The following is a 69,185-nucleotide window of genomic DNA, read 5'->3' as shown; positions in this document are numbered from 1 at the left end:
TTTAGTTAATGAGTTATTGATACTTCAAGTGCAAAATGATGATATAAAACCATGATAAAAATGCACTTTTAAGTACTAATCAATAGCTCTTTCAATTCTTTCGACAATCTTCATAACATCATGTTAGTCTTCCAATGTTGTTGGCGTTGGTTAAGGATTGTTGAAAACCTTCCAATAACTTGGTAATTTTGGCAGCGCCTAGAAACTTACAACATTGCCACTACTGACATATGGAATCACGCATTGTCTCTATTAGAAGAGAACCTAATGAATCTAGAATTCCTTTGTATCCTTTTCGATTCCTCACTGACAATGCAGCAAACAAACACCTGTAAAGAAAGCTCTGTTCTGTTGAAGTTTTAATCTTCTTTTTATTTTCTCAATTCGAGTATGTCTCTTGTCCATACTTTTACATTTTTAAGCTAACACTAACGGGTACAAATTATAGATGATTTGAAACTATTGCATCCTTTCTTGGATTCCCCACTTGCTGAGCCATAAACAAATTTCTATAGAGAGAACTCTGCCACATTGAAGTTCAATGTCTGCTTTTATTTTTTTAGATCAGCATCTACTGCTACAGGATCAGAATAGTGTTCATAATAGAGATGGTTGGAAAAAAGGCCAATACACCAAGCATAAAAAGCTAGCAGCTATTGGGTGCTCTTGGAAGATATGAAAGCTTTGAACAACTATTAGTACAATTGAACAAGAACAAAGGTCGTCATTAGTTGATTACTGAAATAATCATTGAGTTGATGATTGAAGACATTGTTGCCGTTCATGACTGAAAAAGAGAGGTACAGCTTCAATGGGATGTGGACACGTAGTGTTCCCATAGAAAACTATGCACACATCCCCTTGCTATTTCTTAAAGCTCAATGCTTGTTGAAGCAAATGTGAGTCTAGCTACTTCACCTTTGACACTCTCAAATTCCTTTTGACAATGGGCTTTGCTCTGACTCTTTTTTTTTTATTATCCGTCTTTTTCAGTTCAATATGGTAAACCTTGAATGGGGGAACCTATTTTTCATCACGGTACATGCATGATAAATGTATGACATGTAATCTATAGGATGAACTTGCCCTTTGAGGGGTAATAAATGGTTATAACTCTTACATGATGAAACAAAAATTTATATTCTTGCTCAAAATCTACGATAAAAATTTCTTGGGTGATGACCATTATATTCCTGTAAGTCCTGAATTCAAGATGCTTCATGAAGGGCTTACTTAAATGCAAAATAATATATACGAAGCATACATCCTAAAGGCAGGTTCTAATCTTTTTATGTGAGACAACGATTAACTTTACTACTTGATCTCTAAAAAGGGTCACTTGTTGTCTTAATGGCCGCCCTCGTAAAGGCAATATAGGGGCTCAGCAGATAATGAGATGGCACGTATATCAATCCCTAACAATCTAAGCACTCAACGAAGAGTTAGAGTTTACAAAAACTTAAATCTTGACTAAAAGTCATAAGGTAAACTGCTAGTCCCCCAACTAACCTGAAACTTGTGTGTGCTTTTCAAAATTAAAACATGTGATGTATGAAACAATTTTATACAATACATGTCGAAAATGAAATAATAGTAAAACAAAACAAAACATAAAAACTCGAACACCTCAAAACACAAAGCTTAGTCCAATAATGTCGAAAATAATACCCTCCCCAGTGGAGTCGTCATTCTATTGCATGCCCCCCGCTCGACGTCATTAGCGATTTACATTCTTTTGCTTGATTTGGGACTCGCCACCTAGTATTTGATTAAAGGTTATTAGGAAACTTAAATGCATTGGTCGTTTGTCAAAGATTCAAGGGTAAGGGATTGATTGTAGTTAGGAAATGTATTACACCCCTAACATACCCTACTTGTAGTAAGCTGCTTCATGGCTTTGATGTGTTAAAGAAGTTTTAAAAATTTTACCTTTTCATTGGATATTAGAAATAAGACTTATATGTAAGTTCATAATTTTTTACTGTGAGCAAATCAAAATACTAAATTCTTCTTTATTCTTTACAATTTTATCATAAAAAGAAATATTCATAAAGAAAATACAAAAAAAACATTCACTTTCATTATGTTTTTCTTTTTCTTTGACATCCACAACACAAATTATAAAAATTCAACACTAAACAAAAATTATATTAAACAATTTAAAATTTACAAAATAGCCCCTACAACTCCAGGATCTGCAGGGAAGGCCTTCTGCACCACTGGAACAGTGTCGAGCAGATTTCTGGAGCTGCAAGACAGTAGTGGTACGTCTCCTCCATTCGCCACCGTTACTAGCTGCGTGTGAGTTCATGCGCCTCCACAGATGAAGCCAGCAAAATTGGTGGATCAAGAATGTCTTCTTCATCTTCTTTGTCTTCCTACGCCAGCGATGAGAGTCACCATCACCTACAACAATAAAAAAACACAAACAACAATAAATTTTAATTTTTCTTTCCCTTATAGATCTGCTTCACTTTCTCTTCTTCTCCATTCTGGATCTGTTTCTCTCCACAAATTAGTTCTTTTTCTTCAGTTTCATCTTCTCTATTTCAGGTGACCGATTGGCGAATGGGTTTCTATTGATGACTGCGCAACTACTAGTGGTCGGCTTGCATTGATGAAGGAAGCTTCATCGCGTCTGTGCTGATGAGGAAAAGAAACTCATTCGCCACTGATTAGTACTTAAAAGTGCATTTTTATCATGGTTTTATATCATCATTTTGCACTTGAAGTATCAATAACTCCTTAACCAAAGCATATTTTATAATAATATATCTAATAATATAAGATACCTATAATTTATGGTAAATGTCTATTTTTAATGCAGGCCTATCACATAAATGAAAATATTGATTGATGACTTTAAGAACTTAAATTGCAAAGGCAAAGAGATGGCCAAACTTAGAAAAGAGATGTCGGTGCAATCCAAACCGGAACACTGTTCGGTAATTGGGTCATATCTGGAGCTACAGATCTCAGATTTAGGTCCAATTTATATGGATGGAAAGGTAAGACATAGGCCTACAACTTTCATATGGAGCCCAAGATCTAAAAAGGCCATTATCAAGTCCAAATTGTAGCAACAACAAAGAAGCCCGAATCTGTCTTCCAGCCCGAGCACTGTTCGGTATTTTGGCCATATCTGGAGTTCTAGAAGTCCAAATGAGCTGAAATTTTTACACAAGAAAGCTGAGACAATTGCCTACAACTTTCATGTTTGCAACTGGCTCCAATTTTGACGTTATCAATGACGTTTTGGGCAGACAAGAGAAGATAAAGATTGTCACCAAGTCAAAAGTTGGCCACCCACTTATCAATTAGTCATCAAATCAATAGTTCCCAATTTTGGCCTATAAAAGGAGACATTTGCCATGCATTTAGGCATCTTGGTGTTCAGATCAAGATCATGCTCTTCCTTTCTCTCTTTGTATTTTTTATGCTTTGTTTTCATTAATATTAAGTTTATGCCTTTCATTTCCTTTCCTTTACTTAGTTAACTTTTATGTTCTTATTTTGTTTATCTATTTTGCTTTCTTTCATTATGTCTAGCTAAGTTAATTATGTCAAGGTGAAAAGGTTACACTAATGGTGTAAGAATAAGTATAATGTAAACTTAATATGGACCTTAATGTTTGATACTAACATGTTTTATATTTGTTATCTTGTTCACTCTTTAATACTTTGCTTGTTAAATGACTAATCTTGATTTATGTTGTATAACACTTGGTACAACAAATGCTTGGCACTTTCATAGCCCATAATGTATGGTATAACCGACACCTGAGCTATGAAAGGAACTTGATTTATTGTTAACATAAGTTATAATCATGAATGCCTATTATTATTGTTGTTGTTGTTGTTGTTGTTGTTGTTGTTGTTGTTATTGTTGTACTATTGTTGTTTATAATCTGTACAATTAACCTCCCTGTGGTTCGACCTCGGTCTTGCCAGGTTATTTATTACTTCGACACTCCTGCACTTGGGAGAAGACATCAATCTTTTAGTCGTGTCAGCCACCGTCACTAGAATAGTATCAAGTAGATTGCTGGAGCCATAAGGCAGTAATTGTACGACTCCTCCACTCACCATCATCACTGGCAGTGTGTGGGTTCACGCGCCGCTACCGATGAAGCAAGCAAAATTGGTGGATCAGGAATGTCTTCTTTTTCTTTGTCTTTTTACGCCAGTAATGAGGGTCATCGTCACCTGCAATAATAAAAAAACATAGAAATAGTAGTCGATTTTAATTTTTCTTTCCCTTACAGATCTGCTTCTCTTTCTCTTATTCTTCATTTTAGATCTGCTTCTCTCCACAGATCGCTTATTTTCCTTTGGTTTCATCTTCTTCTCTGTTTTAGGTGATCGGTTGGCAAATGGGTTTCTATCGACGATTGCACAGCTGCTAGTGGCCAGTTCACGCTGATGAAGGAAGCTTCATCGCATTTGTGCTAATGAGGAAGACTGTGGTCGGTGTACGGTTGAAGAGGGAAGATTTGTCGGCTGCCTTATATTCTCTTATGTTCTCTCTTTTAACTATTCATGAGCTAAAATCAAAGTAAAATCTTCTCTTCTCATTCTAAGTTATGTTGTTTTTCTTTATTTTTCTTTCTCTTTAGTTTTTTTTAACAATCTCTTTTTATATATTTTGTTTTTCTTTTTTAGATTCTTAGATAAGAATTTTTCATTCCTTTTTCTTCTTTATTTGTTTGTGTTTGTTTTTTTCATTATTTTATTTTTTAGGTCATTATTTTTGTTCACTTTTGTGTTCTTAATAATTAATTGAAATTAGTAATTATGTTGAATATTAGTTGTTATTGAAATAATTTTTGCAATATTTTATGGAATTTTAGTTATTATCATGTATTTATTTCATTTAGAATATTTTTTTAATTTAGGATCACAAATATTACCACTTACAAGTAATTATGTTGAATTTTAGTTGTTATTGAAATATTTTCTTCATTATTTTATTGAATTTTAGTTATTTTTTCAATTTTGTGTTCAATTTTAATTAAATTTTTAGGATTAATTTTAATTATTATTGTCGCACCTGGACATCACGGCGGCCTTCAAAATTTAAGAGGCGTCTTCCTCGTCTGTTATCTCTGTGTTTTGTGCTCCCCTGCAATTTTTATCTCCCGATGTCTGCGTTTGTGGTCTTTATCTTTCTTTTAATGTCCTTGCTTCTTCTCAGTTTTTCCTGCCAGTTCATTCTCTTCTAGGCCGCCTTCGTTTTCTGGTTTCCCCTTTTGTTGTTCGTGATTCCCCTACCTCTACTGAAGATCCAGGAGGAGGGGGCTGCGGCTACCAGTCTGTTCGTGAACTCCCTTCCTGCGAGGAGGATTCTGCAACACCAAATGAAAACCTGTATGGTGGCTTTTGAAGGTTGAGATCAATGCAGCTGCTTCAATGGTGTGGAAGAGCTGCTGGGGCCGGAATGCTGGAGTCTTACGGTTCTGGTTTATGAAGAAGTTGCACCGCTGGAGGAGGAAAAACTACACCACGTAACCTTGTTGTGGTGGCTGGTCGTGAGGGGGGAATCGCTGGTTTGAGACCGGGGAAGAGGAGAAGAAAAGGCTGGGGGAGGGGGCAGCGGCTGCTAGTATAGTATTCTACCGCGCCCCCTTTTCTTTGTAAATGTTATTTTTTTTTTAGGTTTTTGATAATGGCTTTTTTCTAGGGTTTTTTTTTGTATCCTCTCTAATTGTTCTTTTTTTTTCTTTTGCTATGTTTTTCTGGATTAATTCTCTGTTCTCGGGTTCATCCCTGTTTTTTCTTCCCCCTGAGATCTATATTTATAGTGCAAAAGTCCCATCTCTTGTGAGAAGTAAAGTCTCAATCAAACTCATTCTCTTTTTTGAAGTTCGAATTAGAATCGAATTTGAAAGCAGATAACTATCATTATCTTGAGAATTATCTTGAAGAAGATAAGGATTATCTTGAAGATAAGGCTAGAATGACAAAGGCACATTGTAGTCCTTAATTTTCACGAAAGGTGACAAATCACTCTTTTCATTGAAATAAATCTCTGATCTTTTAATTTTTCATTTTAAACCCTGTAAAAATTAAATTAAAAGCCAAAGGGCCAAAATTGGGTTATGACAATTATTTTGATTTTTTTATTTACTTTAAATCCATGTAAATTTAGAATTAAATATATTACCGCTTAGAAGATATGAATTTTGTGTGAAATTGATTTATTCTAATTTGTTGGAAGAAATTGAATAAAACCAATTGTTTTGTGGCATATATGTTGTTTATGTACAAGTTAGATTTTTTTAGGTGGTCTCCCATATAGGATAGTGTTGTTGAATTTTTTCTAAAAAAATAGAAATCATTTATATTTTTTTTTATTAATTAAAAAAATAGAAAGTTTATTGCACTTTCTAAGGACAAGATCATTGTTAGTTCTTATAACGGTGATGCTGACGAACACGATTCAATAGGTACCAATCAAGAATAGGAACCTGAGGCACGTGCATCGATGTATGATGCATGTTCGTCAAGTGTAATGCCACAACAGTAAGGATCTCATCACAGCGGAATCTATTTACCCGCAAGTATAAGACCTAGTGGAAGGATGACCTTTTAATGTAAGTTTAAATCACTTTCACAACGACATGCTTAAATATTATTTTTTAAAAAAAATAATTTCATTTAATGAATGCAAATTTATGTTTATAAACATTGAGGCTATCAAAAAAAAACATTGATCTTTAAATTATTGATAGAAATTCTATTATTTCAATGGAATTAGGTTTTTAGACGTTCTGAATGAAAGCCACAAGTCAATGCATGATTTTCATGGTTTAATGTTAGTATTAATTTAAATATTTTTTATTATGTTAATTTAGTCTCCTTAACGAAATTACTGAAATTTACCTTTTATAAATTTGTACTCCAAAAGAAAATTTGAATGAGAGAGTATAGATGATAATGTTGCGAGAAGATTTTGGTAGAATCACGTTGCAACTAAGTAAAATTAAAAGCAAGATAATTTCTTTTTCTGAATACCAAATTTATTTTTTTCATTTACTAACATATAATTTATTATGCGAGAGAAAGTGAGCTTCCAACATAAAATAACTTGACGATTTGGGAGGATTTCAAATCGCCATATATCTTGGAGCCTGTATGAGTGTAGTACATTCAACACATGAGGTTCGTACAATTCACGCGACGGTCACATTCTAGTATTTCAATCACTGGATGCTTGTAATCAATCTCGAGCATTCAAACTCTAGAGTTTGAGACGATGTTAGACCAACGAGTATAGGATCGGATGACCCATCTCAATGAAAAATATGAACACCTCACTACAAAATACGATGAATTCAACCGAGTGGTGATGGTAATGAGATCACATATGAGTGGTCCGTGTGTTTGTCCTTATTGGCCACACGGTTCCAATTATGACCAACCTCCTCCTTCTCCTCCTCCTTCAGCTTCGCATTTATTTTAGATGTATTGTATTTAAATGTATAAATATATAAATTTATAATAAATATTTAATTTTTATATTATTTTAATTTCCTTTTATATATTTTATTTTTATCTTATTTTTATTATTTTAATACTTTCATTCAATATATATTTTTTTTAAATATTTTAAAATATTACGGACAGGGTTACCGCCGGACCATATCTGTCGGTATATTCCAAATAGTTGAAAAACAATTACTATAAATGTTACTACTACCGTTAACTCACCGATGGAATTACAAATGAAATTTTGTAAGTTGTATGTTATATTTACCAATAAATATATTGACAAACAAGTAAAAACATCAACAAAATTGCATATGATATTTTTGTTCATTATATGGCAAACTTCATGAGAGAAATACCGATAGAATAAAATGAACATTTTTTTTAGCATGTTTTGTTCGTTTGTAAATCTATCAGTAAATTTATTATTGATGGACTCACTAACATACCAAAAATTACTTAAAAGAGTTTTTTTAATGGACTGGTTCTATCTATGAGTCCATCAATAAAATATATACCAACAGACTATGAGTTTAAACACCGATGAAAAAAATTTTTGGTAAAATTGTTAAATAAGATAGTGATTGCAAGCTTGGGCTTGGACCATCTAAGACCCGGCCAAGGTCACGGATCACTCGGTTTTTATATCTATGGTATATAGAACTCTGATTTTACATCAATAAAAAGTGCGGGAAAATGTTCATTAAAACCTCACAGTGTTAATTTCATATACAATCATGCAATCAATCAAAGAATTAATTATTCGCGTATCCACTTTTAAATGTTTAGATTTAATTGATATATAGCTTTTAATTGTTTGATTAGGCATTTAGGCACTAGAACAGATGCTCAAATTTCAAATCGAATGGTATTTCTTTAGAGAGTTTATGAATTTATGTTTAGATTCTGCAATCGTAGCTGATGAACTCGATCTCCCATGATCATCCAGTTAAAAAATCCCTTTTTTTTATTTTTTTTTATTTACGTGGGGTGTCCGGGCCAGCTTACGCGCACCACGACTAATCTCCACGGCTCACTGAACATCCTGCAAGCTCAGTGAGCATGTAAGACACCGCGGGGGTGACAGGCGTGCGAGGTTCAAACCCAGGTACGGAGGAAGGGGACAAGCCCCTCCAATCGCTAGACCAGAACCTCACTTGCTAAAAAATCCCTTTTTAATAACCTTGGATGGAACTCACGCTTCGAATAAATTAAGACAATGATGTGCTGCGTTATATTCTGGTGTAGATTTTTATTTTTTTTAATCAACATGTATGTGTCCTTTGAATTCTTGCTTAAAGAATAAGAAACTACGCACGAGGACACCATCATGTCATTAATTTTAACACTTTAAATATTAGACATATATAATCAATTGTAAATAGTGTTTTTGACTAGCTGGGGGTATCGAGGATGAACAAAAAAGATGGGAGAAATAAAAGAAAGTGGAGACAGGGGAGATTAAAGGAGGAGCTAGTGACAAGATGTAACCATGGCATAGTGGAGTCCAAAGGAAGGAAGGATTTGGAAGGTTTACAGAGCAGCTAGCACATGCACAGGGCGGAACCATCGAAGGGGTATTAAGTAGTAGTGATCATGACATAGAATCTGAACAAACAAAAAGTGAACCTTTTACTAATTTAGATGGTTGCCATTCCTTACAGCTTTACGAAAAGGGAAGCAAGACCCCATTGTCCTTGCTTTGGCTGGCCTGGCATCAATACACTAGCAACTACTTCGTCTTGTTTTCTTTTCTTTTCTTCAACCAACGTACGTTGATTGAAGGAGGGAATTAGGAACCTTTTGTGAGGGAAAGATACCGAACTCTTAATCAATTCAAAGTATATAATATACACATATAGTGCTCAAATCTTGCTAATTTGGGTGTGTGTGTGTGTGTGTGTTTGTTTATATATATTCAGCACTACTATACTGCATGCATGGCTTGATCCCATTACAAAAGGCATCTTTGATTTAAACCCTCAATTAACAGACATCGAAGAAACAACTAGCTAGCTAGCAATTGTTAGAAATTAAATACAACTAGCTAGCTAGCTGATTAGCTGATATTTGTGTATCTTGCTTTATGTAAAGGGATAGAGAACATGTACAAACCTGGCGTGATTCCTTCCGAAGGAACCCTAAAGTACAGGAGGGGTGATCTCTCTTATTAGCTATTCCAATAGAGAATCTAAAATGCCATATTGTAATTATCACAAGATGCTTGATGCATGCATTTCCCCTCGAATTAGATGTATGTATATTGGTACGAAAGGATATCATCCCTCGGAAGGTTTTCCAACACATTAATCAGCCCTCACCAATCCTTTTGGTTTTGACTATATATACTCCCAGACAATTATTTTGATTCATTGTTGCGTTGCATGTGCATTAAAAACTTTACCCGAAATGTGCATTCATGCCAAATTAGAGGCATTTTAGCTTAATCAAGTTTGTTCTTAATTGATCTATATATATTATACAATATAAAATTTAATTTTTAGTACTTATGTACGTGATCCATGTTAATCATCATTCCTTTCTAATTTATAATCAATAAAATTGTGTTTTCTTTAAGCAAAATTCATGCTACTCATCACTCTTTAATTTATCAATAAATTAAATTGTATTTTCGTATCAGTGTGTGGACATCGAGAATTTAGGATTCTTTCTCTAACCATTCATGTGAGAAGGTCGTTTAGACATTTATAGTTTTATTTTATGTGTGTGTGTATTCCTTCTTGACAACTTATATTGAATTTGATTAAATTTTTATTTTTATTTTTTCAGAAAAAATTATTAAATAAGATGACACGTATTAGAATCACGGTTTAGTATTTATCAATTAATTTTGTTAAAAGCAACTTTTAATGTGTATTCCAGATTTTTCATAATTAACAAAGAATTTCACGTGGCCCATTTTTCTTTTCTTATGATTATATTAATTTTCAATCTGACTACTTAATATCGGAGCACAAACCACATTAGCCCTTCCTCTTGGAAATTATATTCAGTCACTGTACACATTCTACCCTTTTCCTTCAGCTAGCACTTAATCAAATTAAATTGCATCAGGAATCGATAATGCGTATCCTTCTTGGACAGAATTAAGACTAATTAATTGGAGGCTGAGTGACCATCAAGAAGAAGATGGTACTGCACCAATTAACAGCAGCAAATTGTACAGAAAAAGAACAGATTGTAGGCAGTATATATATGTATTTTTTATTACTAAACTGCAGCTGGTTTCATAAATCTCAGATTCTTCTTCAAGTATTTTTTATGCACTTTAATTCCCAAGAAGATCACACACTTTCAATGCCAGCAGCAGTAAAATTGAGCCTCTTGTGCTCGATAGTTGTGTTGCTAAAGAGCTACCATCCGTTTGTATCAACGAGAACTTGAAACTGGTTAGGGAAGACAATGATTGTTATATATATTGAAACATAAGATCGAGAACAAGATAGCACGAATAAGAAGAAACATAAGAGAACAAGATGGCACGAATAAGAAGAAAATATTTTTTTTTTGTTTTAAAAAAATTATGTTAAAATTATTTTAAAAATATATTTATTTTATTTATTTATTTAATTTCATCACTCCAGCTGAACATATCTTTATCTTTTTCATTATGGAACATTAAACAAATTCAACCTTGAAAATTAATCCATTCATAGATGCATATATAGTTTAGACCACAACCACAACTAAAACGATGAATTCTTGAAAGAGAATAGGGGAGAAATGAATAAGTTGTGGATGATGAAAAAAAAGTACATTTAAATAATAATTTTTGATACAATGGACATTTCCATTATTGACGTTGGATTCATGGGACAGACTGCTTAATTAATTATCTAAGAACACATAAAACATAAACAAATACAATTACAATATGGACAAAATGATCGAGAAGGATACGCTCAAAAGCTATCAATTTGGCACATAGCTAGACAACATGACTGATCAGGCTACGATCGACCTTAGGCTGCCTTTCCAGCAGCTTGCTGGAAAATCTGGCGTTCGGATTCTGAGATTCGAGCTGCATGGAAGTTGGCAATGAAAACTGAAGCTCTGGAGTCAACACGAGGATCAGGCTTCACAGAAGTAAGTGGACCCTTGTCATCATCAAAAGGCCGGATTTTTCTTGGACTCATTACATCATCGTTGCCATAATAAGCATCCTGATCACCCGTTCGTCGTGGCTTTCTAGCCTTGAAAAGGCTGAAGAAAGAGGAGGAGGAGGATTTCTTTTGCTTGTTGCCAACCATAGTTGCTAGCTAGTTTCTTGGTTATGGTAGCTAGATGTTAAGCAATTACACCAAGTTTTAATTTGTCTTGTTGAGGAAGGCTCAAGTGATCAGTAGGGAAGCTGTGTGTTGTTGGTATTGAAATTATGAGAAGCGCGAGACAAATGAATTTATAGCAGGAGGGTGAGGGGAGGGGTATCTTGTGATGTTTAATTGGGTGGACATGATCAAATACCATAGGCATCCTTTGAGAAAGAAATCATTGACCATCTACAGTTCAGAGGGAAAGCGTATGGAATATTGGCCACTGTTGACCCTTTGAAACAAGCAATCGATCTCATGATCATCAACTGCTTGGCCCTCAATTAAATTCTCTTCTTGTATTCTTCCTTGGGCTTTCTCCTCCCTTGAATTTGCATTACTTTCTTAATTCATTACCCACCTTTAACTTTGTTGGCTGTCCCATATCTAATTGTTTTTGGGGTCCTTGCTAGAATTTGTTTTTTCATTTCTTTGTAACTTCCACACATTTAAGTTTTAAATCAAGTCATTCTAGAATAGATTGGAAAAAAAAATATTTTAATTTCATTTTTTTTACTTAATTTTATTTTTAGATTTTGTTTTTAAGATAAATCAAAATGTTTTTAGATTAATCAAGTCAATTGTATCATGTTGGAATTTAATTTTTAAACTTGAACTAGATAAAAAATTGGATAGAAAATTTTAAAGTTGACCTATTAAGTGGAGTTTAATAAAAAATTTAAATAATTCTTTATAAAAATTTTAAATAATTATTTTTAAAAATATTTATTTATCTTACATATACACACCCATGAATGCATGCATATATTTATATATAATTTTTAAGGACTATATGTTATATACGCCATAAAAAATTAAAAATAATTCTCTCAGAGGAGGCAATTGTCCCTTCCAACACCTTCTTGATTCTACCACTGTTTACCAATTATATTTTCTAATTTAATTATTTTCCTTACCAAAAAGTGAAAACAAAATTCTATGTCTACTTTTTTTATAAGCAAACTTTTCCTTGGGCCCTTTTTTTTTTTTCAGAAACTTCGGACCATTATTTGTTGTAAAGATAAGTACTATCACAACAAATATTGGAGAGCATGTATGCTTTTAGGCGAACATATATACATAGAATATCACACTAGCATAATATGTGTGTGTGTGTGTGTTTCTTTAATTAACTTCCAATTATTCCATTAGATTTTGGATATTAATTTGCGTATCTCTTACGAAGTGTATGGATCACAACTTCCTAATTAATTAGATTTTATAATACACGTTTTTGTATTGGCACTCTAGAAAAAGGATTAGCGTACCCATTAGAAAGTGTATATATAATTGATCACTAGATACCACCTATGAATGTGACATTAAGATTAAAATTAATACTAATTAATTACCAAGACACGTTTTATACTTTAATCCATGACAGTCATAGTTAAACCTGCAGTTATAATAGTTGGAATATATTTCTAAACTCTAAATTACACTCAAATGCTTTATCTATTAGAAGATGGAAAGTGTATATGTAATTGATCACTAGATACCACACCTATGAATGTGACATTAATTAAGATTAAAATTAAGACTAATTAATTACCAAGACACGTTTTATACTTTAATCCATGACAATATTTATATTTATAGTTAAACCTGCAATTATAATAGTTGGAATATATATATATATATATATATATATATAAACTCTAAACTACCAAATGCTTTATCTGTAAATAGAAAATGGAAAGTGTTTGCAAAAGAGGTCAAAAAGATAGATACTCGAAGAACCATATGTTCATGCATAATTTCTTTGTAAAAGCATCTCCAATGGAGAAGCTAGAAGCCAAATGGAGAAGCTAAAAATAAAAAATTAATATTTTGATTTTTCTTTATTTGTTTTGCACACTCCAAAGAGAAAGCCAAACAAAATGCTAAAATGTCTTTTCTCTTCCACAAATATTATTTTTATATATCTTTTTAAAGAACCAAAACCAATAAAGTGGGACCACTAAAAAAATAGACCAATTAAATGTAGACATGCAGAAAAAAAAAATAACATTAAACATATTAAAAAATAATAAAACACTTATTTTTTTCACTTCAATATAAATGGCTCTTTAAATGACTTTTTTCCATTGGAATAAATATGGTAAAATAAGCTATATTTATACTATTCAAAATGCTATTTTATCAATTTAGCTTTTTAAAATAGTATTTTGAATTGAAGATGTTATCAATTCTTTATATTATTTTGTTTAAACAAAGAACGGGTCCCTCCCTTCCCTTTATCTCATTGCAAAACAACCATCTTCACTCCCAACCTCTTAAAAATCATACATTTTCTGCAAAACCAACAATATTTATGACTATTAATACTTTTTATTTTTTTCAAATCAAGTATTTTTTTCCACAAATAATTAATTCCTCATTTGATAATTAACTTGATAAAAAAACTATAGCATGATATATAAAGCTAAATCCTGTCCAGTGTTAGCTGGAGCAACAACGACAACAGGAGACGGTAATGATAAAGAAGGATATATAAATCTTTTCCTTTTGTGTTTAAAATAGAGAATGCAAGCTAGCTGTCTAACTTTAAGGTATCTACAGCTTACAATTAATTAATCTATGCGAGGGCCAGAGTTTGGCACGTTTATGCATTGCCTGCTTGTACTCAAGTTCATGGAACTGATTTTATTCCTCTTTCTTTTTGCTTTTTAATTTCCTTTTTTTTTATTTTTTTTATGGGGACACATGATTTTTTCTTTCTTTAAGTTAAGATACATAGATAATGCAATCTTGCTGTAAGCAATAATCTCATTTATAATTATATGAAATTGTGCTTATTCGAAGAAGAATCCCTTTTGACATAACTACAAATCGTTTATTCTTTGATGATTGATCAAATGGTTTTTAAAGTTCTAGGCCTGGATGGGTTTAATTACTGACATGATTATCTGCTAATGACTAAAAAATCTGGTCTAGCTAGCTAGGAAATTCATCTTCCCTGCGCCCATTGACCTTGTCAATAATTAGCAGGGAGTTTGGCAGATTTAGGTTAGCCACGCATGCATACACGAAGGAAGTGGCTTCTAGATTATCCTGTTTAATTAATTTTGTGTAATTACATGGAGCAATTTCAATTTAATATCCTGGACCTTAATTAATTAGGAGTTTGGCAGATTTAGGTTAGCCACGCATGCATACACGAAGGAAGTGGCTTCTAGATTATCATGTTTAATTAATTATGTGTAATTACATGGAACAATTTCAATTTAATATCCTTGACCTTAATTAATTAGAACCCTGAGCAACACTATTTATACTATCATTTTATTGATAATTAATTTATAAATAAAATTATTAATAAAAATACTATATTGATGAATCTTTTATCAATAATTTTTTATTCACCAATAATAAACAAAATATTATTACCAATAGATTTACTAACCAAAAAGGAACACAAAATAAAATAACTTGTTTCATTCTGTCTGTATTTTTCTCATAAAAAGATCGAATATAATTCCATCAGTAATGATTTAAAAATATTTATAAAAATATTTATTTTATAAAAATATAAAAAATAAATTAATAGAAATCAACACTCTATCATACTCAAAACGCTTGAAAAAAAGAAGAAGAAAATCAACCCAAACAAATTTGTAAGAATAAATAATATGAAAAAATAAATTCAACTAAAAAGCTTCATATGAAAAAAAATAAACCCTAAAACTTAAAAATTTGATAAATAAATTAACTGGAAATTGATTTCATATGAAAAAAATTCTACAATAATATTCATACAATTATTAAGAATAAAAATAATTTAAAATAAAATAAATATAGTGAAAAAGAACATGAAAAAGGAATAAAAAAATATTACCTTAATGTGGTTGCAATTGAAGCTAAGAAGAGAAAAAAAAAATTAAAGTATAATAATTAAAAAACTAAGAAAAAAGAATAAAAAAATAATACATACCTGAATGGAGGAGAAGAGAAGAGAAGAGAAAAAAATGAATATTAATGTTTTTTACATATAAAGAGAAGAAGAAAAATAACAATAACAACAACAATAAAGGAGCCCCATCTGTTATAAAATTAGAAATTATAGGTTTTTTATTGGGGTGTTTTTCTGATGGATAAATAAATATTAATATTTTTAATTATTTTGTCTGTAATATTTAATTTAAATTTTTAATTTAATCTAAAATTTTTAGATAACCATCAAATAATACTAAGGACTTTTTAATTCATCGGTAATTTTATTTGTAAAGAATAGTAATTAACAATGCAATTGAAAAGTGAACATTTACATAGCTTTTTAAAAAATACCTTCAAAATTTTTTATTAGTGATTCTTTTTAAAATTGACATAATTAATAGTGTTCATAATTTTTCAATGATTTTACCAACGAAATAAATTCTGTTGATTTTTTTCTTTATTTTAATTATTTTTTCCCGATGCAATTCCTTTGGTATGTACCAAGGGAATATTTCTGTCGGTAAAATCTATTGAAAATTTATAGATGAAAATTTCTCCTCGGTATTTTCGTCTGTATTTTTAAATTTTCTAGTAATAATATTTTAAACTTAAAACTTACACAAAGTCATATTATCTTGTATTTAATTTTTATTAATTAGAATAAAAATAATAAAATTTCAACTCATGACTAATTGGTTAATAATATTATGATACCATGTTAAAAAAACTCATTTCAATTAATAGTTTGAATTGTTGAGTAAACTTTCAATATATAATTTGTATAATTTTAATTTATAAAAATATAAGATTAGTTATGAGCATTTAATTATTTTTTATGATAAAAAATGATTGATATCGTAATTTTCTTTAGAAAAAAAAAAACCAGGAAGAAGAAAAGGACTAGGTCCCTTTTAGAACGAAGTTTCTTGTTCTTTTTTTCTTTTCAATACGGGAATACCTGTGAGCGAAATTGCCCTAAATGTATTTTGCTTTCTTGTTGGTTTTTATATTATGAATATGCATAAGGAAGAAACAGTTCTGACGGACTGCTTGTTATCAATTATGACAAAATTTTCTTTTCAGATAATTTTAAATATACACCTCTCATACTTAATAGTTAAGGAAAGGTGTAGATTTTATTATTCACTAAGCTTATTTTATATTATAATTTTTTAATAGTTTTTTATAATAAAACATTAAAATCATCTAAAAACATTAAAAAAAATTAATCTTATATTTTTTCTTGATAAATATATTTGAAAACAAAAAAATTAAAAGCAAAAGCTTCCGCTCTTCTAAATAGAATCTAAACCAACTTCTTGAATTATCATTATACATGCATTATATTTTCTTTTCATAAATTTATTGTTGTGTTTAAATACAGCATAAGAAAAAAAATACTTAAAAAACTCACCTTATAAATCCAACTGCATTTCTTTCTTTGATTTGGGACAAACTCGAGGTCTTTTGATTTTCTAAATAACAATTATGAGAAGATTTTATGATATATATTTAAAATAGAAAAGTTTGGTGAAGAAAATTAAAATTTCCTGCTATAATCTCTTTTCTTCTTTTAGCTACAATGAATATCATTGCTTTTTAGCCTTTACAAGTATGAAACTAAATTTATTCATGATTAAATTTTAGATCCATCATCTATGTTCATGTATCCGAATTAAGTTTTCATTTTTTTTATTGACAATAAGAAAATTTTAAGTTGTTTATGTATAACTCAAAACTAATTATTTGTTTATCATTGTGTTAATTTTTGTTTTTTAAATTATTTTTTGTATGAAAATATATTAAATTAATTTTATTTTAATTTTTTAATATAAAAAATATTTTATTATATTTTTAATTATAAAACACTTTTAAAAAACATTGTGTTATACATTACCATTCATTTTTTATTTTATTTTGTTTCTATTTTAGAGCATTCAAACTTAGGAAGTAAGCCCTAAAATCTACTTTGGGCCGAGAAAGCTCAAATCTATCTCTATTCGACTATTTTAATCCAAACACAATTCATCAAGCATAGCTCAAACTATATTGGGCTAATCTCTCTAAAATATTTAGCCCATATTATTATTCTACGGGACCCTTCGGCATTTGAGTTTTGTCTTCAAACAAACATCAAGGCAAAAACCACAGAGACAAAATTAGAGATCAAAATTCAAAGGCTTTGTTTGTGTCTGGTTTCTCTGCTTCTAATCCATTGATTAATAATCAGGTAAATATAATTTACTTTGATCAAATTTAATGATTTTTTCCCGATATTAATGAACAATTTTTTTTTTTCCAAGGTATTCATGGTCTTTTCTTTTAGCAGACTTCAAAGATTAGAACTTTTAGATCTTCTGCACTTGCATAAGAATTGGAGGTGCTAACTATTGTTTCTGTTAGATTTGTGTTAGTGGGTTTAGGTTTGACTACAAGGAGATCAATTTGATTTGTGATAATTAATTAGAGTTTGTTAGGGCATGAGAGGGGTTTGGTTTCTTTCCTTGTTGTAAAATGAATTTATATGAGAAACCCATTCGAGGAATCAGTTTAAAACTGTGGAAACAGTAAAAGAAGCTAACTTTGTTGGGTTTTTTCATTGTGGAGGGGACTCTTTGGATGCTTGAATTTTTTTTTATGGCGTATTTGGTTGCTGATAGAGTTTAGGATTTCGAAAAGGGATGGCCTTGATTGAATTTTAGACTTTCTTTTCTGCATTTTGCAAACTAAATCAGGTTCGAGCATAAACATGTGAATTCAATTTTGTGCTAATTGTTTCTGGAAAATGAAATCCTCGATTATTTGTATTATGCATCTTGATATCTCTTATTCATAATTAATCAGCTAATTGCTGGCATTTGCAGCCTTGGATAATTTTCATGAAGGGTGTCTTTTCTGACTATATTTATACTCTATTGGAATCTAAAATGGCATGTTTTTTTTCCCACTTTCTTCTCCTCTGAAATGAAATGTTTTATCACTTTTATTCTTGATTTGTGCTTCGGTGGTTGAAGATGGATCGCAGATGGCACAGTGATAAACAAGAAACAAGCACCCACAATAAACAGCAACTTATTAGAGAGCAGGTAATTTCAGGCTTATAAAATTATATCGCCTTTTTTTATGGCTTTTTGCATATTTGATGGATTGCACCAACATAGCCTATTCAATACGGTAGGCTTAATGAGGAGATTTTTGTGAATTTCCAATTGGCTAGTTATAAGTGGCTTGTAAATTTCCCCAATTAAGGAATAACCTAATTTTGCACAGTCGCTTAATATTTATAATAATTGTTCACATGGACATTATATTTTTATATTTTAATGGAAATTTTCCTTTACTATGTGTTTGTGCATTCATTACAAGTTTTGTGAATGGTTGAGGATCATGCAATCTCATGTGCATGGATGTGTAACATCGCATTTGTTGTATGTGCTTGATAGGACTCTCTTATTGAGGATTTCACAGAGGATTTTCGGTTACCAAAAGATCACAGACCTACAGAAAATGTTGATCTTGACAATGTTGAACAAGCTTCATTGGACACAAAGTTGACAGCGTCAAATATTGGTTTTAGGCTTCTTCAGAAAATGGGATGGAAAGGAAAGGGTCTTGGAAAGGATGAGCAAGGTATGTAAATAGTTGAGCCTCATTCATGGGAGGAGTTGTTTGAGGATGGTCTCCTATCCTTCTTCATTTTTTAAGTGATTGCTTTGCTTGAATCTACCACCATGTTTTCACTGTTGTACCATCAATAGGTAGTTAAGATGCTTTGGAATGTATTTTATTTACTCTATTGACACATGATCTTGAAATCATTGAAGTTGAATCATGCTGCTTTATGTTTGTTACTTGAAGCCTCCATTTTCTACGGAACAAAACAATCACCTCAAAAACCTTTCCTTGGCTACAGTGATCGATGAACCCATATGTCCTGGCCCTGAATGCTCTTAAACCTCCTATTTCCAATATAGTTTTGATTATCAGACCACGAGCTTTACTCAGATATATAATGTCGGAGGTTGCAAACCGTTAAACATGCAGATATATCTACTTATTATTGGCTATTGGCATTGTTTGCTAACTGTTCCTTTTGTACAATTATTTGTGGTCTGCTATCTTGTTAAGTAGAGTGAAGTGGGTAGAGTTTCCAATCTATCATTTGCCGTTAGTCTGAATGATATGAGAAGCATCAATAGGATTGATTCCTGTGGAATGTTTTATTTTTTTATGATGTTGTAATTTTAACAATAATTTTTGGCTTTTATGTTCAGGAATCATTGATCCTATAAAATCTGGAATTAGAGATTCAAAGTTAGGGATTGGAAAACAAGAAGAAGATGATTTTTTTACTGCAGAAGAAAATATTCAGCGAAGAAAACTTGACATTGAGGTTGAAGAAACTGAGGAACACACAAAAAAGCGGGAGGTATGCCTATAAATGTGTAGATCATTATTAATATTTTAACTGGTAGATAATATTTTGAGGTTGATGCTTTTTTCTCTGAAACCCACATCTAATAACAGAAGGCAGCATATAGCATATATGCGTGTCTTTTGACGGGAATGGTATCATCATGGGGGACATCAACTTTCGAAGCTCTTGAGAATTTCCTGCAGTTTTTATTACCTGGCGGCTTCTACTGCCTGCTTCGTGCACATTATGAAAATTCAGGTGTTAGCTGAACGGGAGCAGAAAATTCAAACTGAGGTGAAAGAGATAAGGAAGGTGTTCTTTTGTGATCTTTGCAACAAGCAATACAAACTAGCCATGGAATTTGAAGCTCATCTGAGTTCATACGACCATAATCATAGAAAGGTGTGAAATCTTACTTGGCATTTTTCAACCCCTAGTGCTATCACTCTCTGTTTTTTCTCCTATATCTGTAATGCTCTTGGATGATGGTTTCAGAGATTTAAGGAAATGAGAGAGATGCATGGTACTAGCAGTCGTGATGATCGGCGAAAACGAGAACTGCAACGACAGGAGAGGGAGATGGCTAAGTTTGCACAGATGTATGCATTCTTGTTTTCTTTCACAAATGCAACAGCTAGTTCAAATTTTTCCATTTGTTTCATTGTCTTCATAAAATTTTCCTTGCCATATTTGTTTTTATATTCTTCTATGCAATATAGGGCAGATGCTCATAAACAGGAGCAGCAACAAGAAGAATCTGCATCAGCTCAGGTTTCCACTTCGCTTAGAAGTGGAACTGCACTTGTGGATCAGGATCAGCGGAGGGCATTAAAATTTGGGTTTTCATCTAAAGGTGGCCTTTCAAAGGTATGCAACTGAAGAATTAGAATTTATATCATTGTAGGCGCTTAGAAGCTTTACAGTGTGATGAGTAAAGAAGCTGTTTTCATGGCTTCATTGTGCCGTCACAAGGTAAATTATTGCGGTATGATAATAACATGTTAGTTTATTCTAGGGTCCTTATTTCCTTTATAACTTTACTAAACTTACGTCTTTATGCATTGCGGTGAGTGTAGATGAATTGTTATCTCCCATGCATTGAAATTCTCTCTCTATCTAAGATTTTGCAACTTGTAGATGACTCCCTGACAATCAATTGCACTCATAAAATGTATTCCCCTTTTGAGTAAATGTTGCTTATGTCATGTAACTTTAAAAAACATCCTTTCTGTATGGCAACACTTTTACTCTCATGGATATAAGTAACAAGAATAACAACTGTGTTCCTTTATTTTGTTTGATGTTCTGAAAAGTAATGTTGAATGGTATCTCAAGATCGCATACCTATTTTCTGGCTTACAACACAAGGTATTCTTTTCAACTTATGCGAGTTACATTGCCCTTTCTTGCCTTGTAATTGGCACCTCTTTGAATTTTTCACCTGTAAAATCTGTAAGCAATATCACAATGTTGTACCAATTTGGGTGAAAGAAATCAATATTTGATGAATGAATAGTTCATCTGCTCTTCATTTAACTAGTGGCCCTTTTGCATTCACTGCACAGAACTCCTCAGCCAAAGCCGCAAAGAAGCCAAAATTAGCTGTAGCCTCTGTTTTCAGCAATGATAGTGATGAAGAACAGTGAAGTTCGGTGGTGCATCCGTACTTCATACCATGCCGTAATACTCTAGTTTTCTTTAGTTGATGTTATGCATTTCAAGTGGCATACTCTTGTGTAGTTCTAAGCACTTTCGTACTGTGTAGTATGGACAGGGAGGCTGGTTGCACCCTTGTTAAAAATTTCTGTGTGCAAATCTAGTTCCCAAGACTTAGAGCCTAACTCATGGCTAAGTTTCAAGTTGAGAAAAAACTATTAACCGATATGATTAATTTTTTCAAATCTGATATAAAGAAAATTGGTAGATAAAGTCCCTTTAAAAAAAAAAAATTGAGTTAATTTCAATATTATTATTCTTTTAATATAGATGTTTATAAAGAACATTACTTGTTAATTTTTTTCCTTCAATGATTGGCAGGACTGAAAAATGAAAATTAGATGAAAGGAATTGTATTTGTGAGGCTTCTGAGCATTTTTCATAAAATGTGCACATGCTTTCTGAGAGCAAAATAGTTATCAAGGCAATGAAAGCTCGACTCTTGTATAAATTATGTCTAATAAGAAAAGAAAAGATAATGTGATTGGTTAAAGAAACAAAAACATAAAATAAATTATTTTATGGATATTTTTGTATTTTTTAAATAAAAAAAATACAAGAAGACATTTTCTTTCTGTTTCTATTATCTCCGTTTTTTAATTTAAAAAAATGATACCAGTCATTATTTTTCAACCAAAAAAATACGACATTACAACAAAAGGGATTGGGAGGATTTTGAGTCATGGTCTTTAATCTTTTAGATAAATTGAGTTATTTGGCAATATCTTCAGCATTTAAAAATCTAAATGAGATTCATCAAAATTTAAACATTCTGTTCCTTGATATTCTTTAAAATTGTCCTGATGCCATGTTTTTAGCAGACGATGGATACAAATAGATTATCAATTCATAGTCCTAATGTGCCTAACAAACATTTACATAACAGAGTGATCTCTGATTGGCATAGGAAAATCTGTCATAGCATTACAGCCTAGCAAAAGGATAATTAAGCAGCCTCTGCGAAACCCACTTCAAGGTTACCATAGTCGAAGACGGTATGATACACACCCATGAATACATCACCAAGAATCCTGCAGGCATGAATTTTCAGGTTAAACTCAAACATAAACTGCAGAAAGAAAAGCTATATATGTCGACCAGAGCCATAACAATGGCTAGGATGGCATACCACAGAGGACCCCGTGGAGGCGGCACATCCAAAGCCATGAACCCACTGATGCAAACTTGAGCAATGCCTTCTCCGGTTTTGAGAACATACTGAAAGCAAACAAGTGGTTTTAGAAATACAAAGATAAAGATTTCTAATGATATATTTCGACTTCCAAAGCAAGATTATGGAAATCGAACCTGCTCTGGAGTGAGGCTAAAAGGTTTATCTCCGATGGTAAATGAGATGTTTGGCATGGATGAAATGCTATTGCAATCAATCACTGACTCTCCCATTGGACTTGGCAGGCTTTCACATAGCTGTTGAGGATCAAAAACTAAAACTTAGCATACAGATTTGAGCTTCTGAAAAAGAGGCAGGGTTTTGATGTAAACCAACCTTATCTAAATAGTTGATTGCTGCTTCCTTTGTTTCCTTTTCTCTTAGTTGATTCTGGACCCAAATAACAAGCATCTCACAAGCAGTGCATAGAAGATCATCACCAGCAGATGATCCCTCGTTTTCCTTCTCAACCACTGATTCAATACCAGTGCTACACAAGAAATCAGTTTTAGTGTCAACCAAAGATGCTGTTGAGGCAGTTTCTTAAGCACCTTATAAGGCCCCTTAACTCTTTTGCAATATAGAGAACATTGGTCAGCAGATTCACAAAAATTTCTTGCATTCTGGTAATCATGCTCATGCACTTGCAATTTGCCCCAATATCTAAAAATATGCACTTTCAGTGCCACTCATCGCTATCAAATAGTTGAAATCTTTGAAGGAAATACTGTCCCAGGATGCATGGGATGAAAGCGATCAGGCTAAGTCATCTTGTGCAAGGTTTCTGTGCCAAACATGTGGATTAGAGACCAGAACATAACGTGAATTTCTTTACCTCACATACTCATCCCCATTGAAAATGCATAAACCAAGTTGCGCACATACTTTGTTGGGTTTTACCTGAAGTCCACAGCATAAAATTAGGGCATCAGCATACGTGGAAATGCAATTGAACTAACAAGCTAATTAGAGACAAACGCACCCCTGATATTAAGAGTTCCCATATTAAGTCTCCATACTGAGAAACCACTTCCTTACACTCAGCGCTCACAACCCCTTCTGCTCCAATGGCATGATTGATTTCGGTAATGATGGGCTGAAAATGATAGTTAGTATACATTTGAAACAAGTAAAACATAAATAAGAAGGGAAATTTGAACTTTAATGCAAGGAGGCCTGTTTTGGGAAGAAGCCAATCATCAGGAAGGTGAAAGAAACTTACTGTTGGACCAGCAAGCAATGAGGTTCCGGAGTCCACAATTGCAGCGCAGCCCTCCTCGCAAAGACCTGAGGAATAAGTGAATGTATTAGAAGGCTTTGTTGTAAGAACATGAAGGCTGCCGGGTTTTACAGACATGGAATTCCATTAGACTTCAGGTAGAAATTTTGGCATCATGCTGAATCATGAACTTGGAAATGCACGAGGCAGACCATGTAGAGAAACTAGATATTAGGATGCAACAATTTCCAAGAGAAGTGACTCATCATTCATTATAGGATTCAAGGTGCTCGGCAGTTCTCATGTCTGGAATTATCTACTGCAGTTTTTCCTCTATGTTAACAGAGGATTATACAGAGAAAGGGGGGCGTAAACAACATAGAAATAAAAAAGGCCAAGTTGACTGAATATCACCTGTTGAATGGTTGCCAATTAGAAAATCCCCCATGTTGATCTGAAAATGGGAAACAGCAGTGAGAAAAACTCAGTTTCCCCTCTTTGAAAATAGCATATAAGAACAAGGTTAGAAATTGGTCCAAAGATGAAATGCTTTTACCTGCCAGTACCCTTTTTTGGTAACTGGAACATAGGTATGCTTTCCCTTGAAGTGTTTCGGATCAACCCCTCCAAAAACAAGCTCGCCACCCTCTTTTGCCTCAGGATTTCGGTTGAGCCAGAACGAGAACACCTCATCATCTACAAGATCTTGTTGCACCATATTGTACCTGTGCTCTTTCCATGAATTAGTCTATCCAAGGTACTAGAGAAAGGAATCGCAGAGATGATGAATCTAAGTGATTGTTTCCGAGAAGAATGAAATTACAAAACAAGAACTATGGTCCTGACATAAACATACCACACAGGGACAACATTCCCAACTGAAATTTCCTGAAACCCAAGCCCAAGTATTCCATCAAACTTCCCCAATACGAATGAAAGACTTCCTTCTTTTGTAACCTCAATAAAAACCTGGATTACAAAAGTCACACACACACACACATTACTGCAAACAGAAGAAAGATGATTCTCCAAATAAATGTAAAATGGAACAAATAATTCACTTGATGTTTGACAACAAGGCCCCCAACTTGAACATTGTCTTGACTTAAGAAACCAGAAATTGATCCTGATCCATAATGTATTTCACAAGAGTTCCCTGAATATGAATTTGAAAACAAAAATTTGAGTTTTAACCTCAGAACATAGCATCCAGTGTTGTCTATAACATGTACTCTAGTAATTTAACTTCAAATGTAGTGAAAATAGAGACCACATAATTACCATTCTTGATATATGTACTCGACAAGCTTGACTTGTACTTGGAATGGAAATAGCAGGCAATCTGCAGGTGATTGCGAGTCAGCAACTGATCTCATCTTTAGGACTGTACATTAAAAACCAATAAAGATCAGTTGAACTCACAGAAAAGTAGCATTTTGATGATGGAACCCAGAGATTGGAGCTTCCAGTGTCAAATATGACTGTGAAGTTTTGTGGGGGCGAGCCAATACCAATTTCTCCCACGTATTGAGCATCCAAATAGTTTTTAAGGGGTATTATATCTGCATCTGAAGTTCCTAGATCATGGAACAAACTGTTTGCACCTGCTCCTGATTTTCCCTCCTGTCTAGCAATTCTGGCAGCCTTAATAGTATCAAGGTCTATACGGCGCTTCTTCAAACCTATTCTCACCAGGCCACTAGAGTTAGCAGGAAGAAGCAAGCATGTCAAAGCCCATAAACAGAAAACCTTGAGAAGAATTTTATTCCCCATATGAGGATACAATATCCCTGCAAGATAGAATGAAGAAAAGAGTAAGCAGGACGCTCAACTGATTGCCTGAACAGAGCATTTGCGTGTCCTAATATACTCATTTCCATAAAAATAAAAGAAAACAATTGTGTAAGCCAGTAGCTTTCGAAAAGGAACCAGATTACTATATAGTCTCAGTAGCTTCTTACAAGAAAACTTGATGTTGTCAGATGGTGATGAAATTGTTAGAACAAAAGAAATATTTTGAATAAGAAACTTTTGCGTTGGTGATAATTGTAAGCAAGTTTTCACCAGTCCAATATCCAAACACATGCCTATTTACCTACTCAAAACTAGATCAAATGATTCACCTCTCCATGATGTTAGCTATAAATTGAAACATCAACAAGAACTATGAAGATCAATATTTACAACTAGCTTCCAAAACAAGGGTAAGTGTCATACTGTTTTCAAATAAAGGAAACACAGAAACCCTTGAGCATATAGCACAGTCTGGAAGGGTACAAGAAAAGAGATAACAACCAAGATATCAAGATCAATATGTTCACGCATGCAGTGATGATGATTTTGTGTGTGAGAGATAGAGAGGACAAGAAGTGAAACCGGAGCTGAACTTGAAGCAAAGTGAAGAGACTGAGTACTGTTGAGCTTGAAGAGGGTGTAGCAATCAAGGCAGATAGCTAAACGAAAAGAAAAAGGTGATTGTTATAGAAAACAAAGCTTTTAAAGATCTTCCAGCACTACAGTAGAAGTGGTAAGCAATGGTTGTCGTGTCTTGATTCGCTCCTTCTAAATAAAACGATAAGAAAAATGTGATTTTGATTGAAAACAACCCTTTCAGCAAGGACCACCTCTGGTTGATTCTTCTTGCTTCATTGAAACCTGCTTCCCTCTCTTATCATCTTCCACAAGAAAACTGTTGCCCCCGTAAACATGACATCTAAATGTTTTGTCTTCTTGCTCTTGATTACTGGTTGTTTAAGAGGACGGTACTGGTGGTATTTTTTTATTTTAAAATGATATTTTTTATTTTTTAAAAATTATTTTTAATATTAATATATTAAAATCATCTAAATATATAATTAAAAATTTAATTTTAAATAAAAAAATTGACCTCATTTTTTTTAAAAAAATATTTGGTTAAAAAAACATGAATAAATATATTCTGCAGTAAATTTTGATATGAAATATAGAAAAACATAAACTAACCTCTTTATTCTGGGGGGAAAAAAGGCTAAAAATCACTGTGGGATAGCCCAAAAGAATCTATGACATTTAAACCCTCCAAGCCCAACAGGCAAAATACACAAACGAATCAAATAGACCCATTTCATAATTCTGCCAACCTCTCTATCTCAGACGGGCACGGAAGACGAAATCCCGAACTTATAAAATACAACTTCCCCTCGTCGTAATTCAATTCAACCAAACTTCCTGCTCAGTTCCCAGGTAGTAAAGATCACATCTCTATAACGTTTTAACCATTATATTGATGCGTTTTGTGGCTCTTAGAGTATTGATTCACACGCTCTCCATCTGTTCTGCAAAATGACACACTGAGAGAATCATCATTCTGTTTTTAATTTTACAAGTGTTTTAAGCCAGTTGCTTTTGACTTTCGATTGCATATGTGCACGGTATATTGCTGCAACATGTACTCTTTTCTTTTTTCCCTCAGCAGAGTAAGTAGTAGGAGGAGTTCATCGCTCACATCAAAAGGTTTTCTTTTTTGTGAAAAAGAATATTTTTATGCCACCAAATAATTTCAAGTAAGGATTTTTTATATGGAACATATAAGTGTTCTTGTGTCTGGGATTTTCTTGAATTTTTTTGCCATTGGGCTAGAGAGTTGATATTTTTGAAGCGTGATAAACGCTTGTACCTTTTAGTATATTGCAGGTTTTGAAGGGCATTGAACTGGATTGGCTGTTTGTTATAGATGGCATTAAGGCGCTTATGTGGGTTCTCAGATGGGGAGTTGATGAGGTCAGATTGTAAGCCTTGCTCTAGATTGATGAGGCAAACAGCTGGAATTTTTAGTGTTGGAGGAGCATTTGGTTTCTGGATTCTCTGTAGGTTGCATTATGGTATGTTCCCCTGTTCCTATTACGTTGTTCTTTTGACGTTTGCTCTGTTTCAGTAAAATGCTTTTGAGGTCGTTAAAGAACCGAACTACCATAGCTTTTACCATTGTGTATGCTACATCTTCCTTTTGGAGATGTTTGTTATGTTACTAATTGTAAAAAATCATTGAAGAACAAGTCTTGGAAATGAGGTTACATAAAGCCTGTCCCTTGTAAGGTTGGAGAAGGTCTGGAAAGTCGGGGTCTTCCATAAAAAGTTGAGAACTTTGTTTCCAAATAAGCACATGAATTCACATCCTAACATGAAAGATAGGTCATAATTTGCCATCAAATTGAATGCAACAATGTATACAATTTTGATCGTGATGATAGTGTTTATGGGCTGTTTCTTGTTCTTGGATGAAGCCATTGAAGATATTAAGCAGTTATTTAAATGGAAGGGTTTAATCTAATTGGCGTTCCGCCTTTAAGAAATTAATGGTTTCATTTGAGGGGTTTTTTCTCCTGCGTGTGTGTTGGAGTTGAACCAAATGGTATTCTCATTTTATTGACACAATCTTGTTTGACTAATGTAATCTATTAAGTGTGTCATCATCCGCAGGCCATTATGCTGTAAAGCATCCTGGAATTTCAGATGATGTGCCTGATATGACTTGCTCAAAAGGTTGTATAGATGATCATCTCAGTTGGAATCGAGATTTAGAAACCTATTAAAAATGTGAAAAGATCAAAGGAGGGGGTTAAAAGTCTATGTCAAACAGTGGCAATATCCTGGAAATCAAGCATGTAGATCTTTAAAGAAATCTTGAGTTGATTGTGAGTTGAAACATTTTAAGTTTGAGTTGTGGTAAAATCTTGAGTTAATTACATGGTGCTGTTATAACAGCTTTAACGTCCAAGTTGTAGTTGCAAAATATTAGAGTTATGGGAAACAAGTAGAGAAAATAGAACACTAAAAGGAGCATCCGATATATCAAAGCAATGGAAACTGCATAAGGGGAGGAATTGCAGTTACAATGTCTTTCTGAAGCATTTTGGATTTGGTGCTTACAAGTTAATTTTTCAACCCGTCATTGATCCTAAGACAAAAACTAAAAGATCTTTTTCTGTCTCCATTTTGTTGTTTTTCAGATGTGTAGTTTGTTTTTCAATTTTGCACACAATTAGCTATAGTTTTAGCTTTTCATAGTAGTCTGTATTCATCCAAACCTGCCATGTTTATCGGTCTGCTGTTCATGCAGGTCCAAGAATTACAAATCCTAGAAGTCTTCGGTGGGCTGCTTGTGGAGCTATTGCTTGGAGTTCAACTTCTGCTCTGCTGGTCCGCCTTTTTAGCCCTGAATGTGAACCCCAGAATATAGCTGCTTATGACAAAGTAAAATAGCAATAGGTTACCCATGAAGGTTGAAATTATGTTGTGGCAAATTAGCTATCCGCTGGTCTTTTATATAGAGACCATAAATTTTCTAGGTTGACCACCAGGACTGGATTCTTGTATTGCCTTATTGTCCAGTGGTGTGATTATTATCAAATGACTGATTTGAGTTTTGAGTCAGCTCCTTCTGAGAGGCTGGAGTCGTCAGAGACTGTACTTTTAGAATGGATTAGAGACAGAGCAGAGCCATAACTCTTGTCAATGCACGGAAAAGTAAGATTGCAGTGATTATCCTCTATTAAGAGTTGCCATGGATGTGCATCTCCAGCCCAGTTGCTGTACTTGCCCCCGTAGTGGGAGCTATACCTGTCTTGCTCTGGCAAGACAGGAGTACCATTGATCAAATTCCTTCTGATTGTGAATTACATTCAGGCATAATTTGAGGATATCAGGGGTGTTTGGTGCAGCGAAGGAAGTTTCTGTACTTGCTGGTTAAATCAATCAATAATGCCGGAGGAAACTCCAAAACCATGCATGGAACAAGTGTTTTGTCGCTTGCATACTATTTGGGACCTAAAGCCATTGATGTTGAACTATCTTGTTCACACTATACTTAATTAAGAATGGAGAAGGTCCAACTGTTCTTTATAATTTATGTTAAATGTATCGATGTATTAACTCTCTTACTTCTAACTAAAAGAAATTCCACCTTTTAGCACATATTGCATGAAATTAAGTACTAAGAAGTAATACATAAATCTTACAACATCCATGAATTATCAAGTTTGCATATACACAAACCTTATCAAACACAGAAAATACTATCTCAAAGATCCTGAGAATAGTTTCAGCTTTGTTTAAGTGATGGATTGCGTGTTGAAAATTAAATTGATTGCCCAAAATTTTTTGTCATGCATGTGATTGGCAAGCAGTGGCAATTAACAAATAACAAATTTCCTCAGATTTGATTTTTTTTTTTACAATGCTGCCTTTCGGTGTCAGCAAAGGTAGAGAATCAAAACAAATGTAGCACAGAATCTTATAAAATTGTTTAGTTGCAGAGAACAAGTGGACATAACTTGGATAAACAAATAGCAAACTGATAGTCTTAATCACTTAAATTAATCAATTTCATAACCTCCACACATTGGGTTAAATTGTAACCAGCACAGATACATACTTTAATTTGTGAGCATAATAACCTTAGCCTGCACCGTGGCGACCAAATTGTAAGAGAGCAAGTAATTATTTCGTATACCCAGAGTCCTTTATCTCATATGATGAATTGTTTTCATGATGAAACTAGTGTTTTGGTTGGTGTTATTTAACTTTAACTGACCGATTAGTTTAGTGATTTGTTTTTATAGCTGATTATTTAACTACTCGACTCAATTAAAACTTGATTTTATATTTTTAATTTTTTTTAAATAATGTAGTTTTTATTTTAGATTAATGATTGTTAACTTTAATTAACTCATTTATAACTCCAACCTTGGTTTTAATAACTTTATGTTAACGTAAGGAGGTTAGGAACAAAAACACGTGAAAAAAATAAATATTGAAACGACAAAAAGGAGAACAAAACATTGTGGTCGACAATGAATCATTACAAAAGGAAAGGACACATGTTTCATTGATGGAAATCACCGTCAAGTTTCCAACTTTATAAATAAATTCTATTAATAATTAATGAGATAGCAGCTTGATCATCAGCTAGTAGAAGACCATCTCAAAGATGTTACCACATTGACATTAGAGTTTCTTCTTCAAATTAATGATCAAAATATTCCAATCTCTATAATCAACTTGTTCTATCCTGTAGTTTTCATCGTGTAAACAAACGACTCTGATAAAAAACCGTTGAAGAAGACGATTGTCCCATTGTTTCTTGCACAACATTGACCATGAATAAGTAGAAAGTAAACTCTAGGAGTTTAACTTGATTGAAGTCTACAAGAACAAAAGGAGAATCTAGTTCCGTTCTCCAATAGGCAATGAGGTGGGGTGGGGTGACTGGTTGGTGGCTCGTAAGTGATTAGTGGAGTCTATGTTTTCCATATGTCACCAAAACATTATTTTTCTCCAGTCATCTCTTCCTCTTTACATCATCTCAACTTTCCTCTCCATTAGGCCTCCTCCATGCCATGGCCTCCTCCTCCTCCTCCTCCTCTAAGCACTGCAAGAAAAACGACTCCTTCAATGGCTGCTCCAACCCCACCAAGAAACCAAGATTTTCTTTCATTTCTGACTCTGAAATCCAATCAGAGTTCTCCCACCATGACCAAACCATCTCTCGGATTAACAACGGCAGCTTTGGCAGCTGTCCTCAATCTGTTATCTCTGCCCAGCAAAGCTTCCAGCTCCAGTTCCTCCGCCAGCCTGATCACTTCTACTTCAACACCCTCAAATCTTCTATCCTTCATTCACGTTCCATCATCAAATCTTTGGTAAACGCTCGGTCTGTTGATGAAATCTCCCTTGTGGACAATGCCACCACTGCTGTTGCCATTGTTTTACAGAACTGTGCATGGGGTTTTACTGAAGGGAGATTTAACAAAGGAGATGTTGCCGTCATGTTGCATTATGCTTATGGTGCTGTAAAAAAGTCTGTTCAGGCTTATGTGACGCGTGCTGGAGGGGAAGTTATTGAGGTACAGTTGCCTTTCCCTGTTACATCAAAGGAAGAGATCGTGAGTGAATTTAGAAAGGCTTTAGAGAGAGGGAAAGAAAATGGGAAGAAGAAAGTTAGGTTGGCTGTGATTGATCATGTTACTTCAATGCCTAGTGTTGTTATTCCTGTTAAAGAATTAGTTAAGATTTGTAGAGAGGAAGGTGTTGATCAGGTTTTTGTTGATGCTGCTCATGGAATTGGGTGTGTTGATGTTGATGTGAGAGATATTGGGGCTGATTTTTATACTAGTAATTTGCATAAGTGGTTTTTTTGCCCTCCTTCTATTGCATTTTTGTATTGCATGAAGAGAGGAGAGGAGGGCAATGGGGGTGATCTGCATCATCCTGTCGTTGATCTGCATCATCCTGTCGTGTCTCATGAGTATGGTAATGGATTGGCTGTAGAGAGTGCTTGGATTGGGACTAGGGATTATAGTGCTCAATTGGTTGTTCCAGCGGTTTTGGAGTTTATTAATAGGTTTGAAGGTGGGATTGACAGAATTAAGGAGAGGAATCATGAAAAAGTTGTGGAGATGGGGGAGATGTTGGTGAAAGCTTGGGGGACTAATCTTGGATCTCCGCCGGAGATGTGTGGGAGTATGATTATGGTTGGATTGCCTGCTTGTTTGGGGATTTCGAGCGAGTCGGATTCTTTGAAGTTAAGGACACATTTGAGAGAGCATTTCCAGGTTGAAGTTCCTATTTATTTTGGAGCTCCGCTTGATGGAGAAGTTGGTTCAGTTACTGGCTATGCTCGGATTTCTCATCAAGTTTACAACAAGGTTGAGGATTATTACAGGTTTAGGGATGCAGTTGACCAACTGATCAGTGATGGCTTCACTTGTGCATCTCTCTCTGATTGAAAAGGTATGCCCTGTCTCTAATTGTACACAGGGTTTGCAAAAGCTATCTTGATGATCATGGCTAGCATTTTATGTGCCTCAATCTAGGTGCAGTTTTCAGTTGCTAATCTGTCGATAGATAATTTATCAGTTGCTTTTTCAAAAAATAAAAAGAAATCTATTTTTGAATCTGGGAAAGCAAGGTGATTCCCCTCAATTTTGGAACTGGTTCTAATAATCAGTGCCTTAAACTATATCATTACGATACCGAATAGGAACGTGCCAAATTTATATCCTTCGCTATTTGTTTGTCATCTGAAACTTCAGTCATGTTAAAGTTAAACTAACGACTTAGATTATTTACCCTTAATTAAATTGTGGTTACAGTATAGCGAACATGAAGAGGATTATGCATAGAGGAACATGGGTTGATAGAGTGTTATGCCTTCCTTCTGTCATAATGACGATGATTCGAGTTTATGGCTGTCAAATTTCGTGCTGTCAACATATATTCAATTTACTGTTAATCTGTAGTTAGCCAATATCAAAAAATAGTCACTGTGGTTACATTTTACCCGCTGTGGAGATTGTTTGTGTACGATGGAATACAGGTGGTTTCTTCCTCATATTGGTGAAAATCATTTCAGCTGTTACTTAAATCAAAGTGACCTCCTTGCATTGTCTCTGCCCTGATTGCATTTACAATTGCAAGTACTGACATTAATGATGAATGTAAGCGTAATAATGGAATGTCCCTTAAATCGATCACATCCCTAGAATATGTCATGGTACAGCGTTTTTAGAGGGAGGATCATTTTTTGCTTGCCATCGCCAATATACTCAGCCGGTTCTGTTGTTGTCCACTCATGATAACACTGTGGAGTAATGCCTTGTTCAGATTTTCTGGTGATAGATTCAGTAGTGAAACTTTTTATATTGTTTCTATGCATTTAAACCGTGACAACGGCTAGTGATGACATTTCTAGAAATTTTGCGTGAGGAGAAGTATAAAGAATACAGAAACGCACAACTTACTTAAACCACCCATCGAGCTTGAGTCAAATCAATTAGTAAAGATCTGAAATGAATCTGATCTTGTTAACCAATTAATGAACATCTGTCACAATGATTTGTTGTCTTGTTTGTCTACATAGTCAAGTACTGCCTATCCATCTACCATAATGATATCACAGGTTTACTTTCCCAGAGCAGCTATACCTTTCCAGTTTCGGACTTCTCTCCTCCAGGTGCTTGTCAAATTCCCTAGCTTTTGTCTTACTTTCCTAGTACTCTAATGGAGAGAGTGTTCAGGTCTTTGATTCAGGGTATTCACTGGAGTTCTTGTGTGGGATTTACCTGCAAAACAGTATCTATTCAAGGACCATCCTTGGAATGTCTCGAATACATGGCGGTGTTTGAATAGATTGTTCCCTGCAATTCCTTCATCTATTCTTGAATGAACAGAAGTATTATTCTTAGTAAAAGTTTCTCTTCTATATTTGAGGGTAATTGCAATAAATGGTTGTATCTAAATTGATTGAAATGAAATTAGAGAGCACAATTTGTAAGAATGAACATGCTCCAAAGCAAATAATCTGCTTGTAGCGGCTGCTCCTCCACCATTTCCATGTAGCTAAATTTCATGATTTTATTAAAAAAATAATATAAATTATATTTTTGAATTTTATCTAAAAGATTAAATTGTTAAATTGAATTGGTTTTTGATATGGTATGACTAAGTAGTCATGAATTTAAATCTTATCATTCCTTATTTATTTGATAAAATTTAAAGATAAGGTAACGTGGGTTTATATAAGTTTCAAGTCTTTGGGGTTTTTAATTGAGTGAATGTGATAAAGAAACTTCACCTAATAACTTAAATTATTGAATTGAATTAATTCCTTAATAGATTCATGCATTAGTCTTCTTGAAAACATGTTGTAGGATTCAAACTATAGATTGGTAACGGTTGGTGTATATGGAATTAAAAACCATCAAGTGTAAAATTTCTTGTAGTGCTAATGAAATCCGCAGAACAACTACTTTAACCTAGAGTTTTTGTTTGTATGTAGTTCAACGAGGTATGGTGGAAGTGTTCCAATAAATAACAGCAAGTGGCCATGGTTTCGGTACCATGACTTGCAAAAATTGATAAACAAACTTGAGATTGATGATGGGTATCAAAGCTTTAAGATCGTTCCTCTACTTTCTTTCTTTTAAATTTGTACAGGAGATGAACTTGTCTGTTCTTCTTCCAAGTGATATCCTTGTAAATATTATTATTAACCGATTTTAATTATTGTAGGACTCAAAAAAGCTAGAGCTTATCACATTTAACAGTTGACCTTAATTATCAGTTTGTGTGCTTGTATTGTAACCCAGTATACCATGGAGATTGTATCTGATATATGTATTGGATTTCTAATTTTTGTGTGGACAGCTAGTACACTATGGATTAACTTTCAAAACCACTTGAGATGAGCTTGAAAATGATGTTGGCAAATACCTATTATGCACAACTATAATATGTGGCCGCTCCATCATATGAGTTCTTCGAGGGTTTGTTTGTTTGGAAATATAATAGTATTTATGGTTTAAAGTGTTTTTTTATTTAAAAATATATTAAAATAATATTTTTTTTATTTTTTAAAAATTATTTTTTATTTCAACGCATTAAAAAATCTTAAATCATGAAAAATTAAGCAAAATTTTTTTTTTAATGTGGTTTCAACCATATTCCCAAATACATCACAAAACCTACCTCCCATTTCACTCTCTACAAACCAATTGAAGAAGCTTTGATTTGAATGATATTATTTTTATGGTTCATAGTATATTTATAAAATTCAGTATGGTCTGGCAGGTTGACCCGAGATTCATGTAACCTAGGATCTTGGCCTGGTTTCAAACCAAAAAAACTTGAAGATGTAATTGACACAGCCAAAACCAAGTGAATTGCAGGTCAACTCAAAACTCATGTGTTTCAACCTAAACTAAGTTAGATTTGATTTTTTTTAATATTTTTTATTTTTTTAATAAATCAAAAAATATAAAAATAATTTATGAATGCTTAACATTATATATTTTTATAACTTGCATATACATAGATTTTTTTAACTTTTTAATATGAGATAATTATATTATACCTCATGTTTTATATTTTTCTTTTTATAACCATGTATTATTTCAAAACTTCTCTATATGGAATATTAAATCTCAAATATAATTTTTTTTTAAATTGATATAAGTCAATTTATATGATCTAAAACATGATTACTTAACTAGGTCTACTCTCGAAATGACTTGATTTTATAGTATTGCATTGACATTATCATATCTATCTCTAGATATTGTTTTTTTTTATCAAACAATATCTTTTATATAAAAAAAATTAAAAAATTTAAATTATATTTTGATTAAATTATTTAAATTTAACAAAATCATCTCATCTAGATTATTTTAATAACAGCTATTAAATTGAGCCCTTCGCATAATTTAATAGCATTCCCATCCAACTATATTATTACAAGAGAGGAGAAAGTAAAAGTCATCCCAACCAACCCAGAAGATCTTGCAAATCTTTCTATATTTTTATTTAGAATATCCTTCTTTGCAAATAAAAGCAGAAGAAGAAGCCTGTGCGGTTTGGACAGTGGTCAAACGAAGAGGTGGAAATGGACCCTGAATTTGATAAAAGAATCCAATCATAGAAAGGGACCCACCAACCACGCTGCATCCCAAATCATTGAATCTGTACTTTCATTATAGGCACCGAATTCCACCTCTCAACCAGTAAAAATAATAATAATAAAAGGGCTAAAGATCAATTAGGGTCCCTTTTACTTACACCTTTTAGCATGAGGATATATTCTTATACATCGTTTTAAAATTACAAAAATTAGAGTGCTGATGTTTGTTATAGCAAAATTCTCAGTAACCAAATACTAGAATTTATATATTGAATAATATAAATTTACTTATTTTTCTGTAATTATCGGTGTATATGCTGTAATTAGAAACTACATATGATAGAAGACATCATTATTCATAACATAACACTCCTATTTCCATACAATTAATGATATAATTGTATTAATAGGCTCAAACAACCCTCCATTGGAAGTAAGAGGATTTTTTAACTTCATAAAAAGTATAGGGACTAATATGACTAATATATAAAGTTGAGATACCATGTAAAGTTTCTTAGCCTGAACAAATCTTCCTAGGCTGACAGCGTAAAACTCTTGAGGTTCCCTGTACTTGGTACTGTCTGTTTTTATCAAAACACAAAAACCCGACACACATGGTCCCTCTCTCTCTCTCTCTCTCTATGGTTCTGTTCTGATTGAGAGGCTAGTTTGAATCCAAGTCCTGTTTATACAAGGGTTTTCTTTTTTCTTTTGGGGAATTGAACCAATTTCACAGGTTCTCTCTTCCCTTTTTTATCTGTAATAAAGGTACCGGCTTTCTTTTTATTTTCTCGCTATGTTGTTCGTGTTATTATTTCAATTCTTTAGGGTTTGTTCATTCTGTGTTTTGTTAAATTTGTTTTTTTCTGGACAATTTTGTAATATTTGAGGATAAAGTTTTGAGCTTTATTGTTCATTTGGGATTCTTGGTGGAAATTGCCGTGTAATGTTTTCTGGGTTTCACTGGAACGTAGAAAGTTAGCTGTTTTTATTAGTGCTCTAGGAATTGAGTCCTTTAATTTGGTTGAGGCTGGCCAAAAAGATTGATTTTTTATCCCTTTTTGGTATTGGGATTTTGAAATTTCAAAGCTGACGTTGATTGCTAGACTGTTTTCATTGCACCCTACCAATGTTGTTTGATTTAGTAGTTAGTTCCCGCCAATAACAGCTTAGTAAAAAGTTTCATTAGGCAGAATTGAGTGAAATTTTGTTGTTTTGCGTTAACTTGATGTGGTTGGAAGCCTGATCATGAAATCTTTAATCTATTTCATCTACATTGTTGTAGTAAACAAAAACACAGCTTTCGTCCATTTGGCTGGTAAGATAGCTGAAAGATGGATTTTTCTGACTAAGTTTTTGAAAATCCACTCTATGTCCATTCGTTACATAGTCATAGGTATTAAAAGATTGCAGAGCTTGCTTTGGTACTTCTTTTTCCGGTTATCTGTAAATGTGATGTTTTCTCATAATGTATTACATTTTGGGTTCTAATTTATTACTTAATTGTTGGGTTTAGTCAGGTGATGGCGGAGATAAAAATAATAGCTATTTGTCAGTTGGGTGGTGAATTTGAAACGGATAAGGATGGTACTTTGTGTTATGCAGGTGGTGATGCTCATGCTATAGACATTGATGACAAAATCAAATTCAATGATTTCAAGTTGGAGGTGGCTGAGATGTTTAGTTGCAATGTCGATACCATGTCTCTCAAGTACTTTCTCCCGGGGAATAAGAAGACTCTCATTACTATCTCTAATGACAAGGACTTAAACCGGATGATAAAATTCCATGGGGATTCTTTCACTGTAGATATTTATGTGATTTTGGAAGATAATTTTCTGCCTGGTGTCTCAAATTTGCCTGCCAGTAGGTACTATCCTTGATGTCTAACCTAAAAACTTTGGTCATTTTGTTGATCTTTTGGAGTATCTTTACCAATTCTTGATTTTGTAGATCAAGCAGGACAACTCTGTCTGAAGAAGAGCCTCCTATTGATGCACCTCTTGCCGTTCTGGAGGATATCAACCAGCCCGATAACTCACTTTCTGCAACTCTTGATCTTGATGTTGTAGACGATACCAATAATGTTGATGTTCATATTGAAGATCCGCAGATTGATCCACTTGAGATTTCACCCATTCTTCCTCTTCTTGCTTCCAATGATGAGAAACATGCTAAAGGTGCACAGCAATGGCAGAATACTATTACTGGAGTGGGTCAAAGATTCAGAAGTGTTCATGAATTTCGAGAGTCATTGCGTAAGTATGCCATTGCACACCAGTTTGCATTTAGATATAAGAAGAATGATAGCCATCGAGTAACTGTTAAATGCAAAGCTGAAGGTTGTCCTTGGAGAATTCATGCATCAAGGTTGTCAACCACCCAACTAATTTGCATAAAGAAGATGAATCCAACTCATACATGTGAAGGGTCGGTGGTGACAACAGGACATCAGGCAACTCGAAGCTGGGTGGCTAGTATTATTAAGGAAAAGTTGAAAGTTTTCCCAAATTACAAGCCCAAGGATATTGTCAATGACATCGAACAAGAATATGGAATCCAACTAAACTACTTCCAGGCATGGCGTGGGAAAGAAATTGCGAAGGAGCAGCTTCAGGGTTCAGACAAAGAGGCATATAATCAGTTACCATTTTTCTGTGACAAGATAATGGAAACAAATCCAGGTAGTCTGGCAACATTCACCACTAAGGATGACTCAAGTTTTGAGGGCCTATTTGTCTCATTCCATGCCTCATTGTATGGTTTTGTTCAAGGTTGCAGGCCTCTTCTTTTTCTTGATAGCTTACCTTTAAATTCCAAGTATCAAGGTACATTGTTAGCAGCAACAGCTGCAGATGGGAATGATAGCGTGTTTCCTGTCGCTTTTGGGGTAGTAGATGCAGAAAGTAATGATAATTGGCACTGGTTTTTACTTCAATTGAAAACTGCACTGTCAACTTCTTGTCCTATAACATTCGTAGCAGACAAACAGAAGGGCTTAAAGGAATCAATTGCTGAGATATTCGAGGGTTCATACCATAGCTATTGCCTACGATATTTGTCTGAGCAACTTATTCAAGACTTGAAGGGGCAGTTTTCTCATGAGGTTAAGCGACTCATGATTGAAGACTTAAATGCTGCCGCCTATGCATATAGGCCTGAAATCTTCCAGAGGTGCGTAGAGAGCATTAAAAGTATTTCTCTAGATGCATATAATTGGATTCTACAGAGTGAGCCGCAAAATTGGGCGAACTCATTTTTTCAGGGTGCAAGATACAATTACATGACATCTAACTTTGGAGAGATGTTCTACAGTTGGGTTTCAGATGCACACGAGTTACAAATAACACAGATGGTTGATGCAATACGGGGTAAGATTATGGAGTTGATTTATACAAGGCGAGCAGATTCCAACCAGTGGCTGACAAGATTAACCCCATCCTCAGAGGAAAAGCTAGAGAAGGAAAACTTGAAAGTACATTCCCTTCAGGTGCTACTGTCTCCTGGCAGTACATTTGAGATTCGTGGTGAATCTGTTGAAGTGGTTGATATCGACCGCTGGGATTGTAGTTGCAAAGAGTGGCAGCTTACTGGTTTGCCTTGTTGCCATGCTCTTGCTGTCATTGGTTGCATTGGCAGGTGTCCGTATGACTATTGTTCCAGATATTTCACAACTGAAAGTTACCGATTGGCGCATTCCGAGTCTGTTCACCCTGTAACCAATGTGAACATGCCTGTTGAGAAAGACTCTTCTCAGGTTGTAGTAACTGTAACCCCTCCTGCGACCAGGCGTCCTCCAGGCCGGCCTACCACAAAGAAATATGGGCAAAAGGATGTTGTGAAACGTCAGCTCCAGTGCAGTAGATGCAAGGGTCTTGGGCACAACAAGTCCACTTGCAAAGAGCTTTTGTAGAGTGTTAGAAGAGTTTTTGTAAAGTTTTAGGTGTTCTAGTATTAGCTTCTGTCATGCAATGCAGTTTACCTCTTTCATGATAGGTGACATCAATTTTTTACTTGCTTCACGTTTTCTAACCATACCCAAGACTTTTTAACCTGTATGCCTATTTTCAAAGGCCGTATACTTAGAAATTATTCAGTGTTTCTTGGCATGGCTTGTGTTATACGTACTGTTATGTCCGTTTACATGGACACATTTGTGCTACATGCTTCTGCAAAAAAAAAAAAAACTGTTGCCATTTCAACTTGTCAAGATGTTGATTATGAGTATCTGTTCCACTGTTTTACACGCACTCGTACACATTTTCCTCTGAAAGTTTTTAGATGACTTGACGGAGTTCAATTTCTTATCTGTGAATGATGTTCTGAGAAATGCCTGCTATCCCTCTAATTTTGAATTTTGTTGTTTGCATCCAACCAATCAATGCCCTCCTGTTTTACTAACTGGGATGACATCAAGAAGCGAGGCATCAGAATCTGTACATGTAACAACTATTTTGAAGGTCCAGGAAGACCTATTAAAATCTGCGTCCTTGTTCCAAGTGACGTGAACCGTGAGACCTTTAGTTTTGCATGGTAGCTTATCTTTAGCTGTTGTTGCTTTTGAGATATATTTCTAACTTAAATTCTTATTAATTTGAATAAGAGTTCAATGAACATGATAGTGATGCTAGGAGACGTGTTGCTGATGTAAAAATAAAGAGTATTTATGCTCAGATTTGCTTATCTATGTGTTTTGCTTATGTTCTTGCATCACTTCATGCTTTTGTTTGTGGTCTGGTTACAATACCATAAGAAGATTAAAGGCCCTGGTTGTGAAGTTTTATGCTTCCATTGCATAAAAAAACAAAATAGTCTGGATAGTTTTTTTTTGGTGTAATGATTATTTTGCCATCAAAAAAAAAAAATTGGGTGGAGAGCTCTTTTATCTTTTTAAGAAAAATGAGTCACGTCCTTGGAAGAGAAAAAAATATAAATGCATCCAGAAGTTTCTCCGTCTTTTTCTTTTTAAAATAGTAAAAAAGCATAACTAACCTTGCAACTAAAAAACAAAAACTATTTGTGAGGGTATTTTAGTTTTTTCAACTAGTTTTGTAATATTTCATTTCATTAATAAGATATTATTTGTTTTGACTCATAAACTTTATGAATTTGTTTCTGACAATCACACATAACCCTAATACGTATCTTACTAGTTAAGAATAGCATGCTCATATAAACAATGGCGAAAACGGAAGATTAGCAGGGGTTCCAGTCACTGCAGGGAATTTTTTTCCCAGTCCTCTTCCTTGTAAACATTTTAAAAATAATTAAAAATTTAACTTGGTTCCCCTTAATTTTTAATTTGGCCCCCCTTAATTTTTCTTTCTTGCTTTGCCCCTGCATATAAGGCCCTCCCCCAAGTCCTCATCGACCTCACCTGCTGATATGAAATATTATAATCCACCCTTTTTAAGGAACTCGACAACTTTGTTGCACCACTGGACAACCAGTGAGTCGAGCTCTAATATCAAATTGTAACACCCCATCCCACTAATAAAATATTATCCGTTTTATTTCACATGCCTTACGAATTTATTCTTGACAGTCATGCATGACTCCAAAATCGATAGTTTCATATCAATTTATTCCTTTTATTTTTCTGCTAATCCAGTCATGCAATTAACCTCAAAATTCATAAAAATAATTATTTCTCCAAAATATTTACATGAACTCTAGAATTTTAAATTTGAAGGTTTTCTTTTCCTCATGCAAGAAGAAAAGAGAAAAACAAAATTACTTGAGGGTATTTTCCTTACATTTGCTACTTTAACTTATTTCAATGAATTCTTATAAAAATCTACAAAAATCATGACTTCATCTTCTAATTTTCAACTTCTTCTATTTGTTTTTCTCAAGCTCCATAACTCTCTAAGTTTAATCATTTAATTTGTTTTATTTAATATAATCTCTCTAAAAGTATTTTTTTTTTTATTTAACTTAAAGAAATGGAGAGAAGATAAACAAAAGAGGATAAAAAAAAAGGTCTCCCTCTTGTTTTCCTTTTCCAGAGGACATGAGTTGTCTTTAAAAGAGGAGAGGAGAATATTTGTTTTAATAAAATTATAAAAATACCCTTATTAATGGCTTGTACGTCATCTTTTTTAATTTACTCAATTTCCAGTATTCTTGTAAAGCCTTTTTAAACTTCGATTCCCATCAAATTTTAACCTAAGATGAAGCAATATATCTAAAGATTGCTTATAAAATTTTAATATAATCCAATTATCGAATTAAAATATATCAATGATACTATAAAACTAGATAATCGGTGTTTTTTATGCCAAAATCTGAAGTTAATGCATTAATTTATTTACTTAGATGAGCATGCAACCCCTTAATTTATACTTAATAAATTCAAAATACCATATTTATAATTAATTTTTCAAAATAAGTTTTTTGACCGGGGTTTACATATCTTCTTTTTTTATTTTTTTTATTCATTGAAACTCATCACTCGTTTTGCCAACATTACAAGTTTTAAACTAAAAATCATAACTCTCATTTCTACTTTAATAATATTTTTAAATTTATTTATGGGAATCATTCTTTCTCTTATACAACATATTTATTATCATTCTTACTATTTATTTATTTTTTAATACCAAATCTCCATTACTCATTAAGACTTTCATTATTTTGATTCTATGTTTTTTTTTTATATTTATATTCAAAATATTTATCAAGTTCAAAATTCTAGGGTTCATGTAAATATTGTGAAGAAATAATTATTCTTATGAATTTTGAGATTAATTGCATGATAATAGCTTGATCAGCGAAAAAAAATAGAATGAATAAAATTAATTTAAAACTATAAATTTTGGGGTCATGCATATTTATCAAGAACAAATCAGTGAGGTTTATGAGTTAAAATAAAAAATATCTTACCAGTGAGGTAAAGTGTTACAAAATTAATCAATTTAATTTAGAATAAATTTAACATTATTTAGTTTAAAAATCAAATTAAATACAAAATTAAATTACAAGATTTCAAAATTAATATTTAAATTAGGTTTAATAATACAATTGAAAAACTCTTCGTGCTCTTAAAATTTGTTTTTATATTTTGAGAAATTACCCGCAGCGGAGCGCTAGCTGATGTACTGAAGGGTTTGTTCAATCCTAAGCAAACCGTCAGTTGAATTTCGGGTTTTACAGTAAGAGGGTACTACCTCAGGATTGTGGACCTAATTGATAAATAATAAGTTTGAGTACTAAAGCAACAAAGAGCTACTAAAATTATGTGGACCGATACTCGGTTTGCCCAAGTGGAACTCTCAGCAAATGGACAGGAACAAAAACCATGTCCTTAATTCTAAACAGTTGAGCCATGGAAGGGTATTCTCAACTGAAACAAGCACAACCGATCGCATTCAGGTGCTTCCCTTGTCAGGTCAGTCGCACATCAGTCCCCTTGTTCGGTGTTTAGTAAAAAGTAGCATGCTTTCGCATGATTTTTGCCTTGTTCAACCTTAAAAAGAAACAAATTAGTAGTTGTGACTTGACTACAATGCTCTCTCCTTCAACATTTTTGAAGAGAATTTCCAAATGGGTCAATCTAAAAGCATTCATTTCTTCAGTATCTTGCTCTAATACCATCCAAATTAACCCAGAAATCAATCAAAACACGTCAAACTTTCCTGATTTTGATGTAAAGATTCGATCTTTGAGGAATAAATTGTACCCTGATAACTTAATTAAGTTTTTGAAAAGCACCAGTGATGTGAACTCTGCTGTTAAGATATTCAAATGGGCTGCCCTTCAAAGAAAGTTTGACCACACTGCTGATATTTATTATTGGATAATTTTCAAGCTGGGTATGGCCGGCAGTGTTGAGGAAATGGAGAGGTTTTGTCAAAATATGGTAAAAGAGAGGTGCATAGGTGAAGAAGATGTTCTTGTTTCATTGGTTGATGCTGTTGTTAGAAATTGTAGGCTTAATGAAGCAATGCGTGTTCTTTTTAATATGAATTTGGCTGGTATTAAGCCTTCAATTGATGTGTTTAATTTTGTTTTGGGTGCTCTTGTTGAAGAGAAGAGACGGTTTCAAGATGTGGTTTTTGTTTATAAGGAGATGGTGAAAGCAGGAGTGGCACCTAGCATTGATACTTTGAATTCTTTGCTGGAGGTTTTTTTTGAGATAGGTAGGGTTGATTCTGCTTTGGATCAATATAGGAGAATAAACAAGAAAGGGTGCCGTCCTGATGGTAAGACTTTTGACATAATAATAAAAGGTCTCATCGCCAATAATAGAGTTGATGATTCAGTTTCCATTTTGCATGATATGTTGGAACTTGGATGCGTGCCTGAACTAAGTTTTTATAGAACTACAATAACTTTGTTTTGTAGGGAAGATAGACTGGAAGAGGGGATTAGGCTGTTCAGGACGATGAAAGAATGTAATTTTACCCTGGATTCTTTTATTTATGGAGCTTTGATACAGTGTTTCTGTAAGCAGCTTAGATTGGATGAGGCAGTAAACCTTCTTGAAGAGATGATGGAAAGTCAGTTGGAAGGTGATAATAATGTTTTCGTGGATGTTGTAAATGGATTTTGTAAATTAGGGAAGATTAATGAAGCTGTTAAGCTCTTGGAAGATAAGCATGTGCTTTAAACTTCTCCACATAATGCATTGCTCAGATGTTGTTGTGATGCTGATAAATTTCTTATGGCTAAAGGTCTCCTTGAGAATATGTCTGAGAGAAATATTGATGATTGTGATTCTTGGAACATTCTTATCAGATGGCTTTGTGAGAGGGATGAAATGGTGAAAGCATATGAACTTCTAGGCAGAATGATTATATCTTCTTTGATTCCTGACTATGCCACATATTCTGCTCTTGTTGCTGGCAACTGTAGGTTAAGCAAGTATGAAGATGCTCTGCAGCTATTTCTTCAGCTTCATGCCAAGTGCTGGATTTTAGATCCTGCTTCTTACTCTGAGCTAATTGAAGGACTATGCAGGGGTGAAAAGTATCTAGAGGCTGTTAGAGTATTTTGCTACATGTCCGAAAACAGATGTTCTCTTCAGTCTTTGCCATTTATTATGCTTATCAAGGGTTTTTGTGACATAGGAATGATTGGTGAAGCTGTCAGGCTACAATGGTTGGCTTATAACTCTGGTACTTCTTGTGTCAATGCTACATATAATTATGTAATGCTCAGATTGTCTATATCAGAGCAGGGAAGACACGTGCTAGCCTTTCTCTCACGAATGTTGGTTCAGGGTAGCAATCCTAATACAGAAGCATATTGCATTTTGATACGGAGCTTGATTGCACAAAATCAAATAAAGGATTGCTCTATGGTTAATAAGGGTTTAGTACCTGATTCAGACACATTATATAATCTACTGTCATGTTTGGCCAAGCATTCTCAGTTGTACTTGATTTCAGTTTCACTTGATAAACTTGCTTCTGACTCTGAAGTTCTAGATTCAGCCATGTATAACATGCTTATTAATGGCATGTGGAAAGATGGCAATAAAAATGACGCTCGTCGACTGTTAGACTTGATGTTGGAGAAGGGTTGGGTCCCAGATGCTATGACCCATGGTTGTTTATTGGCTCTGCTGATATGGAGGAAAAGGGTGAGGGGATGATGGCATATGTTGATCTTAGCACCAAAGATGGCGTTGGTGACATACTAGCTAAGGGATTGGGGGAAACATGAATCTGCTTTCTGAGTTTTGGAAAGATAGAAGATCTCAATTTCTTACTCATTCCCAAGTCCAAGTGGTCAACCTGCAAAGGTAATTTTTTGTCTTTGTGATGCGATTCTTATTGTCTTTCTCAGATCTGTTATTCTTTATTTGGTTGTCGTATTTTCTAATTCCATATTATTCAATTTCTGCATGTAAAATCTCCAAAAAAATCTTCATTTAGATTACATAGCTTTGAACTGCTGACTCTATCAATCACAAATGTGGATTGTTATGTTCATCATCTTCTTCTTGACAATAATTTTTTTACTTTTTCATTAGTAACTAGATAGCATGTAGACTTTCTTGAAGCAAATACTATAATTCAAAAAACTGTGGCACATTAACCAAGCAGAATTTTGTAAAATTTCTGCCTTGATTAATGAAGTTAACACATAAACTGCACCTTATGTTCCAAACAACAACTTGGAATCAATCTGCATTTGCATTTTTTCACGCATATTAAGTGTAATGCAACCTTGGTTCTGACTGGTGGCTAGCAAAACATGACAAGGGCAATATTTGCATGTGATAGATAGACTAATCAGTATGGGTTGTTTTGAAGTTTTCAGGTAGCTTGGAACTTAAAGGTGACTGTAAACTGGAGAGATGATGGGTCTTCCAGGCCTGGTGACAATGTCATTCTTTAGGTATTTGCTTTTGCTTTGAACAAAAAGAAGTGAGTTTCTCCAGTTTTCCCAGAATTATTGCTTGGTGAGATCATGCTTTTTTTTTTTTCTGGGACTTTACTGTGACAATAAATATTAGTCAGTTCCGGCTTCTAAGGTCTGTTGTATGCATGATTTGGTGATTCTTTACTCAGCCAAACTTTTGAGGCCATTTGGATGCCTCATTTGAAGATTCTTTGCCAGATTTCTTTTTCTAATTTCATTCGAATTTATGTGCTATTTTGGGAGTTTTAACCTATGCTTTCTTTTAATTACCTAAGTAATGTTCTTATGGGTTTGAAGGAGGTTTTGAGGGTCCCATTTTCTCGTTGGTTGCTTTTTAGTCATTTTATTGTTTTGGTTTCTTCAATTCTTACTACAACTTTTTTCCTATTGCCTCTAATATGCAAGTATTTTTCCATTTTTAAAATGCTTTCTAGGCTTTATGGTCATTTTATTTTGTAATTGCCTTGCCTCTTTCTCTCCATTATCATGCCATTATTAAGATGTGTTAGTGATTGAGAGGAAGGTGATTGTTTAAATTTTTATTAAACAAATTATATATTCATTTGCCTGTATATACCTGTTTCTTTCCGGTGCATGTTTGACTAGCTAATTTTGTTTTCATGACTCGGGTTGTTAGGTGCATCACTGTTGTGATTTTGCTGGCTCTGTCAACAGAGGTACATGATGTTCTCTTTGATGCTTGGTTCGGATACTGTTAATACCGTCATTCATTTCTGCATAATTTTGTCATTAGCTGCCCAAAACAGTAATTCAGGCACGTTCCGAGGACTAATTGCAGCTATTCCAGTTGTTGGACTGCTAATACTCAGGGACCCCTTTGCAGTAGCATTGTAGATGGTGCAAGAACTAAAGCCTTAGTTCGTTAACCTTTGTAGACAACAGAGGGAATTGCTCGACTTCCTGATTTATCGTCTTGACAGTCTTGCCAGTAGGATGAAATCTTCTACTGACATGTCTGATGCTTTTGGCAGTTGTGTTCGTTTTTGTTACTTTTTTCGGATGCATTTTTCTTTCAGGTAATCTTAATTTGCCTTTCATATCTAAGTTATGTTATGCTTTTGTTATTCCAATTATTGTTTACTTATTTGTCGCATGTCTTCCCCTTTATGCAGCGTGAGGAATTGAGGCTTGCTTTATGTTCCAAAGAGAATTGAGGCAGTTTACTGAACTTGATCAATATGGTTGATCCCTTTCTATTTGGCACTGCATACCATGAGGCTACTGAATCTTTGCTTGTGTTCTGGATGTTTGCAGGTTCTTGAATTCGTAGGGCATGGATGATGTTTGCTTGCTTCAACTGAGCCACGTCAAAAACCTTCATTTTTCTTCTTGTGTTTCGGTGCTATTAACATAGCCTGGCATTTCACTTTAGCAATGAAGAGTGAAATGCCAAGGCTTTCCTGACTTTATTCCTCAAAAAAAATTGATCTTTTTTTTTATTTCAATTTTTTTTTTAATTTCATTATTCAATATTAGATTATTATGTGTTGGATTTTATAATTTATTTTGATGGAGTTGTTTTAATCTTATAATCTGAATCACGAATTTTACGAGTTAACCGTGTTGACTTGAATCATTTTTTAATTAATTTTTTTTTCAAATCTATCATTAAATATTGAATTAATTGAAAATTGAGCTTTATAATTATTTTTTAATTACTTTTTACAAGATTATCACAATCTCATAACTTGGTTCGTGAGTTTTGCAAGTTAGTTAAGTTGACTTGGGTTTTTTTGTTTTTTTTATTAAATGTATTTTTTTTAATTTTGATTTTATATTTTAACATTATGTTGATTAAAAATTAAATTTTATAATTTTTCTCGATTTGTTTTATATAGAGTTATCCTAGTTTTATAATCCAAGTTTGAAAGGTTAATTTAAATTGACTTGGATTAATTTTTTTATTTATTTTTATATTTAATTTTTATTTTAGTTTTATTTTTTAATATTAAATTAATTAAGAATTAGGTTTCATTTACAAATTATTTAGATAATAGCTTCCTTTGGTAATGGAGGCGATGATACAGGTCACGCATATTTAGGTTTGATTTGTTCATGTGCTTTAGAGTAGTAGCGTATGAACTAGCCTTGTGCATGTGTTGAACAGGAAACTGTCTCAGTTTTGAGCTGTTGGAAGATGTTTGAGATTTGTCAAATCATTAAGTATGAGCGTTGAGTCTCTATGGATGCAATCACTGAATGCGGCTTGTTAACGTGTTGGTTTCCCAAGTAATTAGAGTGGCTTCTCTCTCTGGTGGGGACTGTTCCTTCAACCTTGGTTAGGGTGGCATCCAAATTGATCGACTGAATGTGAGCAACATTCATCTCAGTGAAGCGCTAACCCTCCCAGAATAGCTCATTCACGTGACTGGCAAGAGGAAGATGCTAGAGGAAACAGGCATTGGTGTTGTTGGTACGTACAGCTCACTGAAAGAGAAGCCAAATCAACAATCATCCCAAGTGATTTTTGTAAAGAAGATAGCCTTTTTACGCTGTTATTAATGGATGAAATAACATCCATGCCTCCTATCCCTTCAAGGTTCAGGATTCGAGCAGCCTCGACCTTGTACCGAAAAATGACTTGCAGCGTTCTCTCTGTTTCCTGTATTTGATCTGTCTTGGGTTCATTTGCATGAAGCAAACTTAGAGCCCAGTTTAGCAACACAAATTCAAGAATCAGATGGGCTTATCTTTCATGAGTCCCGTTGAATGCAAAGGCAAAACTAGCTGGTTTGACATAGAGGTGCAAATTTGGACCAGCAAGGAGAGGGAGGCAGTAGAAAAGTAGGTTTCATCAAACAATATTTGAATAGCTTACCCAGTTCTGTACACACCCCTAGGCCCCAGTAACATACGTTCTTCAAAATACCAAGTCAATAAAAAAACAGAAACAAATCACCTCTCCCCCTACAACAAAATGAAAACAAAAAAAAAAAGGCGAGAATAGAAGGAAAAATCACTTGTCCCACTGTTCAGTTTCCTAGATATCAACAGTATTGGATTCCCTAAATGAATCTCACGTTTCTCAAGTTGGCCGGCTTTCAGATCTTGAACCTGGATAGTCGCTGCGATCCGTGTCAGAATTCTCCTTTTGAGATTCAATTTCCATGCCTCCCTGAGTTCTTCTATGCCTCCGATCCTGAAAAAATTACAAAAAATTTCATAAAGTAGAGTTTAAAATTGAAATTGAGTGGTCAGTAATTCCTTACCAAGCACAAAAGCAGTGAAGACATCAGAAGATGGAGGCAACACCATCAGTAATTATATTTTGGCTCGCATGGCACACGATTGTGTGCAATGCACAGCAAAAATCAAAGAACGAAATCAAGCAATTACTCAAATTCAAGCACATAAAGAGACAAGACTCGTGAGGAGGAGGAGATAGCACCATCAGTGATTTTTTATTTTTTTTGGGCTGGAATAGCTCGCCATCTTGTGCAAAGCAGCAAACAACAAAGGATGCCAGCAATTACACATGTTCCTAGTTTTTTATCTTAATAAAAAATGATTTTGGCTGGCAATCGATCAGATATGTCTTGGAAAAAAGAAATAAAACAAAAAACCAACCTCTCTTGGAATAGGATATTCCTCAGACTCGAGCATTCGAACAACTTGGCTCATCTTAGGTCTTTTTTCAGAATCTGGATCAACACACCTCAGAGCGGTCAAGAGAGCACGTTTTAGAGCTCTCGTTGATGGCCTCACCTCAATGTTTGGATCTACTACTTCTTCAGACCGTCTATTTCCAACCATCATTTTCAACCAATCTACAAGATTTACCTGCCAGATGATTTAAAGATCAACACAACTTCAAAAGTTGTTAAAAGCGAATAAACTTTCAGCTACTGAACATATGGCCTCAATAATTACAAGGGAAGTAATGATACAGAACAACAATTCCGAGAGTGTCAGATAAAATCAACTAGAAAGAACCTAGACAGGCTAACATTCGAAACTTGATGGTATAGTAGGCTGCCAGCCTGCCAGTGTCTAGAAAATTTTAAATATCACTTTTTTATTTGTAAGATTCTCTACAGTAACGTTACCCCTGATCAATAATAATAACAAAACCTCATAATTCCCCATCAATCCATCATTACTAATACAAGTAAAGATCATATTAAAAAATATCATCACTTTTTTTTCTGTTCATCTTTTCTGCAAGGCTAAGGGATAGTTGATGCAAAAGCAACAGCAATAGATAATGCAATGATTCAAGAACCACATAGTTTGCCCTGAAAATGCATATCTAACATTTTTTGCTGGTCAATAATGTGATGTTACGTCGGGTCAAACAGTGTCTTTGGTTTGTCCATATACCAGTTAAGGCATTTAAGTTTAAAAGCATTTCTTTAAGTGCAGCAGAATACAGGAATAAAAGAGCTTATTCCAAGAACTCTCACCCTGTCACTGAGCCTATCTATTGAACACAGAACCTGTTAGTCCACTCACCAAGCATATCTTATCAAAAAGCAAAGGCAATGGACCAAAGTGAAGTTAATTTTAGGCCAGGTTAGAACCCCGAAATTGAGTGGGCATTTAGTAACCATCATAGAAAATTTGGATTGCACTTGTTTCTAGATAATAGTCCAGGACTACAGGCAGCTTAGAAAACTTCAGTGAGAACTCAAATATAAAGTAGCATACCTCATGAGTAGGGCGGCCATAGTCTACAGGATCTCTACCAGTGATTGCTTCTAAGAGCACAACCCCAAAGCTATAAACATCACTCTTTTCATTCAAAAGTCCAGTATTTGCATATTCAGGAGCCACATATCTGAAAGATTTTGTTTTGTCAGGGCAAGAAGGGATTGGTTGCAGAGTTGATGATCCTCTTCCATTAATGAATAAGAAACATAATGAATGAGCCAGTGAAAGTACACTGTCAGAATATACTTACCCAAAGGTTCCCATAACTCGAGTCGTCACATGGCTTTTCCCAGCTCCCAACAACTTGGCCAAGCCAAAATCAGAAACCTTGGCATTAAAGTCATCATCAATTAATATATTACTCGACTTGATGTCTCGATGCACCACTTTTGGCTCAATGGCCTCGTGCAAATAGGCAAGACTGCAAGAAACATGCCATGTCATTTGGGAACCCGAAGGTCAGAGAGGGATTAAAGAGAATTGACTTACGCCTTAGCCGTGCCAAGTAGAACCTTCATGCGGGCCTCCCAAGTAAGATACCCATGCTGACGCATAGCTCCATGAAGCCACTGTTCCAAGTTTCCGTTGTTGACATACTCATACACCAATATCCTGCAACGAATATATGCGTTAGATCATAATGATAAGAACTTAAACAGTTTATAATAACTGGCAAGCGAACTAGCACTGAGATTCTAAAGCTACGAAAGAGAACCGTTCTATTGATTTTGAGTTGATGCCTAGAGCGTAAGGCCCAAAGCAAATCATGTGAGCAACCGATCTCAAGTCTAAACTATATGGCATCACATATGGAAAAGAAAAATGTTACCTGTGTGTCCCTTCTATGCAATATCCCAGAAGACGAACCAAATTCTTGTGTCGGACATGGCCAATGGCGTCAACTTCCACCCTAAACTCCTTTTCCGCTTGGCCCCTACAGAAGAATTAAAACGTTGTGAGTAAAGAAAACTTGATAGTGATGAGAAAGGATCAATTAGAAAAACCATAGAGCTTATTTCAAACTCACAAGTTGTTAAGGATCTTTTTTACTGCCACTGGAGTGCCATTAATCAAATGTCCCTGATAAACAACTCCATATCCACCCTCACCAAGGACATTCTCCTTTGAAAACCGGTTTGTTGCAAGCTCAAGATCCCTCAGTGTAAACCAGTGACCCCAACCCAAGTGAGAAAACTCAGGCAGACCACTCAATGGAGAAGGAGCGGTGATGGGGTATGAAGAAGAAGGTTTATATACAGTTACTTTTCCAGAGCTCCCTTCTTCACCTGATTGTGATCCACAGTCTTTCTCTAAATGATGAAAAGAACCTGACCGACTCATATTGTCTCCATTCTTCACTTTCCCCATACCCAGATGAACCAAGACCTTATCCGATTCTTTGTCACTGGACTTGTCATGAATTGTCAGGAGAATCCCATCACGAGGTACAAATTCATTTGTCGATACTTGTTCCACCCGAACTTCCGTAATTTCCTTCGAAACAGTTGGGATTTGACTTGGTGGAAGATGGCTTCTATCTCTTCTAGATTTCTTCCGTGAAGTTAAACAGAAGGACAGTACAGAGAGGATGATAACGATAAACAAGGCAACACAAATTCCAATCACTTCCCAGACCTTGAGACCCAAAATGGCAGTTTTCTTGGATAGTTCCGCATTTAGATCACTGGCCATCTTGTCTTTTCAGATATCCAAACCCTACATAATTAACATGAAATGTATAAAAACTGCAGTCCCACCATTGCAGAATCTTACAATAAGAATATCATAACTACCTCTCCACCAGAGACATTACAAAACTCTATTCCACTAAAAGAAACAAAAAACTTACCAAATTCAGGACTACTGCTACATAAACCGTATAAATAAAGAAAATGAGTATTAACACAACCATTTCAGTGGGATCAAAGAACACAGTAGAATAGGACTATCCCCAAAATAGAGAGAAAAATTGCCAATTTAATCACAATATCCTTTAATAGACATCAACAAACATTTCAATTAGAATACAATCTTTTCGATAAAAATGAGCAAGGATTAACAGGCAGGAAAGGAAAAGAAGTGAACAGCGAAGAAAAATCTTGAATCTTTTCACCTCTCTATAAGGAACCTCACAGGAGAAACCTTCAAAGTATAGATCTTTCAAACCCCCTCACCATACCACCTCCTCAAAACTCCAGATCTCAAGACTAAACAAAACCCAGAAACCAATGTCAAAAGCAACACATTTAGAAGACACCCAACAGCCAAAAGGTAAAATTAAATAGCTAAAAGAGTAGATTTCCTTCCAAAAGAGGTAAGTGTGAGAGTGAATCTAAGCTGAGGTGGAGCTTTCCGTGTGCCCCCCAGAGCCAGAAATGACACGAAGAAAAGGGTTTTCTTGATGGTTGTGGTGAAGCGTAGAAGATGATGAACATGGAAAATTGTGGTTTTTTATGTGTGAAGGCACTGGTGGTGGAGAGAGAGAAGGGACGGAGTTATCAGTGGTAGGTGATGAGTTGTAGTTTAGACATTAGACAGACATTACACCAACAAAATACAGTGGTGGTGGTAGTACAGTGAAAGAGAAGTCATGGATGAAATGGGTAATCTTCTTTCTTCCTAGTTCCTAATCCTAGGACATAGGATGATGATGATGTTTCATTGGTTTCATTTCATGCTGTTATCAACATGACTCATTGATTACTCCTCTGCCAGTTACCCCTTGACATTAGTAATAATAAAAGTAACAAATAGTTAGTAATAATAATAAAGGGGTTTTGGTTATGCTTGTTGAGGAGGTTTTGTAGGTGTTAAAGCTGTATGCTACTGTTAATTAGTTGGTCAAACATCTCAATTAAGATGGACAAGTAGTGGCTGACTGATGATTATCATGGTGAAGATGGTAGTGCTCGTTACAGTAATGTATGTTATGTTTTCTAAAGTGATTTTTTAAAAAAATATATAAAGGTAATATTTTTTTAATTTTTAACAATTATTTTGAATATGATTTAAAAACATAAATGCTATGAAAAGAAGGCAATAACTTGTATTGTTTTGATATCCATGTGCTACTTAGATCCTGTTTATCTACGTTGTCATATAATGGTTAAAACTGTAGTTTGAATAAAAATAAAATATATGGTTTTTTATTGTAATCACAGCTTGAGAGTTCAAGCGATACAAATTGCATTATGTGATTTACGATCTGCTATATGAAGCTATCCAAGTCATGAAATATTAGAAAACTAATCAAGAATGTTAATTTTAAGGTCTAAAAACTAAGTATTATAAAACCTGGCTAGACCCAGATCACTCATTTTGATTAATCTACGCCTTAGTCCTTGAAACAATTCATGAGCTGAGCCGGGTTTTACTGATTAGACAACATATGAAGCAGCTACGTGCAGAGGAGTGAAAACATATAATAAACATTGACAGTGAGTTTCAGGCACTCCTTTCTTCTCTGTTAACAGGTTTACGGGTATTGTTTATGGCACCATTGAATAGAATATTACTCTGATCTTGGCTTCCCATGTTTATAAATTAAACAGAGACAGGGAGCCCGTTTCAATCAGTGAATAGTTTCACCTATCCTTCTGGACTGCGTAAAAAAATCTCTCTCGGATATACATGAAGAAGAAGGATCGTGTTTCTTTGTAGTTTAGGGAGAAGGGGCCCTGACTTTTTCTCACAAGAGGCTGGGAATTCAAGTCATGTCCTGGTCATTTAGTTGGGGGTGGCTATTTTTCTTTCCAATGTGTTTAATGACATCCTATCTCACCTTTTCTTTTCTTTTAACTTGTTGAATTTGAATTTTATCTTCCGTGTTAACTTGTGGAGTGTGTGTGTATTTGTTATTTATTATAATACAAAGTAAATGACTTAGGAAGATCATTATATTTTAAAAGATTTTTTATTATGAATTATAATAGTAATTTTATTTTTAATTTTTTATCTTTTCATAAAATTTTATTTAGTTTTTTTTCTTCCTCGGTAAAAATATAACATCTGCATCTTCAAAAAAGAACATGTGATACTTTTAAATAGTGCGTCCTTTTTCATATTGTATAGTACGTGTAAATAAATAATGGTTAGATTGTCATCAATAATTGATTGTTTTATGTTTTTTTGTATAATTATCATCTATATTTTATTTGTTCAAGTTATCTTATAAATTTGTTATATTCGAATATGAAATAATATAAAAAAATATTAACTTATAAGTAATTTATTTTTTGTTTTCGAAAATAAACTTTCATGTGAATGAAAATATTAATTTTATATTTTTCATCTTAAGTGTTGGACAATATTTTAAAAGGTTCATACTTTTTTAAATTTAAGATGTTATTGCATAATCTAATTGTTAAAGTTTATTACAATGAAAGTTTATTTTATATTATAACTACTAATATATATAAAAAATAAAGTATATGATCATAAGAGAAAACTTTTGAACTTTTGGATTGATAAATTATGTTGGAAGAAAAGAAAATATTATATATGTAGAGGATTTATTGTTATTTTGATTATCTTAATTCATGTAATTTTATAAATGATTTCTTTACTAAAATTAAAGATCGATTAAAAAATTTAGTAATTTTATGAATGTGTGTGGCAAAAAAGTCAAGTCTATGTCTGAATTTGACAAATATACCAAAAAAAATATACTTGGATATGTAAATCATTCTAGGCATAAATATATCGAGTTTAACAACCACGTCATGTCTAAGCGACTTGGATCTGACAATCATACTAATAAAAGTATCTTAGGTCTGGCAATTATATCTCTGTCTAGCATGGATGCCAAATAAGGTGCATGAGTCTGATATTGTTGTTATGCTCAGGCATTTATATCATAAGTAAATTAAAAAAATATTAAAAAATAATAATATAAAAACAAATATAAATTAAACTTGATTAACTAACTGGTTTATTAAACTAGACAAGAGAGGAATAAGTTACATCAATCTTACTTCTTGCTATTTAAGCATAGTTATCAGGCCCAGTCATATATGTTGGGGCAACCTAGAACTCGAGTAATCCGGTAGAACCTAATATAATTTTTTAAAAACATTTCTCTGGCCAGAGACCTTTTTTTTCATCCTTTTCAATTAGTTATTAACTCGTATAAAAAATCATTGTATAAATACTAGAAAAATATTTTATTTTTATAATATAAGATTTGAAGCCCATTAATATATACATCTTATGTTTAAAATAAAAAAATTATATTTTTTTAATATAGAATAAAAAATTTATTTTTGGTTTAAATACTTTAGCTTAATATGATGATATAATATCTTTTCAATGTGGAATAAAAAAAATTCGATTTAAATATTTCAACTTAATTGGATAAGATAATATCTCTTTAATGAGAAATCAAAAATCTTTTAAAATAGTTTTATAGCTTATATCCTTGTGAATTATTTTTTATTTTTTATATGAAATATTAAAATCTTAATTTTTTTTTTTACATTTTCCTGGGTTGATCCACTCCTAAAACATTGTCAACCTACGCCTAGGTCTGACAATCACATTAGATCCAAATGCCTTAAGTATAACAACTACGACAAATTCAAGTGTCTTAAATTTAACAATCATGTTCCGTGCAAAATCAGGCATTGACCGTTATAGTTAGTAGGCTCAGCCATGTGCTAAATTATTTAAAGTATTTTTTTTATATTTTTAATACTTTTTATATTTTTAAAAAATTAATATTGATATTTTACATAGCATTCACCAGCATGTTAATTATAGAATACTCTGAAAGATAAGGAAAAAGAAGTGTAGCATTTCCCGAGCCTTTCACTTTCCCCTTATTAATATATTATATTATTATAATTATTATTATATTATGTTATAAAACTGTCTTCTTCTTTTTTTATTTTTTATTTTTTTTTCAATGATTTTTTCCATTAATTTAGTTTATCAATGTTAATTTTTTTTTATTTAGTTATTAGACTTTTATGATACAAATCCTAGGTTTAATGGGTTAACCTAATTTGATGAGTTAACCCAGATTTTTTTCTTTTTAATTAGTTTTTTTCATTTAGTTTAGTTTGTTAATGTTAAATTTTTTTCTATTTAATTATCAAATTTTCATGACACGTATTCTATGCTTAAAAGATTAACTTGGTTTGAAGGGTTAACACAGTTAATTATAGGTAAATCCGTCAATTGTTTTTCTATTTAGTTGTCAAACTTTCATAACATGAATCCCAGATTTGACAAGTTAACTTGATTTAAAGGGTTAATCCAATTAATTCATATATTTTTTATTTTCTTCATTAGTTCTTTTTCTTCCTGATAGTTTTTTTTAATTAAACTATTTAATTATCACAATTTTATAATACAATTTTATAGTCAAACTCACATCCAATGCTCTTAGGTCTGGTGTTGTAGTCAGGTTTATTTAAACTTAAGTCATATAAGTTTAATATTATAAATATTATTATTATATTAAGCATTGAAGTTAGACATAGAGTTTTTGGGTATATCTTTTCAAAAAGACCTAACACTCTTATATCTTAGTTTTTTTATATATATTTTTATGCAAGAAAAAAAAATTAATTCATAGCGTATAACTTTATTTTTTTTCCTTTTCTTTTCATTTCCAAGCTTTACTGCACAATGCAGTTCACAATAAAAAAGCTTATGCCTTCAGTTTTTTTTGTCTATAGTTTCTTAATATTAATTTTTTTTTCTATTTAATTATTAGGCTTTCATGACACGAATTCTAGATTTAATGGTTTAACTTAGTTGATTCATATTTTTTTGTTTTTTCTTCAATAGTTTTTTTCTCTTTACTTTTTTTTTTAATTAATATTTTTTAATTTAGTTCATTAATATTCATTTTTTTTTATTTTAGCTATCACACTTTCATGACATGAATTTCAAGTTTGGCGGGTTAACTTGATTTGATGAGTTAACTTAGCTGATTCAGATTTTTTTTCTCATTAGTTTTTTTCTTTTGATTTCATCTTTTAATATTGTATACAATCCATGGTAAAAAAGTCGATGCCTTTAGTTTTTGTTTCTTTACTTTTTATGCTTTTCACACTGGACTGCACAGTGAAAAGACTGGCACTTTATTTTTTTCTTTATAATTAATTTTTTTATCTAGTTTACTAATATTAAATATTTTTTATTTAATTATCAAATTTTTATGACACGGATCTTAGGTTTTATGGGTTACCGCAGTTAATTTATATTATTTTTTTCTTAATTAGTTTTTTTTCTTATAATTTTTTCTGTTATTTTTTCTTTTGAATTAATATTTTTTTATTTAATCTAGTTCATTAATATGATTGTTTTCTATTTATTTATTGGTTAATGCCTTTTTTCTATTTAGTTATATTAGGTGTGGCTAATTGAAGAATTCCTTTTCTTTTTCTTTTTCCTTTCTTTTGTTTTTCTGCCGCAATCCACGATGAAAAAATTAATGCTTTTTGTTTGTCTTGGTTTTTTTTTTAATTTAGTTTGTTAATATTTAATTTTTTTATTCAGTTATGAAATTTTTATAATACGGATTTCGGATTTGAAGGGCTAACTTGATTTAACGAGTTAGCTCAATTAATTCTAGGTAACCCGTTATGTTTTATTATTTAGTTATTTTTAAAGAGTTAATCCAATTGATTCATAATTTTTTTCTTTTTCTTCATTAGTTTTTTTCTTTTTATTAGTTTTTTTATTTAATTATTATATTTTTATGACACGTCCTTGCAATCAGACTAACATCCAAGGCTATTAGATCCGGTATTGTAATCACTTTTATTTAAACTTGATCATATAAATTTAATATTATTATTAATATTATAAATATTACTTTTTAGATATAATTTTGTAAAAAAATATAACACCTAAAGTTTTATTTTTTTAATATTTTTTATATAAAAAGTAATTTGCTACATCGCACGGGTCGGTAACGAGTCATCTCTATTTCACGTATAAGAATCAGATCTATTTGATTCTATAAAGATAAACGCGCCCCTCTATAAATTGCTATAATATTTAGCTCGTTAACTAAAATTCGCACTAACACCGTATTCATGATAAGACCTGTCAAGGAGGTTAAAAGAACTAGAGGCAAGACAGAAAGTAGTTCGTTCATCCTTGAATTGTGAACAGTGAAGCAATTAAACTAACTTCAAGTACATTGGCTCCACTTGATGAGGTACAAGCCTAGACTATCCAGCTAGCTGGGTTGGTGCATCTTTGATTCCATAGCCAAGTGTAGATTTCCTTGCTCAGGCAGGCACATCTGTAAACACACTGAGAAAATCTCCTCCTCTTCTCCTTTCACGCCGTTCTGAAACGTTATATCTTTATTGTAATTGTGTGTTCGTTCTTGGTCTGAAAAACGTTTTTAAATTGTTTTTATTTCAAATTATTTTAAAATTATTTCAGATGATGAATATGAAGAAGGTTTTGAAGGGCTATGCGTGGTGTATGTATTGCTTGATGACAGTAGGTCTGTCAGGGTGAGCTAGCCACCGAGCTAGGTCTAGGTAGCTGGTAGGTTCAGGCATAGACTTAGCTGCATCTAACACGATCACTGGAGTCAACTTGATGCCAGTTGCTTTAAAATTTCGTTACTCATACATAGAGACACATCACTCATCAAACTCATCGATCAAGAATTCAGCAAATTTTTACGTTCGGTTGCCTAAATTGTTGAAATGGCCAGCAGGGCAGTTAATCACGAGCATGCATTAACTGTTTTGTGATTTAAAGCTCGTTTATTTTTTTAAAAAAATTATTTTCAATTATTTTTTTATGTTTTTATATTGTTTTGATGTTTAAAAAAATATCAAAATATTTTGTTAATATATTTTAAAATAAAAAAAAATTATTACAGTAACAAATGTAATGTGCTTTTAATATTGTTTATTTGCCTCGTTTTAACTCCTTTTTAGACTTCTTAATTTAATTTATTAACTAAAACTGACAAAAGAAAAAAAAATCACGTTCGTTAATCATTAAGAAAATCATCTTAAACTCCAAGGGATTAGTTATTTATATTTTATTTTCTAGATTTAACTAGTGAAGTTGGATCTTCTTTATTGAATTATCTTGAACGCATTATCTTGATATTGCTCGAGAGATGATGATTCATCTTCGATTAGTGGCATGCATGATGGTAAACCCAATGCAATATTTTCTGCAAATATCAGGAGGAAAAGGCCAGGAATTATTCTAAACACAATTATTGAATGATTAATTTCATTAATTATACATGCCAATCTATTTAATTGAAGCCACTGTATGATACCTGCCCCTCCCTTCTTCTCGGTTTCATCACAGCAATCCTCTCAGACCATTGATTAAGGTCGCATCATGTTTTTCCAATACTACCTTGCTAGTGTTTTAACGGTTAATTATAAAAATCATCTCTTCAGCCTGTTGCTTTGTCTCGTGCTTGCCAGAACCCTAGTTTTGCACTGGAATCATTTTTTTTTTTAATTTTATGTTATCTTAGCTTGTTTTTGAGGTTGTGATTGTTTTCTCAATTACGAGTCTAAAAAGTCAGTTCTTTAAAAAAATAATTTACTTTTAAATATATAATTAGAGCAAAACACAACCGAGATCACACAGCGGCACATAAATAAGCATATCCTCGGACTATATCATAACTAACACACACACACTTGTATTTTTGCGTGTGTAAAAAAATAAAGGTGGACGTGTCTTGAGCGTTCCTTGCCTTGGAGGAGACAAGATGCCCCTATGTTCATGGGGGGGCATGCATATGTGAAAACGTGGCCTACAGATCTGTGCTACAAAAACTATGCAGCGCTCTTGGTTGCCTGGCAAGTTGGCACGGTGCGATCCTCGGCTAGCTAGTGACAGATTGCGGCCATTCTTTAATGTTCGCAGCGTTGGACTGTACATGGCTCCACATTCATGAGATTTATACATATTGTCAACTCATGGAACAGTTGGTGTCTAGCTGTTTATTCGAGCAGTACTGGATTTGTTCTCTGTCAGCCCTTGGAATTCCTTGGATTCTAATCCAATAAAAGATTCCGAGAAAATAAATAAATAAATTAATTAATTAAATGCAGGGAATGTATCAATTCCTATGAAATGACTTCTACGATGTACAAGCAAACTCAGTATCATGAAAGATATGTTACCGGATATCTTTAAGCTTGTATTTGTATCTCGACTTCTGAATTTATTCTTTAGAAATTATATAATTTAAATATTATAAATTTTAAAATAATGATTATCAACTTTAATAATTTTAAAGTCATAATCGTTAATTTTAAAACTTTTAAGAGATCTGTGTTGTGCCACTGCAGTCTTTCAATTGGGGGCCACTCTACAGTCTTTTATGGGTTCTTTCTCTCTACATGTCTTCAGCTTTTGTTCTAACGCGGTGTTGTGAAGCTTGGCATGCCCGGGTGGGTCATCCACGCACCTGGATTAAATTTACAATAATTAAATGAAAGTTTACGCCATCAAGCATGAATAAGTTGATAAATTAATCTATAATCTGATTCACAGTGAAATCCTAGTTTGACTTTATTTTTTAAAAATAATATTATTTTAAATCAACGAGCATTATAGATGAATGCAAAAGACTATCTAAGGCATAAGCTTAAAAATCCTTTTGAATTTATATGAGTGATGTGGATACGGTGCATCGATGCTTTTATAAGTCTGGAAGATTCAACATGGCTTCCAATTTCTTGCAGTATATACGAAGACTAAAATGAATAAATATATATATAAAGAGTCGATAAGTTCAAAAGTAGTCGAGGAGGGGTACCCATGATTGACAGCCAGCAAGGCTAGGCCCCATGAACGCAAAGTACTTGTCCCTTGCCTAAGGCTTTAGCACCTTTTATGCAAAGAAGCTTTCAGGAGACAGTTAAGAGGACACGTGGGCTCCTCTTTCTGCTCTATTTAAATGAAAAGTTGGTTGTCGTTATGGCTGGCTTTTTCATTAAATTTTGATTTTTTTTATTCTTATGCTGTTTTGATATATTATTGTTAAGTAAAAAATTTAAAAATTAAATAAAATATTACTTTAATATATTTTTAAATAAATATATTTTAAAAAATAACATTAATCAGGATTCCAAACATGTTATAAATAATAGATGCTGAGAGTCTATGAGTCCTTGCCCTGCTGCAGCCTTATTAATTTTTTTAATTATAAAAAATATAAGATTCTAGCATTCAACTCGAAATAAAAAAAATTAAGGTTAAATTTAATAAACTTATTGAATTCATAATCTAATATATGATATCATAATTTTATAAAGAGATGAAAGAAAAAGTAAAAAAAAATAGTATTAATTTTTAACTAATATAGTGATTATGGATGAAATAAAAAACTATTAAAGTCAACCTCTCTAACTTGAGAATTTATATTATAAATTAAGAGGTTATATGATAAAAATAAATTTAAAAAGCAATTCTCAACCAACTAAAATAATTAAAAATAAACTTAAAAAAAATAAAAAATATATAAATTTAAAAATAATAAAAATTAAATTTAATAAAAAAATCAAATCATGAAGATGAAATCAATAAACAATTTTAAATAAGAAAAATAATAAGGAAAACTAGAAATAATAGTTAAAAAAATAATAATTAAAATTAATATAAAAATAAATATTAATGGATAAAATTAAAACAACAAAATTAACCTAATAAATTATCAAATAATAAATATATTATCATAAAAAATAAAAACTTGATTTGACTCAACATACAAATAATCATATATCTGTTTTTTTCTTCAAAGGCCAATGTATTTTTCTAGCTGGTAGCGGAGAGAAGGGGGAAAAAAAATGACCACATCTCAATTGGTAGTATTTTGACCACGCACTAAAAGACTCAATTACCACTGATATCTCCCGTGAATAACACAAAAACCATAGTAAATTAACTAAAGTGCCCTGGCTTCTAAAGCTATAAAATATTATTTTATTAGGGGTATTTAAATAATCATGGAGCACAAAAAAAATTGAAAAATCCATAAAGGCCGTTGACATGAGAAAAACATTATTTTAGGGTAAATTAGCAGTTATACTTTGTATCAAAGAGGTAAATAGACCATCAAATCCTTTGATTTTCTTTAATGGCTAATACATCTCATAGAAAATAACTTTCTATCAAGACCCCGTTTGTGAGTGCTCTCTAAAAGGAGATCTGGGAATTTATTTTGTTTAAAATTAATTTTTTATGTTTTTTATTAAAAACAATGTTATTTTAATAATTTTTAAAATAAAAAATATTTTAAAAAATAATTACAACTACTTTATCTCATAAAATTAAGACACCATTTGAAAACGGAGTGCAAATCATGTTTTTTAAAAATTTATTATTTTATTAAAAATAATTTTTTTATGTGTTTTAAATCATTTTAACATAAAATTTTATGTGTTTTAAATCATTTTAACATATTGATTTTAAAAAATAATTTTTTAAAAAATAAAAAATTTATTTTAATATATTATAGTATGAAAAATAATTTCACCATCGTGTGCAAAACTCAGTCTTTTAAACTTTCCTTCACCATCGCGTGCAAAACTCAGTCTTTTAAACTTTCCTCAATTCCCTTCATGCAAGCCTCTTTTCCCAGTGTGATCATAGTTCTTCCATGAAGCTACATAGGGCATATAATGCCACCTCCACAATCTATATCTATTGGAGTTAAATTTTTTTTTTAAATACCATCAAAATAAAACAAAAAATTAGCAGATGGGTACAGTTTAGGAAAAATAAAGAAAGAAAAACGGCATACTTTAAATAGTTGTGTTGTTTCTATCAACCTAACCTATTAAAATTTAAAAGATTATGTTGTTTCAATTAGCACTACTTATAGTAGAATAAAATAAAAATTCAGGAGCTGCGGTGATGGGTCAGTACACCTTTCTAGTTTTTATTTTATTTTATATGTTTTATGGATGGGAACTGCATAGCCACCTATCATAAAATTAAGGGATGTTATTTTATAAGTAAATTTATTACACACACACACACAAGGCTCTGTTACATTTTACACTCGTAATTAAGGGATGTTATTGAAATTAAATTTGACGGGAAGTTCGACATGGCATTTAATCACATTGTCGGAAAGTTCGAAAATATTTTAATTTCAAAGCTGAGAGATATTGCATGTTTATAGATCTTCAACCCAGAAATGGCTCTATATTAGATCTCGTTCATCCAGCTGTGATCTCATGATAACGATACGAGCACTAGATTAGAGAAAAAAAGCTCACTGTCTGGGACATCATCTGCCTCCTTTGAATAAAGCAAGCGTGGTGGTAATCTCCCTCGTGCTCCTAACCTTAATTTAAGCAGCCCGTGACCCCTTTGTTGAAAACATGATTGCCATTTGATTCCGTGATCTCGATGTCCGTGGACTTGATTAATCATTAATGATAGTTTAAAAAATAGGTTTAATGGTCGGGTTTAGTCATCCCTTTCTTGCAAACTCTCTAAATTTCATGCTGCCAGGATTGTTTCGGAGAAGAACCCAATCTCAACTACAACACAAGTTGATTGAAGAATATGTTTTATTGCACAAGTCATGTTTAGCCAGTGTTCTAAAAAGAAATACAGGAGAAATAAAAATATAATTATTAATTTTAAAAACAAAAATAAATTCATCAAAACATGACCCGTACCACGTGATGGGAAGAGGTGTTGAGCTATTCAATTACTAAACACAAGAGCCTTTCCTAGATGACAAGAAAACAAGTCTTGATTTTTTTTTTGTTCCCAGTCCTCTCCTTCGTTTTGCTCTCGGCCTTTATTCTTGAACTTTCCCAAGCAACCAAAGGAAAATTGAGAATGGAATGTATATTGCAAGTACTCTTGCATGTGAATCATCATCATCAATATTTTGAGCAGTGTGATTAAGCAAGCCTTAATTCTAAAGCAACGGTTTACGAGACATATAGTGCCAAGCAGCAAATACAACAAAAAAGTCATCCACATTTAAATTTTTATGTTCTAATACCTGGCTTAATTACTCATCCTGTTGATGATACTAGTGGAGCCCGATTTTAAGATGGGTTTTACTCCAAAAAAAAAAAGGTCCTCTCGTAAAGAATATAACTCCAGAGCTTTAATCACAACTACAATCATAGTTTCATTTGAATTTTTCATCCCAGCAAGAGCAGAGAAAAAACCTAACACCGGACCTTAATTTGCAATCGCGAAGAACCCCTCCTATATATGTATATCAGTTGGACAAGGCTTGCCAGTAGAGAGAAGTCATGATCCACATTCCATTTCAGCGTATAAGAATCCGAAGGAGACCATGAGATTATAACTCTAGCACTCTTGATATTAGAACACATGATCAATATATCCATTAACAGAGATTAATAAACCAATTAAGAGCATAATGAAAGAAACCAGAAAATAAAGCATCGATCCGCAGACGTTACGTAGTCATGTAATGCATGATCGATATGCACCCATCCCGGTGTTTAATTTAAATGACAATAAAAACAAAATCCACTCATAGGCTATACCGACACATAAAGCTGGATTCCCAGCCTTCTTAAACTTTAATCACTGCATGCCTAACAATGATGGTTACCTAGAGAGTTTATTGATTGATTGTACGTGTTATGATAGCACGTATATGAGCCATACGCACGCATGGTTCAAATGCAACTATAAATAGCAGGAAGGAACTCTTCCTTGCAAACTTCATACGCGTGTCTAAATATAATTAAGACGACTCTTTTTGTGCAAGCCATGCTTCATTTCATGGTCAATTGGCTTGCAAGCTGTATCCCTAACACACTCGATGAAAAGGGCTACTGTTGCTGTTGTGCGAGAAAAGGGAGATCATGATCTTGATGTTCCTCAATCTTTTCATCAATTAAGATGGAAGGGAAGGTAGTTGGCGGGCTTGATTTGTTGTGAAATATTGAAAAGGAAACCATAACAAATTGTGATTTGAAATAGCATCACCCCTGAGGGAATATATATACATGGGCTACGTAAAGTATCTGTCAACTTCGGGAAGCAAACGCGATTGACATTCTTCTTCTTGCACGCTTTCTGTAAGGGGAAGAAAGGGCTTTGATAACTGGGGTACGGGTGGTTAACATGTAGCTCTCTCAGTCTAAATCCATGTCATCAAAGTCTAAAAACTACGTGCAAGTTAGCTTCAAAGTAATTAGGTTTGTTGATTACTTCAAGTTTTTTTTTTAAAATTTTAATTACAATAATATCATTTCAATTAAAAAAACCAAAACAACATAGAAGTCTAACCTTAGGTTAATTCCAATAACTTTAGTATTCATTCAAGTCCCATCCCTATTTGACAAAGTTCTAGGTTATAATAATAATAACGATGATGAATTATTTGCATTATTGGCAGGATTAGATAAGAGAAGAATCAATAATGCATGCACAATGGGTGTGGATGCTTGCTTGTGTGCCCCTAACCGAAGGCATCAGTGGCTAACAAAGCATCATCCGAAATTCTTGCAATTCATAGGGTTGGTGACCGCTACAAAGTGTCACCCTGAAATGAAATATTGAAGTGATTAATATTATTCCAGTCAAAAGGCATTGAATCGTGTCAGCTAATGATCTTGCCTTGTGTATTTTTAAATTCCGATGGTTCCTACAGATTTTGTTTGCAGCTTTCCCATATTTTTTACTTTTATTTGTTTTAAAATATTTTTAATCATTTTAATATTTAATATTTCAATATCAAAAATAAAAATTTTTTAAAATATTTTTTAAATTTATTTTTAATTATAAAATATTTTGAAAAATAAATGTATCACAATACCAAATATATTTACAGGATGTTTGTTTTCATGATCAAAAAATATTTTTAAAATTTTTTATTTAAAATTAAGTTTTTATAATTTTAGACCATCTTAATATATTAATATGATAAATAAAATTTAAAAAATAAAAAATATATATTATTGTAATATATTTATAAATAAAAAATATTTCATATTTACAAGCACCACCTTACACCTGGGGAAAAGCCTAGTTAAAAAACTTCATTATGTGAAAAATCTGTAACCTTGGCCTATAATGACCGAGAGACATGGGGAAGCGAAAAGACGTACGTTGCCCTTTTCCCATTAAATTTAAACTAGATAGGTTTTGCATGTTTTGTCGGAGATGGGATCCATTTTTACTATGTAATGTAAAAAAGAATGATGCGACGATATTACAAGCATATATTTTTAATCATTAAAAGGGATGTTTTCTTGGCAAATTTTACCGTCTGAGAAGACATCATTAATAAGAGAATATTGATTATTATATTTTTACTGTACTTTAATTTGATTTTATCTAAACCCTGGTCAAATTAAATTAAAACAAGTAGGATCCCGATGGATATCTGAAATTTGCTTTAAAATTAATTAAAAAAATTATTGAAGTGAATTGTTCCGAGCAAATTTCTATTTTTTAGGATCCCCAATCAAACGACGGCGTTTTACCACCTTCTCATCTAGAAAACTACACGTCGTCCTGTGCAACTCCCGCCCAGGCATCAACTCCAGCATTTCAAAACACCCTCTCTCCAGAGGATTGATTTTTGTCAGGGCCCGTTGGGACTTTGTACTAATGATGGGTTCCAAAACAGGTACCTGAAAAATCTCCAGTTTTTGACAATAAACTATTTATGTAATTCAGAGGCAGCTGCAGCAGTGACATTTTTGTTGTTGTTTAAGGTGGAGGGAGTAGAGTTGATTTATGGTCAGAAATCATCGCTGAAGAAGGAGGGGGAGGAAGACAACCACTTCAACAACAACAACAGCAACCCATTTACCAAAGGAGGAGAAGACAAGCAACACCCCAAAATCAAATAACCTCACAAGATGCCAACTTGTAATGTTAAATGATAAAAAACTCTTAACTTTATTACTGTTTCTTGCCTGTGTTCGTGTAAAGATTTGAGCTTTTTGTGTTTTTGTTTCTGGGTTTTGCAGGAAACAGTTGGAATTGAAGGACAAGGATATTAGAGTGAGTTTTGGTGGCGGTGGCGGTGGTCGTGCCACTAAACGTGTCAGTTGGAATCGTTCACTTTCTACCAGGTTAATTCAGCTCAATTCAATTCCCTGTTTTTAATGAATTCTAAGTTGTGGGTTTTGCTTGTTGATTGTGGTTCGGTTTGATGTTTAAGTTGGTGGGTTTTCATTGATTAGTTGGTGATTGTAATGAAAGCTTTCATCTTTTGGGTGCATCTCACTTTCACCAAGTTAATTAATTCGTTTCAATGGAATTCATCTTTTGCTTGTTAATTGTGTTTCTGTTTGGTTTCTAACTGGTAGGTTTTGTGTTTTGTCTGTTTGTTTCAGTTTGACTAGTTGGTGATTGCAGTGCAACCTTTGAACTTTTGGATTTTTCTCATTTGTGTGTGTTGCACTTTTCAGTTTTCAAGGGGTTGATTAATAGTGATAATAATAATTATACAA

General features: G+C 33.1%; 7 protein-coding genes and 1 pseudogene across 20 annotated transcripts in view; 6 read left to right on the top strand and 2 right to left on the bottom strand.

Moving 5' to 3' along the window:
* Positions 1-17,824: 17,824 nt before the first annotated feature.
* On the top strand, positions 17,825-22,056 carry LOC105135717 (G patch domain-containing protein 8-like). Of its 4 annotated transcripts, none has more exons than XM_011040746.1 (8): positions 17,825-17,984; positions 18,759-18,841; positions 19,199-19,385; positions 20,030-20,184; positions 20,431-20,574; positions 20,668-20,771; positions 20,892-21,039; positions 21,713-22,056. In XM_011040746.1, exons 2-8 carry the CDS (start codon positions 18,770-18,772, stop codon positions 21,797-21,799), a joined length of 897 nt encoding a protein of 298 aa, XP_011039048.1. In that variant the 5' UTR covers positions 17,825-17,984; positions 18,759-18,769; the 3' UTR covers positions 21,800-22,056. The 4 variants fall into 4 exon arrangements, with proteins under 4 accessions (XP_011039048.1, XP_011039049.1, XP_011039047.1 ...); XM_011040747.1 differs by having other exon boundaries at positions 17,825-17,985; positions 18,770-18,841; XM_011040745.1 differs by having other exon boundaries at positions 17,825-17,987; positions 18,762-18,841.
* Positions 22,057-22,646: 590 nt separating this feature from the next.
* On the bottom strand, positions 22,647-26,951 carry LOC105135716 (aspartic proteinase-like). Of its 3 annotated transcripts, none has more exons than XM_011040743.1 (14): positions 26,496-26,951; positions 25,701-26,068; positions 25,560-25,620; positions 25,340-25,434; positions 25,135-25,247; positions 24,835-25,003; positions 24,693-24,732; positions 24,282-24,346; positions 24,042-24,155; positions 23,895-23,959; positions 23,396-23,549; positions 23,197-23,316; positions 23,018-23,106; positions 22,647-22,919 (listed from the first exon to the last, which is right to left on the bottom strand). In XM_011040743.1, the coding sequence occupies exons 2-14, from the start codon at positions 26,049-26,051 to the stop codon at positions 22,835-22,837; spliced, it is 1,521 nt and encodes a 506-aa protein (XP_011039045.1). In that variant the 5' UTR covers positions 26,052-26,068; positions 26,496-26,951; the 3' UTR covers positions 22,647-22,834. The 3 variants fall into 3 exon arrangements, with proteins under 3 accessions (XP_011039045.1, XP_011039046.1, XP_011039044.1); XM_011040744.1 differs by having other exon boundaries at positions 26,666-26,951; XM_011040742.1 differs by having other exon boundaries at positions 26,655-26,950.
* A 409-nt stretch (positions 26,952-27,360) lies between these two features.
* On the top strand, positions 27,361-29,808 carry LOC105135715 (uncharacterized). 3 transcript variants are annotated; one of them, XM_011040740.1, is made up of 3 exons: positions 27,361-27,500; positions 27,951-28,138; positions 29,377-29,808. In XM_011040740.1, exons 2-3 carry the CDS (start codon positions 27,991-27,993, stop codon positions 29,517-29,519), a joined length of 291 nt encoding a protein of 96 aa, XP_011039042.1. In that variant the 5' UTR covers positions 27,361-27,500; positions 27,951-27,990; the 3' UTR covers positions 29,520-29,808. The 3 variants fall into 3 exon arrangements, with proteins under 3 accessions (XP_011039042.1, XP_011039041.1, XP_011039040.1); XM_011040739.1 differs by having other exon boundaries at positions 27,362-27,500; positions 27,991-28,138; XM_011040738.1 differs by having other exon boundaries at positions 27,363-27,500; positions 27,941-28,138.
* A 1,718-nt stretch (positions 29,809-31,526) lies between these two features.
* On the top strand, positions 31,527-35,456 carry LOC105135713 (L-cysteine desulfhydrase-like). Of its 3 annotated transcripts, none has more exons than XM_011040736.1 (2): positions 31,527-33,047; positions 34,216-34,658. In XM_011040736.1, exon 1 carries the CDS (start codon positions 31,655-31,657, stop codon positions 33,041-33,043), a length of 1,389 nt encoding a protein of 462 aa, XP_011039038.1. In that variant the 5' UTR covers positions 31,527-31,654; the 3' UTR covers positions 33,044-33,047; positions 34,216-34,658. The 3 variants fall into 3 exon arrangements, with proteins under 3 accessions (XP_011039038.1, XP_011039039.1, XP_011039037.1); XM_011040737.1 differs by lacking the exon at positions 34,216-34,658 and adding an exon at positions 33,410-33,958; XM_011040735.1 differs by lacking the exon at positions 34,216-34,658 and adding an exon at positions 35,095-35,456 and having other exon boundaries at positions 31,529-33,047.
* A 1,815-nt stretch (positions 35,457-37,271) lies between these two features.
* On the top strand, positions 37,272-40,834 carry LOC105135712 (uncharacterized). 5 transcript variants are annotated; one of them, XM_011040731.1, is made up of 4 exons: positions 37,272-37,479; positions 37,997-38,107; positions 38,228-38,581; positions 38,665-40,834. In XM_011040731.1, exons 3-4 carry the CDS (start codon positions 38,235-38,237, stop codon positions 40,622-40,624), a joined length of 2,307 nt encoding a protein of 768 aa, XP_011039033.1. In that variant the 5' UTR covers positions 37,272-37,479; positions 37,997-38,107; positions 38,228-38,234; the 3' UTR covers positions 40,625-40,834. The 5 variants fall into 5 exon arrangements, with proteins under 5 accessions (XP_011039033.1, XP_011039034.1, XP_011039032.1 ...); XM_011040733.1 differs by having other exon boundaries at positions 37,273-37,479; positions 38,317-38,581; XM_011040732.1 differs by lacking the exon at positions 37,997-38,107 and having other exon boundaries at positions 38,232-38,581.
* A 3,185-nt stretch (positions 40,835-44,019) lies between these two features.
* Positions 44,020-48,527, top strand: LOC105135710 (pentatricopeptide repeat-containing protein At5g65560-like; annotated as a pseudogene).
* A 1,349-nt stretch (positions 48,528-49,876) lies between these two features.
* Positions 49,877-54,515, bottom strand: LOC105135711 (probable receptor-like protein kinase At5g18500). The gene is made up of 8 exons (XM_011040729.1): positions 53,867-54,515; positions 52,781-53,469; positions 52,583-52,687; positions 52,243-52,365; positions 52,004-52,174; positions 51,751-51,880; positions 50,671-50,883; positions 49,877-50,242 (listed from the first exon to the last, which is right to left on the bottom strand). Exons 2-8 carry the CDS (start codon positions 53,443-53,445, stop codon positions 50,129-50,131), a joined length of 1,521 nt encoding a protein of 506 aa, XP_011039031.1. The 5' UTR covers positions 53,446-53,469; positions 53,867-54,515; the 3' UTR covers positions 49,877-50,128.
* Positions 54,516-68,240: 13,725 nt separating this feature from the next.
* Positions 68,241-69,185, top strand: part of HASPIN (Protein kinase superfamily protein) — a 6,027-nt gene continuing 5,082 nt past the window's right edge. Inside the window, exons 1-3 of the mRNA XM_011040727.1 lie at positions 68,241-68,353; positions 68,442-68,598; positions 68,700-68,804. Of these exons, the coding sequence (XP_011039029.1) occupies positions 68,335-68,353; positions 68,442-68,598; positions 68,700-68,804 (281 nt within the window). The 5' untranslated portion in view covers positions 68,241-68,334. The remainder of the gene's footprint in view (positions 68,354-68,441; positions 68,599-68,699; positions 68,805-69,185) is intronic.

Source organism: Populus euphratica, unplaced genomic scaffold (genome assembly GCF_000495115.2).
Source record: "Populus euphratica unplaced genomic scaffold, PopEup_1.0 scaffold271.1, whole genome shotgun sequence".
Lineage (NCBI taxonomy): Eukaryota > Viridiplantae > Streptophyta > Magnoliopsida > Malpighiales > Salicaceae > Populus > Populus euphratica.
Note: the sequence above shows the minus strand (reverse complement) of the source record. Positions and strands in the feature narration are given on the sequence as shown.

Excerpts from the sequence above, each read along its gene's own strand:
- LOC105135716 (XM_011040743.1), bottom strand. The coding sequence starts at position 26,051 with ATGGGGAATAAAATTCTTCTCAAGGTTTTCTGTTTATGGGCTTTGACA. Across the intron at positions 25,248-25,339 it reads GCCTTGTTGTCAAACATCAA|GTTTTTATTGAGGTTACAAA; the intron begins GTGAATTATTTG and ends TTTGTAATCCAG. Across the intron at positions 23,960-24,041 it reads GGGAACTCTTAATATCAGGG|GTAAAACCCAACAAAGTATG; the intron begins GTGCGTTTGTCT and ends TGTGGACTTCAG.
- LOC105135717 (XM_011040746.1), top strand. The coding sequence starts at position 18,770 with ATGGATCGCAGATGGCACAGTGATAAACAAGAAACAAGCACCCACAAT. Across the intron at positions 18,842-19,198 it reads AGCAACTTATTAGAGAGCAG|GACTCTCTTATTGAGGATTT; the intron begins GTAATTTCAGGC and ends TGTGCTTGATAG. Across the intron at positions 20,772-20,891 it reads ATGGCTAAGTTTGCACAGAT|GGCAGATGCTCATAAACAGG; the intron begins GTATGCATTCTT and ends TATGCAATATAG.
- LOC105135711 (XM_011040729.1), bottom strand. The coding sequence starts at position 53,445 with ATGGCCAGTGATCTAAATGCGGAACTATCCAAGAAAACTGCCATTTTG. Across the intron at positions 52,688-52,780 it reads AAAAAGATCCTTAACAACTT|GGGCCAAGCGGAAAAGGAGT; the intron begins GTGAGTTTGAAA and ends ATTCTTCTGTAG. Across the intron at positions 52,175-52,242 it reads CTACTTGGCACGGCTAAGGC|TCTTGCCTATTTGCACGAGG; the intron begins GTAAGTCAATTC and ends TGTTTCTTGCAG.
- LOC105135712 (XM_011040732.1), top strand. The coding sequence starts at position 38,235 with ATGGCGGAGATAAAAATAATAGCTATTTGTCAGTTGGGTGGTGAATTT. Across the intron at positions 38,582-38,664 it reads TCAAATTTGCCTGCCAGTAG|ATCAAGCAGGACAACTCTGT; the intron begins GTACTATCCTTG and ends TTGATTTTGTAG.
- LOC105135715 (XM_011040740.1), top strand. The coding sequence starts at position 27,991 with ATGGCATTAAGGCGCTTATGTGGGTTCTCAGATGGGGAGTTGATGAGG. Across the intron at positions 28,139-29,376 it reads TCTCTGTAGGTTGCATTATG|GTCCAAGAATTACAAATCCT; the intron begins GTATGTTCCCCT and ends CTGTTCATGCAG.
- LOC105135713 (XM_011040735.1), top strand. The coding sequence starts at position 31,655 with ATGGCCTCCTCCTCCTCCTCCTCCTCTAAGCACTGCAAGAAAAACGAC.